The 72089-nt window shown below is 36.4% G+C and overlaps 1 protein-coding gene and 1 pseudogene across 1 annotated transcript; one reads left to right on the top strand and one right to left on the bottom strand.

The window, feature by feature from the left end:
* The first annotated feature begins 23808 nt into the window (after nucleotides 1–23808).
* LOC149250082 (uncharacterized) lies at nucleotides 23809–29434 on the top strand. Its single transcript, XM_089453548.1, has 2 exons — nucleotides 23809–25415; nucleotides 29098–29434. Exons 1-2 carry the CDS (start codon nucleotides 23809–23811, stop codon nucleotides 29432–29434), a joined length of 1944 nt encoding a protein of 647 aa, XP_089309674.1.
* Nucleotides 29435–34018: 4584 nt separating this feature from the next.
* On the bottom strand, nucleotides 34019–34820 carry LOC149250081 (putative disease resistance protein At4g33300; annotated as a pseudogene).
* Nucleotides 34821–72089: the final 37269 nt, after the last annotated feature.

Genomic DNA, 72089 nt, shown 5'->3' with positions numbered 1-72089 from the left:
TTGATTCAGATGATTAATCGAATTTATCAAGCACCTAGTTGTTCAGTTCAGGCGGATATCCCTCTGTAACATTTCTTTCAAAATCATCTCGAAAATTATCGCTGACAGAATCAAGATAACTTTATCAAATTTTATAATAAAGGATCAACATTGGATTTTTAAAAAGATTGCAAACACACAAAAAAGTTTTTTTTCCATGCACTCAAAAAAAAAGTGAAGCAGTTATTCTCAAAATTGATCTCTATAAGGCATACTATTGCTTAGATTGGGGTTTCATGAGATGTTTACTTGCAAAGATTGGTCTGGAAGCTAATATAATAGAGTGGATTATGGCATGTATTGAGAAGGTAAACTATGCAGTTATAATGAATGGAATCCCATCCTCTTTTTTTCTAGCTGAAAGAGGGCTGCGTCAAGGCTGCCCACTATCTCCTTTACTGTTTATATTGGCAATGAATGCTCTCAGTCTTCACATAAACAGGGCAGTTAGTGACAAAAGATGCCAGCCCCTGAAGATCTGTAGAAACAATGATATCTCACACAACCTTTTTGTGGATGATATACTCATCTTTGCAATGCAATGCAGGCTCACCTGGACATGCTTATATGACATCTTAAGACGCTTCCAAAAGGCCACAGGGATGCAAATTAATGAACACAAGTTAGTCTTTTTCCATAATGATGTCAGCATGGATTTTGTAAACTTGCTATCTACTCTATTTGGAATAGAGACGCGATCCATACAACATGGTATAAAATATTTAGGATTCCAGCTAAAAGCAAAGGGTTATTCAAAACCGGACTGGCAATAGTTAATAGACAGGTACTACAAAAAGATATCGTTATGGGAATTTAAATGCCTATCAATCGCTGGAAGAATTGTTTTATCTCAGTCAGTTCTTACTCAACTAGCTGCTTATTGGGCTCATTTATTCTTCCTTCCCGCAAGCATTATCAAAAAGATGAACAAATTAACTGCCAACTTCATATGGGGAGGCCAATCAGAAAAAAGAAAATTTAGTCTATCTAAGTTGTCAGATATCTCATGGCCGAAGAATTTGGGTGGATGGGGCCTGTTGGATCTGCAAAGTTTTGGTAAATCATTGTTATGCAAATCGCTATGGAGAGGGATTTATGGAGAAGGTCCCTGGTGCAATACAATAAAAAAGAAATATATGGGAAGGAAAGATATCTCTTACTGGTTCAGGTTGGGAAGAATCGGATCCAACTATGGGTCATCAATATGGCTCAGTTTCTGCAGGATTGAAAAGTTTTTCTTAAGGAACTTAACTTGGAGCTTTAAATCTGGTAGCCGGATTCTCATTGGGATTGATCCTTTTATGGGTGTGCAGGAGGAAATCATTCTGCTAGAGACTCTCCTAAATTTTTTTCATAGGAAAGGAATTTTCACTTGGGACAAGCTGATAGATGAATGGCAAGGTCCTTTCCCTCTTTGGAAAGAGGTGGACAATATGGGGATGTCGGATCTTCTAGCTCGGAAATGGAGAGGGCTCAGAACTTTTTTGAGGAACTGTGGCATATACCGATCGTTGGATGATGATGTTCTTATTTGGAAGGACTTAAAAGGAATCTCATAGATTCGCATAAAGGACATATATTAAAATATGATAGGGTCAAAAAATGCTCCCCCAATCTCGATTTTCCCTCCAGTGTTTTGGAAATCGGGATGTCCTCCCAAGGCGATTCTATTCTCCTGGCTGGTCTTCCACAATAAAAATTTAACATGGGAGAATTTGAAAAAGAGATGTCGGTATGGCCCGGGACTCTGTTTAATATGTAAGTCTGATGAAGAAAGCAACTTCCACATGTTCTTCAATTGCTATGTAACTCAGTAACTATGGAAAGAACTGGCAAAGCTATATAAATTTCCTCACATCTCTCATGCTTCTTCTAAAGAAGCTTTCCTATGGTGGAGTGGGCAAAAGGAATTTTGGAGTCCTCTTGTTATTATTTCTCTATGGTGTATATGGAAATGGAGAAACAAAATTATTTTTGAGAAGAGTATAGAGCCCTTTATGGGAACCTTACAAAACATCATTACTCTTTATGATTCCTTACCAGAAAAACCACAAAAGGAAAAAAAAGTGTAATCAAAAGGAGCACGCTCAATCAACTCTCCCGAGAGTGTATTTCGATGGAGCTGCCCAAAATGGCTCATGTGGTTGTGGTATCCACATTATCATAAATGAGAATGATCAATATCTCATTACCTGGAATGGAGGAAAGGGCACAAATAGTAAAGAAGAGGCAATGGCCTTTTATCCTTTTGCCTTTTCTTTAACATTCAGCTTGTGTCAATTCATGGAGATTCAAAAGTCATGACTGATTTTGTAAAAGGAAAGAGCCTTATCAGCAGCCCTCACCTTGCAGGTTGGTTGGACAGAATCAGGTTCCTATGGAGGAAAATGGAAGGATGCTCCATCCAGCACATTTACAGGTCTCAGAATCTTCTTTTGTAACCAGGTATATGGTACATGAAGGTAAAGTCTGGCGAGGAAATATTCCCTATCCAGGACTTTTCCTTACCAGACTTTTAATTTCAAATCTTTTTTGTTTTTATTTTTGCTCCTGTCTCTAGTATATTGGTCTTTTTCTTCCCTCCAGCGCTGATTATGACTGGTGGTTTTGGAATATCTAGAACAAGCTTCTGAATTTTGTTTCTCTTTGGAAAGATCTTTATGCTCCTATGTCAGCAAATGCATCTGATTATCATGCTTTTTGTATGGTACTTGTGTTAGCTCAATGGCCTGGCCAAATTTTTGGAATCCTAAGTCCGCTAAATTAACCCTATAAAAGTATATCTGGCAAATGTATCTATTTCTTTATATGTCTTATATAATATTTTATGCTTTTTCTTCTGAAAAAATATCAATGTCCTTTCCCCCAAAGTTGCGAATATTTTTCCAAGGTGGAAAATTAATCTCTTATCTTTGTGACTACAGTTAAAATTTGATTCCTCGGCAACTGTTTATCTTTGAAAACTAAATACCACAGAAATTTTGATAATCGAAACAAACACCAATAACTCTTCCCGATGTTGGAGATTAGATGCACAGCAGAATTAAATCAAATACACAACAGATAAATCAAGCACATAAAACACAGGAATTAACGTGGTTCACCCAACCAATCTGGGCTACGTCCACACAACATAGGCATCGGCAATCTTATTAATCAAACATGAGATTACATAAACTCTCACCCTCATAGCAAACAATCCGAATGGTTGCCTGTTATATAGCAAAGAGAATCTAAAAACCTCATTAACTCACTCACATCAAATATAGGAGGCATTAATCATCTCCCAACAACCTGGAGCTAATCTAGGAACTGATTCCTATTGTTGTCGTCCACTGAGATTTTGCCTATCTTATGTAAAACAGAAAATCTCAACAATCTCCACCTTGACAACAATTAGCCTGATGCCCTCTTATTATTATTTTATCTTTTCTGCAAGCCAAGAGAAGCCAAACACCAGCGTAGCTTCTCTAACAAAACTGGTTTCGTGAACATGTCTGCACAATTCTCCTTTGTATGCACCTTTTCAAGAGAGACTCCCCTTTCAGTGATAACCTGTCTTACAAAATGGTACTTAATTGGAATATGCTTTGATTTACAGTGATAAGCCGGATTCTTAGCCAAATGTATTGCACTTTGACTATCACAAAGTAACCCGATGTTGTCTTGTAACCTACCAAACTCACCAAAAAAACCTTTCAACCAAACCGCCTCTTTGCAAGCATGCGAAGCAGCAATGTATTCTGCTTCAGTAGTGGATAAAGCGACAATGTTCTGTAGCTTTGACATCCAGCTTATAGCTCCACCTGCAAGAGTAAAGACATACCCTGAAGTTGACCTTCTCTTATCCAAATCACCTGCAAAATCGGAATCAACATATCCGCAAACAAATTCACTACTCTTATTGTAAGTGATACAATAACTACTTGTGCCTCTCAGATACCGAAGCACCCATTTCACTGCTGACTAGTGTTCTTTACCCGGATTTGCCATGTACCTGCTGACAACCCCAACTGCATGTGAAATATCTGGTCGAGTACAAACCATCGCATACATTAAACACCCTACTATATTGGCATATGGAATTCGAGACATATAATCCTTTTCTTCATCTGTATTAGGACATAAACTCGAAGAAAGCTTAAAATGGGAAGCTAAAGGGACTGAAACAGGCTTCACATTATTCATACCAAACCTCAAAAGTATTTTCTCAATATACTTTTGTTGTGATAACCATAGCTTACCATTGCTCCTATCTTTGAAAATCTCCATGCCCAAAATATGTCTTGCTGCTCCTAGATCTTTCATATCAAATGTCCTTGCCATCTGAGCCTTCAACTTGTTGATTTCTTCTATGCTTTTGCTTGCTAAAAGCATATCGTCAACATACAATACCAAGATAATGAATATGCCATTATTCAACTGTTTAAAATAAACACAATGATCATATTCACTTCTAACATATTTTTGACTCAACATGAAAGAATCAAACTTCTTATATCACTGCCGAGGCGACTGCTTCAGGCCATATAATGACTTCTTGAGCCTGCAGACAAATTTCGCATTGCGATGGTGAACAAACCCTTCCGGTTGTTCCATATATATTTCCTCATCTAAGCCACCATGTAGAAATGCAGTCTTAACATCTAACTGCTGCAACTCTAAATCAAGCAAAGCCACTAATGCTAACACAATTCTAATTGAAACAATTTTAACCACTGGTGAAAAAATCTCATGAAAGTCAATACCGGCTTTCTGAGAAAACCCTTTTGCAACCAGCCGTGTTTTGTACCTGTCTTCCGTATCATTCACACCCCGTTTCAGCTTGAAAACCCATTTACACCCTACAGTTTTCCTGCCTTTCGGAAGCTCAACCAGATCCCATGTGCCGTTCTTACTTAAGGCCATCATTTCCTCCTTCATGGCTGCTTTCCACTTGTCACTTTTTGAACCTTCTATTGCTTCCTGATAGCACATAGGTTCATCGTCATTAGCAGTAAATGCAACAGAAGTGACATAATCATCATACCTTCTCGGTGGCCGTTTGATTCTTGTCGACCTCCTTAAGGATGTTTCTGGCGCTTCTTCGATTGGCTGACTACCATCTGTAGGAACTTCTTGCCGATCTGTATCTGAGACCTATTCATGATCTAAACCTGAACCCTGTTCATGTTCTGATTCTAAAACCTGTTCATGACTAGTATCTGAATTATGGTCATCATGACTATCATTAGAAATGCTATCAAACTAAATGTGCTGAAAATCAGATACATCATCCTGTTTCAATCTACTATCTACATCTAACTGTACAAGAGATGATTCATTAAACTTTACATCTCTGTTGATGATGATTTTGTGGGTAGTAGGATCCCACAATCTATATCCCTTTCTTCCAACACCATACCCAACAAAGATATACCTTTTAGACTTTGGATCTAATTTAGCTCGCTGTTGTTTAGGCACTAGAGCATATGCATCACAACCAAACACTCTGAGTTTAGAATAGTCACAAGGGTGTCCTTTCCATACCGCTTGCGGAATCTTGCAGTCTATGGCCATCGATGGAGATCGGTTTATCACATAACAAGCTGTTGCCACCGCTTCCGTCCACAACTCCTTCGGCAACCCGATGTTGCTCAGCATACTCCTTGCTCTCTCTAGAAGAGTTATGTTCATGCATTCAGCAACTCCATTTTGCTGAGGAGTATAAACCGTGGTCTTATGCCTCTCGATCCCTGCATCCTTGCAATAGCTGTCAAACTCCTTGGAAGTAAACTCACCACCATTATCAGTTCTTAAACACTTTATTGTTATACCAGTGTTGTTTTCTACCAATGCTCTAAACTGCTTGAAAACTGAAAAAAACATCAGACTTCCTTTTCAACATGTAGACCCACACTTTCCTAGAAAAGTCATCAATGAATGATACAAAATAAGACGAACCACCATATGAAGTTGTAGGAGATGGACCCCACACATCTGAATGGATATAATCAAGTATGCCTTTACTAGTATGTTTGTCCGTTTTAAACTTTTGTTTACTTTGTTTTCCAAACAGACAATGCTTACAGAAATCTAACTTTCTAGACTTTAGATTTGGAAGTAACTTGCGATCAGCCAAAATTTTTAATCCTCTTTCACTCATATGCCCCAATCTTTGATGCCATAAGTGAATGGAACTACTGTCATGTTCAGACACAGTAGACACAAAATCTGACCTTATACCTCCTTCTAACTGAAATAGATTTCCTACTTTCTTAGCTTTCATAACTAGTAAATACCTTTGTAAATTTTCATTACTCCACCTTGAATTACAGTTTTATATCCATTTGAATCAAGTGCTCCTAATGAAATCAAATTTTTTCTTAAATCTGGTACATGCCTCACATCAGTTAATATTTTTGTTGTCCCATCAAATATTTGCAGTTGTATGCTCCCAATTCCCACAATATTACATGTTACATCATTACCCATGTACACAACACCATCATCAATTGATTTATATGTTTTAAACCATTCTTTATGGATACACATGTGGTTTGATGCACCAGAATCTAACAACCAATGTTGACCATGATTTGACACATTAACTGATAATACTTCATCACTCATACCTGAACCAGATGTCGAACCTGTATCTGTCGTATTGGCCTCCTTCTTCTCTGTCGAAGAATCTGCTTTTGAAGTTTGTTGCTGTCGCTTCCAGCAGTCCTTCTTTAAATGCCCTGATTTGCCACAAAACCAACACTTTAGCTTACTCTTCTTCCCTTTCGACTTTGAACGTGAGTCGTCCGGCCTCCTGGAGTGTCTTTCTTTCGAACGACCTCTAACCATCATAGCTTCTGATGTAGAGGTTTCAGAATGCGACCTTCTCCTTGTTTCTTTCGATAATAAGGATGCAACTACATCATCAAACTCAATAGTTTCTGATGAACTAAGACTTATAGAAGTAACAAAATGATCCCATGATTCGGGCAACGAGCACAATAAAGTAATAGCTTTATCCTCGGATTGAATTTTTACTTCTATACTTTGTAATTGCACAAGAAGAGTATTAAAAGCATTTAAATGATCAGCAATCCATGTACCTTCCTTCATTCGCAAACTGTACAACTGTCGCTTCAGGAGAATCCTATTGGTTAAGGATTTGGTCATGTACAGTTTTTTCAGTTTCATCCACAAACCAGCAGCTGTTGTCTCTGACACGATATTAAACAGGACATCATCAGCTAGACACAGTTGAATAGCACTTATCGCTCTTTCATCCATCTCGGCCCACTCATTATCTGTGATGTTGTAAAGCTGTTTGGACTTGCCCAACAACGCCTTTGCCACACCATGTTGGACAAGCAAATCGTACATTTTCACCTTCCAGATCTCGAAATTATTCTTGCCATTAAACTTCTCAATTTCAAAACGGGCACTTTGAGTTTTCGCCATTTGTATCAATCAAAAAACAATAATAATCTCCAAAATAACAACTTTCAATAAATGAAGTTTGTGTTTAAATACCAGCAATGAACAAAACAAACTGCCTATGCCTTTCTGTCTTTGTCTTTAAATAAAACAAAAAAAAACAATATTTTGTTGTGTGAATCACAATGTACCAATTCTGCAATTAATAACAAATATATATCTCACCGCACACCATAAAAAAAAGTTCGAATCACCAATGGAAGGATTGATCCGCTCCACCAAAAAAAACTACTCCACCATATGCGTTCACCCACTTTAATATTAATCCACCATTTAACATATATTTACACTTTCCATTACGTTAATATGGTTTGTAACATACGGTTTGTAATATGGTGTGTAACATATGCGTTTCAACCTTTTTTTTTTAACATATATATGTTATATAATTTAAAAATCTGCCCTTTAAAACTTCCACAAGCTCCACGCAGCAACGTTTTTGAACATATATATGTTATATGATTTAGATAAAAACTGCCCTTTATATCAAACGCAGGCAACAAACAGTTTCTCTATTCACGCAGTTATATACTGCTTCCTCTCTGCGCGCAGCATTACTTATTCCAACACAACGCATAAACATATAAATCGTTTCCAGTAATACCAAACAGCTCTCTCTGCGCTCATTATATTAAACGATGGCAACAACAAATATTCCAAACGCAGTTATACACCGCTCTCTCTGCGCCTATTAAAAAAAAATATTCCAAAACGCATTGCATACCTCTCTGACCAGGAATAACGATGCAGCGACCTGGAAATTTCTCGCCAGTTCTTTTGGCACTGCTCTGCGCCGGAACTCACAGCGGACCAGAAGCATGGAACTAAATACACACCCCTGAGGATCACTGCCACCATCTAGCTTCACACAGATTCAACGCACAGCCATTTCGAACCAGCAATCATGCGCTCCAGGCTTTTCAACGCAACACCAGCTCAAACAACGCAGGCGGAAAAGCGTTCAACACAGCCAGCGCTCCACCTTGACCACGTGCTCCACCTCCAACTGCTCTGATACCACTTGTTGGAGATTAGATGCACCGCAGAATTAAATCAAATACACAGCACATAAATCAAGCACATAAAACACAGGAATTAACGTGGTTCACCCAACCAATCTGGGCTACGTCCACACAACATAGGCATCGGCAATCTTATTAATCAAACATGAGATTACATAAACTCTCACCCTCATAGCAAAAAATCCGAATGGTTGCCTGTTATATAGCAAAGAGAATCTAACAAGCTCGTTAACTCACTCACATCAGATATAGGAGGCATTAATCTTCTCCCAACAACTGGAGCTAATCTAGGAACGGATTCCTATTGTTGTCATCAACTGAGATTTTGCCTATCTTATGTAAAACATAAAATCTCAACACCTGAGTCTTCTCGTGGATGGATCAAATGCGGTCTCATATTCGCAAAATCGATCTCCCTTTCATTCATTTGGATATAGACGACCAACACCCGAGTCTTCTCGTGGATGGATCAAATGCGGTCTCATATTCGCAAAATCGATCTCCCTTTCATTCATTTGGATATAGACGACCATGGAGAGCAACTTACCAGCTCTTATTGTGTGAGGCACAAGCAGAGAGAGAATAAGATGGAACATCGTAGCCTTATTTATTGAGATACAGTGAGTAATGACTCATGACCCGAATAAATCAATGATTAACATGATCAGACTTCAACCCAATACCTTCCATCTCCATCACCTGCGAGTAGAACAACGATACCACATGCACTTAATACCGCAAGCAAGCACGTTGAAATGTATTTCATGACTGCTGTAACTGACTGACTACTATTCTTCGATTCGATGTTACCTCTGATCGTTAGATGATATAGGGAGTCTACTAATACTATCCTTCCTTCTTATGAGGCAAATGAGCGAGAAATCTGATTAAAATCTCCGAAGTTTTAAATATAATTGTTGCTTGCACACAAGCGTCTGACTCCGTCCTGCACTTGGACACAGCGGTCAATTTCGAAATCGCGTAGTCTAAATTCCACCCACTGTTTCTACGACCGTGTCCAAATTCTCATTGAGTCTCGTGCAAGCAATATGTGTTGTATTTAAGTGTCGCAACTAAGCGTCACCACGACTATGAACCTGTAAGTCTCGTTCTGTTTCTTGAATCTGTAGCTTACACTCTCTGCATTGATCCTGTCGGGATACTTGTTTAAGGAACATACCTTGCAACTAAAAATCTAGACGTTTTGAATTCAGAAGTTCTCTGTCCAAAAACTTACAGTACACACAATAAAAATATTTTGTCACAAATAAGCTTTTAGCACAATTTTTTATTTATTTCACAAAGAAACTTTTAGTCACAATCTCATGAGTAAAGGTGGTTTATATAATTTTATTGTATTTATTTTTATATGTTTATTGGGTAGAAAATGTGGTAAATTAATCATATTTATTAATATAGTTGTTAGTGTTAGTTGATGGACACATTAGTAGATTATGGTTTATATTGGTTAATTATGATTAAAATGGTTGATAATTATTAAAGATGGCTTTAGAAAGTTGTTGATAGTTAATGATAGTGGACCATGGTTAAAGAGGGTTAATGAAATTCACCAAGGTTGAAAAGAGTTGACTAAAATTGACCATGGTTTATAGTGGTCAACTTTAATCTTACATTCAAGTTACATTAATGTTGAGCATGGTTGATGTTATATGAATGTTAATGTTACAATAATGGTTACATTAATGATTGAAGAGGGTTGACTATGGTTGATTTAGGTAAACCTTGGTTGGTTGAGGTTAATCATGGTTGACCATGGTTACCATGGATGATAAGGATTAAGAGGACAGATTATGGTTGACCTTGACTGATTATAATTGGTTATGGTTGACTATGGTTGACCACAGATTAAGAGGATATATTACCATGGCCTAAATGTGATTATGGATGACCATGGTCCACCATGGATGGGTACGTTTTGACGATTTTTTTCATAGTTGACTATGGTTCACTATGAATGAACATAGTCACCATGGTTGACCATTGTTTAACTAATTTAACCATAATTAAATTTGTTTACTATATTTAAACTTGTTTTTCAAAAGTTAACTATAATCAAATTTTGAAAAAACAAAATTAACCATAATTATTAACCTTTAATTATATATAACTGTAATTATCATAAAGACCATTGTAATTGATCTTGTAAATCACTCAATCTTTTAAAAAATATCATTCTAGTTAACCATGATGAACTTGATTTATGTATTTTGTTAAAAAACCCTTTTTGGCTCCCCACAATAATCTCTCTTTTCAGTTATTCAACTAAATTTCTTTGGATGTCTTTCACAATTCATTATAATTATATATCTATATCTATATATATGGATTTATTTCACAAAGAAATGTTTATGTACAGTACAACCACATTAAAAATATTAATGTGGTTGATATAGCGGAAACGTCATAAATATAACACAAAAAAATTGCAATGAGAAGAATGGCTTACTAATGCACACATTTATTTGATTAACCATGTATAAAAATGTTATGGTCAACTTTAATTTAAGAAAAAAAAATTATAAATGAATGTTATAAATAATAATGAGGAACTTATTAGAATTAGAATAATCTTAAATCCCTTGAAAATTGGTGGGTGGGGAGCCAGGTGGAATGAATCTAATTTTTTTAATTTATTAAAAGTAATCGAAAATTTTGCTAAATCCCTTGGAAATTGGTGGGCGGGAGCCACTTCGAACGAATCTATTTTTTTAAATTTATTAAGAGTCAATGCAACCTAAAAAACTCTTTAATACACTAAGCCATTGATAAGCATTAAGACTAACATATGCTGAGCATATTCCCTTGAGAATCAATCTAGACTCTCAATTAAAAAATTAAAAAAGGTCAACAGATCTACTCTTTAATACACTAAGCCATTGATAATCATTAAGACTAACATATGCTGAGCATATTCCCTTGAGAATCAATCTAGACTCTCAATTAAAAAATTAAAAAAAGTCAACAGATCTTCATCTCAATTCAGTTGAAATAAGAAACCTTTGGCAATAATGTGTTTGTATATTTTGTTTAAAAACTTAATTTATCTATTCTTAGTGCTAATTTCTTTTTATTTTTTCAAACTAAGCCGGTTTTAAACAATTTATTATTAATATTATTCATGAGATTTAAGAAAAATTTCTCATATATATATATATATATATATATATATATATTTCACTATTAAGATAGTTTTAATGATTTAGGCCTATATTGGAATATATATTTATTTTGAAATTGAATTTTAATTTGGGTGTATTCAAGTCATTTTAAGAGAAAATGTTTTTAGACTTCAACATTTTTAGTGTTACAAAGTTGATAGATTCTTGCATCTTACACATAAATTAGTGGAAGTTTATTTGTGTTTTAACAATGTTTATTTATGCTAGTCAAAACTAAAAGATACTCTTGATCTTCTATATTAGGGTTAACCACCACCTTGTGATATCTTAGCTCTTTTTATGTTCTTATTCTTTATTGCATCACAAATTCTATTTAAATTATTATGTAATAATACTTTAAATATTATTGGTATCTTGTATGAGGACATCTTTGTAGAAATTTAATAGAAATTGTAATTGCTCAAGATTTCAAACTGAAAAACAAGAGATGCAATTCTACTCTACAATTTTGGAGAATGGAAATCACAATTTAGAGACACATGCAAAGACATGCAATAGGTAAAACCACAAGTACACAATGATTTCTAGCGGAACGCAACTGGGAAAAACCCTTCAAACCTTTTTGCATTAATCAGTTGAATATAGAAACTATTACAATTGCATGCTCCAACTTTGAGCACCACCTGCAAAGGTAAAACTGTTCTCCCTACTGAATGAGAACTTTTGGCCAACACTTAGCCACTTTATGCCTCCTCCAACCTCTTATTTCCTTGTGCAATTCTGAGCTAATTTGAGCTCCTAAACAATAGGGAAGTCCCTATTTCCTTGCATAATTTCCAAGGAATTGATCTCCGGACTGCATGCAAAAACTGTACACTCAACTAGTATACACTTAATGTGACACTAGCCCTTGCCTCCTCCACTCCAGTTAAGAAATTTGAATTCCATTCATGTCTGGGATATTTTGGGTTGATTGATTTGCTAACTAACATATCTCTAAGTTAGATTGTAGCCTCACTACTCATCTGACCTTCAACTGACTCTATTAATTTTTAGAGGCCAGTGAACTGAGTACAACTAAAAATAACTAAACTAGATTGCTAAAATTTAGCAATCAACACATGCATGATTGAACTCCAAGTCCACTAACTCAAATTTACTGAGCTAATTGAGTAACTGATCTAGGTTGATATTGGTGGCCACCTGCCTATTCCACTTGGACCCCCACCGTTGTTTCTTTCAGTTTCCTTAATTGTAACAAAACCTACTATTTTTGGTAGTTTTTTGGGTCCTAAACTTCCATAGCCGTTTTGAGGGCCTAAATGACATTTTTTGGGAAAACAGAGAGACCGAAAAAGTGCAATATTGGTTTACACATATGTTCTTAGCCTCTTCTTGGAGATATTCAAAGCAAGATATTATGATAACCAAACATAGATTGTATGCCAAAGTTACAACCCTGGGAAGTTAACATTCCAACTAACCCCAACGGGACCCACAAGCTTTTGGTGCTTCATCTCCTAGGTTTAGTTTTTTTGATGTTTAATAAAAAAGGTCTCTGAGAGTCATTGTAATACAATTCAGAAGGTCTGCTGCCCCCACATCTCTTCTCAGATATAAGCTACCATCGTCTGAGCTAGTTTATTTCCATTATACATGTAACACTTTTCAGTACTTTACTATTAATGAATTGAAGTTATGTTTTCATTGTATCTTTGTGTTTATGTTTATATATGTATTTCATTTTATGGTGGAAGAAAAGAAAGACGAAGGCGTAGGAGATCCTTTCAAAATATTTCTCGAAGAAGCCCTTAAGTGACAAAGGAATTCAGTGATGGACAACTTTTCCTAGATCCTTCAGCGAATGCCCACCAATGATGCATCTTCATCCAACAGTCACTTCAAAGGCATCATCCCCTTCAAATTACAAGTAAACTTCGATATCCCTACATTCGAAGGCCAAATAAATGCAAATGTTGTAGATAAATGGTTGACTCTGTTGGAAGGTTACTTTTGGTCCATAATTTCTCTGATAGGGAGAATATTACTTTTGCACTGCTTAAGGTTGCTCCCCATGTCAAGGACTGTTGGGAAACTTACTGTGAGAAAAGGGCTAAGGAACCCTCTCGATTTATACCCCCCCCTGCCCCCTCCTTCTTGGAGCTCTTTCTGAGATGTTGTCAAGGAACAATATTACCCCATGGGGAGTTATAAAGATAATTTCATATTGTGGACCACAGTATGAAAACAAAGGGACCAAGAAGTGCATGATTTCACAAATATTTTTCATACTCTATGCATAAAGTTGGGTATCAAAGACTTTGAGCGACATCTGGTGCTCAAGTGCCACGGTTGTTTCCACAAATACATTCAGGAAGAAATGGATTTGATGGACATATCCTCACTTGGTGCAGCATATCGATATGTTGCCAAGATTGAACAAAAAATTAAACAAAAGAAGCGCGAATTTGGATCTGTGAATCAGAAGCAGGGTAAGAGTGCCCCTAAACTGCAGAATGAAGGACAAAGTTAAGGCGGGGTGACCCATGAAAACCTACCAAAGCCACAAGTAAAGAACAACACCATGAAGCGGAAGAAGGACATGAAAAAGTGGTGTGATTTCCGTAAGAGCCCCACTCACAACACAAGTGAGCGTTGAGCCAAGCAGTTACTAGTGGCTGAGTTGAAGGTTTTAGAGTCATATGCATGTTCTCACTCTGAGTTAGAACCTGACAAGGGGAATGAAAAAGGGAAGCATATTATTAATGTGGAGCGCAACGCCATTGTTGCCACCATTAAGACCTAGAATATTGAGCCCAAAGATCCATAGGAAGGAGAGCATATCTACCACTCGTAAATGTGGGTGAAGGGGTCTTTGTTGCAGTTCAATGTCGACAACGAGAGCCAAAAGAACCTCATTTCAACACAGGTCGTGAAGTAGTTTGGCCTACGAACCATACCACATCTGCAGTCGTACACCATCGGATGGCTTCACCAAGGATGAGATCTCTGCATCAGCCAGCAATGTCACCTTCCCTACAACATCAAGCCCTTCATGGGTGAGGTAATGTGTAATGTTGCTCCTCTTGAAGTTTGTGATGTATTATTAGGCCAACCATACTTGTGGAAGTGTCATGTTGTGTATGAGTCGAGGCCTCACACTATTATTATTACTTTGGCAGTAAGTTATACAAAATACTGGAGGTAGCCCTACCTATCGCCATCTTTTTTATCTCTGCTAAGTAATGCAATAAGACCATCTCCCAGACTGGGAAATTTTGTTTCTTTTTTATTCATTCTCAAAGTAAGGGGAAGATCATGGCCACCGCGAAAGGTTCCACCGTGCAATATAAGTAAGTGCATAAGGGCGTGGAAGAATACAGGGACATCTTCTCCTCACCCACCTAGGTACCTTTGCACTGCCATGTTAATAATTTGATTGATTTGACTGTTGGAGCACCTCTACCCAATGGGATGATATATTGTTGCTCCATTTTGGAAAATGAGGAGATCAAGAGACAGATCTAGGAGTTGTTGCAAAAAGGCAACATCTAACCAAGTTCCTCACCTTGTGGGCGCCCAATTGTACTTGTATAGAAGAAGGATGGGACCTGGAGGCCCTGGATTAATTATCGAGGCCTAAACAAAATCACTGTTAGGAACAAATATCCAATCTCGTGGATTGATGATCTTTTGGACTAGCTCAAGGAGGCCAAGTATTTCAGCAAGATCTATTTGAAATTTGTCTATGACCAGGTTCCAATAGATCCCACAGATGTATGGAAGACGGCCTTCAAATCCAAGGAAGTCCTTTTTGAATGGTTGGTCATGCCTTTCGGGTCGAAAAATGCCCTTGCTACTTTTATGAGGTTGATGGATGACATCTTGTAGCCCTTCACCAACTTTTTCGTGGTTGTTTATCTGGACGACTTCCTAATCTTCAAAAAAAGATGGGAAGAGCACTTGCAACACATTCGACAGATCCTTCAAACCCTACGACAGCACAAACTGTGTGCTAACTTAGAGAAATGTGCCTTTGGCATGAGCTAGGTCCAATATCTAGGTTACATCATAGATGAGAAAGGTGTGCATGTGGATCTGGCTAAGATCCAACTCATTCAGGATTGGCTAACCCCAACCACTCTAACAGATTTTTGTAACTTTTTTGGCCTTGCCAATTTTTATTGGAGGTTCGTGTCAGGATTCTCTCATATCACTTGGCCTTTGAGTCAGATTTCCAAGGGCAAAGCGAAATCAAAGTTTTCCTAGTCCGAGTCCCAATAGAAGGCACTCGTTGAGCTGAAGAACCACCTTTGCTTTGCACTTATACTCACATTGCCAGAATTGCAATAACCCTTTGGAATTGAGATATTCGCCTCTGAATATGCTATTGGTGCAGTCATCACCTAGCACGGGCATCCGATGGCCTATCATAGTAAGACACTAATTGATACAATTCCGAAGTACCCCACCTATAATAAAGAGATGTATTCTATTGTGTAGGCTTAGTGGCAATAGACGCATTACATTCTGGGGAAGGAGACAATCATCCACACATATCACCAACCTATTTAGTTATACAGACACAAGGGAAGTTGAACAACGATCGCCATCAGAAGTGGTTTACAATGGACAAGATTTAAAAAAATATTTTCCATGATGGTTTAGGGTTGTGCCCTATCCTATGTACATAGTTTGTTTTCTTGTTTCTTTGTTTTGTTTGGCCTTACATTTTTTGTTTTCATTTATGTAAATAAGTGTCATGCTTAAACATGTTTAATGGATTCTTAATATGTGACTGAATTGAAAATATTCTTGTGACACTACAACATTTGGCTAACCTTTAGTCCTTGTTCTTTGTTTTGGTTACATCTTTTGGTAAAGATGTTCTGAAAAAAAAATATGACCCTTCTGTAAGGAGAGTTTTATGTTCAACCATGATACTTTTTTGTATTCTATAAACCTTATGCCCATACTCATTTCTTTATGTTTCAATGTTTTCATGCTTATCCAATCAAGTAGAAGAGGAAAAGGGGGAAAATCTAAACGAGCAAAGATAATTTAGAGGACTTTATATGCTTCTCTAAAGGAACAACCTCTCTTGCTCTCAGTAAGCCGTGATCCCTCTTCCGCCCAAGAAATAAATAAGTTCCTATGCATGGTCCTATATAAATATTTAAACAAAGATGAAAGTACTTTGTTGGGGTGTTTTCCAAGCCTACAGGAAACGAAGCAACACCAAAGATGAAAAAACATACTCTAAAAATCTAAAGCTCTCAAACTATACTACCCTTTCCTGATTCGAAACATTGCAATCATTGTTGATCTTATGTTTGTGTCTAACAAAGAAGGAACAGAGGGGACTATGTTTATTCATGGGGTAAGTGGGGAAACCAAAGTGATCTGCACGATGAATCAATACTCCTCGAAGAACTAGACCCTGCACAAAAGAATCAACCTAGACAAGGAAGCTGGAACAACCTAGCTGAATCAGCCAAGTGTTATTGTTGCTACAACACCCTCCAAAATTTTGGCCTACACCCAATTTTCGCAGCCTACTTTGACCTTATATACTTTCATGTGTTTTCTCTAAGTGTTTTGGTCTCATTTGCAAGAAAATCAAAGTGTCATATTTTCGCATGTTGTAGAAAAGCTAGTTTTGGTGGTTTCGATGGGTAATCTTTGCGTAAATGTGTTGGTCTTACCATGTAAACATGTATCGCACTCATTTCCAAAGTTTCAAGAATTGTCACACAAGTGTCGTCGTAGTCGTCATAAAGTGTATCTTTGGTGTCGCACTTGGCATAAGTCATCACAAAGTTGTCGCACTAAGGGAAGTATGTTGTTCATGTGTTTTGGGTGATCTATGTTGTGTCTTCATTTGTTCTAAATGTGTTATTCGAGTCAAGTATTGTTACTATTCACATCGGCTTCATAGATCCCACACTTAGTCAAATCTAGAAAACTTCCCCACCAAGCAACCTAGCCTCACCCCACCTTCCTAAACTGCACATTTCACTCTCTCAGCCCTCAAGTAGAAACCTCGCCTCTTGGAAATGCGCAATGCACAGTTCCTTCCTCCCAGAACTGTGCACTTTGTAGTCTCAATGCTTAAGCTTGTCCCCTGAGCTCCAAAACTACGAAATCCTTACCTCTAGCATGGTTTGAACTGTGCATTACACAATTTCAGTCCTAAAGTCTGACCCTTGAGCTCCTGAACTGTGAAATTTCACAATCACCTAACCTCCCTATCCTTCTAGCATTGCGTAGTGGGAAACTTCAGTCATCAAACCCTCAGTCTGGCTCCTTGAGCTCCCCAACTGCGCAATCTTTGAGCCAATTCCATCCTAGACTGTGCATTGCGCAGTCTCAAGGCTAATACCTAACCCTTGACTACCTGAGCTGTGCAATTGTGCAGTCACTGAGCCTCTCCCTCAGCCTGCCACCCAATTTCATCTCAATCAATCGATCATCATGCAACATCTTAGACTAAGGGTTTATGAGACTGATGTCATCTTGTCATGAGTGAATTGTAGATGCATGTACTTTATCATACTATGACAGGATGATGAAGAAGGATATGGAGAAGGAGAACATGCTAGAAGACACCTTTATAGCTGAAGATGCAAGTTGATCGATCAGGAGAAAGAAAAGGGACATCAGTTTGCAACCACAACTCAAGACTTGATAACACTGAAGACTCCTCATCTCTAATCCATATGGAGTGGAAAAGAGATCATTCTCAAGAAGACATATAAGAAGCAACAAGAATGGCTTGACATTTCCATGTCGTCATGGAGTCCATGTCATCAGTGTCATGTAATATCATGTCATGAGTCATCATATGCCACATCATTTTGTGGATTATGTAAATTCTTATTCGAAAATGTATTTTAAAGTGGAAGTCCAAAGGACATGTACAAAATATGAAGAGTCATGTAAAGTCGAAAAGTCATAGGGAAGTCAAACAGTCATGAGGGTAGTCAAAGAGTCACAAGGGAGGTGAAGGATCACCCCATTGGTTATATATACACCCTCATTGTACAAGTAAAGTACTTTTAACCTTGGCTCCTCCCACAAGGCATTAAAGAGACAAGCTAGCTTTTTTGGTGAGCACGTAATGGCTCCAACGCTCCACTATTAGAGCTAGTGGTGTTCATTATATACATTTTTCCTGAGACATTTACTTAATATATGAAGCCTAATGGCCAACACGTTCTTCATGCATGGATTATGAATATTTTTAAGATTGTTCTGTGAATGTTTTTTTTCACTTGTACTAATGTAGTTGACAGTTATTTTAGGGCTAATCATATTGAGAATGTGTTGTAATGGTCGCAATGAAGATCGCATATTTGTGAAATATTCTACTGGATGTTAGATGAATATCTCTTGTTTGTGTGTGTCTCTACTAGAGTGGTGCTACTGCCTCTCTCTTAGGGGCTCTCATTTTCCCTCTGTCGTGAAAGAACCTTGATACACCTACAACCAAACACTCACCATGCACAATCACTTTCATTTTGAAGGCACATATGCATTCCTCTCGCTTACAAATAGTTAGAGCGAAGGCGGTGAGATGGGCTATCATTATCAAGTCATTCTTTAGAGATGAATAGGAAAATAAGGAATACTTTCAATAATTTTCATTATTTTACATTATCAAGATTATAAAACCATCTTAATTATAAATTTAACAAAACTTTTATTTATTAATTTTTAAAAATAAAAATAAGATATTTATAATAAAACAAATGGTAGAATTATAATATTCCCTATGAATTACATATAAGATAACTTGCAAAATAAAATTATATTCCTGTGATATAATCAATTTATGAAATTTAAATTTAATTCACAGTTTAAAAAAGTGTATATAGTTAGAAAAATTCTCGATCATTCGAAGCAATTTTTAGTCAATTTTGAAATTACTCGAAGTAGACGATGAGAAGCTATTGAATGGAAACCAAAAATTGTTTGATGCCTCTATATTTTCTGTATTCAAGCTTTTATGGTCCATAATGAATTAAGCAAAGTCTTTATTTATCAAATGTAATGGACTTGTTGCAAAGGAGGGATTTTCCCGTGGTTAAAGTCTAACAAACATTTATTTTTCCTATCATTGAGTGAAAGGCCCATGGAGTAACCAAAGTCAAATGTCAAGTGGATGGAGGTAGTGAGTTGGAAATCAAAATGGATTGGTTTATTCTCTCCCTGAGGGTGCTTGCATTTAAAACTATGGTACATTCCAGAAAATGGAACCACCCAAAAGTGAAAGCAATTGAGTTCATGATTTGGAATGCACAATCACAATTAGCAATTGTCTCTAAAGGTGTAAAGTTATATAGGGATGGAATATTTGGGAAGATCACTTTTGAACCTCAAGGGATTTGATCTCGTTGCTCTTGGTAGATCTGGAGTTACAATGGATCTAGGTTGGTTTAGTCTCAACATGCTTTAAATGTTCTAATGCGTACATGGAAATTCACTCTTATAAAAATAAGTTATGTTGGAAAGAGGTTTTAAAGAAGGGTAAGATTTAAATCTAATTTTTTTTATGATGAAGCATTTTATAGACATACTTTAAGTTCAAAGGTCGTTTCATCATAATCTATTATGGAAACTCTCCTTTCTTATCTAATTGATAACTCCATGTTTGAATCACTTATAAGTTGTCATTCAAGCTAGTTAAAAGGTAAATGTCTTATTGCAGTAAAAATAGTAATATAAATCTATGTTATATATTAGTACAAAGAAATTTCAAAATTGGTGATATAAATTTTTTTTATTAAATCATTTTTAACTTTTCATTTACAAAACAAAGAATAAAAAAATAAAAGAGATAGAAATCTATAGATGTTTAAAAATTTTGAAGTTAAAATTAATTTATTATACTTTTTGTCAGAAAGAGAATTCAAAAATACTATATATTGGTAAAAACATAAATATTAAACTCTTTTAACATTAAATTATAAAATATATTTAACTTTTCTAAATTTAAATTATATTTTACTTTTTGAATACACTAATAATTTTATATTAACTAAATAAATATAATTAACAAAAAAACATTAACATTTATAATTCCAAATAACCCATCTCGAATTTACTATTTTATATATATATATATATATAATATTAAAATCTACATTTAAAAGTTCAAGGGCATATTGTTTGTTAACAAAAATTGAAAAACACCCATTTCTTATTATTGACCTTTTGGAATTGCTTAACAATTTTCATATTACTTACCAAATTGTATTTGTTTAGAGAAATTCCATTATACAAAGCCCATGTACAATATATACATCTAAAATAGAAACTTATTTTCAAATTTATGTACAATGAATATATATCTAAAATAGAAAATTATTTCAAAGTAATATACCATGAATATACATCTGAAATAGAAACTTATGTGGAGGGTAAAATCCAAAATAAATCTACGCCCATAAATCAAGATTTAAAAATCTCATATACATACAATCGATTATACAAACACTACTCTTAAATTACATTTTTGTTGGATAGCCCGGTACCCTCACTTATGCATATTTCAGATCCAGGTCTTCTTAGTTTATGAATAATGTGGAGGCTATGGTTGTGAAGTGGACTAATTATATCAACATTGATGCCTAGGACGCAACTAGTTGTACATCACTTTTCCGTGGACAAAAAATGTTTCTATTTAACTACATTTGGAAGGATGACGTGAAAAATGAAGGTTACTTTGAAGGAGATGCAAACTATTGTGCAACAATTCGCTTATATATACCTCAAGACCATGCATCAAGGTCAAGCTCACTGCATCAATAACTCTATATCAAAATTGAGTTACAGAATAACTGTGAATTACAATTTAGCTACATAGGACGACAAGATATAATATGATGGTGATGGCCATCAATTTGATCACCTGGATGGTAATAATCTGGCACTGTTTGAAACAATTTGAATTGGTAACTGCTGGTTACAGAAGAGAATGGATGCGGTGGCATGCAACATTCAATGGAGAGGTTCATGGAACTTCAATTATGATCTAATGAGTCATAGTAAACATTGAGGCTTTTGGAAGTTCCTCATTTGAATCTTGTTTTTTCGGATGACTTGTGGCATAAACTCCATGTTTATTAAAATTGGTATTACTTTCATTTATGGTCATGATATCTAGTGATTTATGCATATTCTAAGATAAATTACGTTTTTGGGAGGCAGACAAATCTGTGCTAGATATCTTCAAGTTTGTTGTTTTTCTATTAGTTTGACATCATATTAAATCACCAAAATTTTGGAAAGATGTCTTCTCTCATAACATTTCTTCTCATTTCAATCTGATATTTATGGCCAATTTCCCAAATTAGACTTGATTGGATCTCAGTTTCGTTTTATGTATGCCTCTCTTTGTACATAACCAACTTATTTACTTTACACTGCGAGAATTCCTTCTTAAGATCATGGAATTCAACCTCATGAAGAGTTTAGAAATTCGTCTTGATAATCCTTGGACCTATTTATGTAGATTATACTTTATAAATTCATCCATTTACTTCCTTATTTTGTCCAACCAAGATCTTCTATAGACTTCTTTGGATGCCATTGAGAATGCTCATAGAATATGACGATGCTTTGATGCTTATGGTGTATCCCCAAGGACGAAAGCTAATGCCTTTTACCATATTTTCCACTATAAGATATAATATTTTAGAAGGTAGATGGTCAGTTTATTTTCCAATATTAATCGTATTTTCATCTCCACAGTAATGGCAATTGGTCCATAAAATCATCTTAAATACTCAATATAATAAAGTGGGCTATAATTATGTATTAATATAACCTTTCTAAGCTTCGAAACATCTCTTATTTCTACCCGAATGCGTAATCCTACTGTTGCTTTGTGTTTACAATACCACATCATTGCAAACCAAGTTACCTAAGAATATGATTTTTTATATTCGTTATATACAGCCTATTTATCACTTTCTTGTCTCATTCCAACTTTAGAACCCAGCCATAACGAATGAGATATTTTTGAAAAGCCAACAGATCATACTATGATGTGGGTTGTTCATTATAACCAATAACTAGTTGTACAAGCTTTACCAAGTGTGTGTATCTATGCAAGACTAAAATATGTCTGCAGTAAACAAAGACCACATACATTCATGCACAATTTAGGATTTCCTTCTTATGTTTTGATCCAACATACTTCATGCTTGAGGATTTTCCCCAGGGTATATGGTCGAGAAGTGTTATGTCGAAACCCCGGTTGTGCTTTGGCCCATTGGAAAAATCTCAAAGCCGAACTAGGGAACTCATTGTATCCAATATCACCTTTACTATTCGTGGATTTACTTGAACACTCAATTGAATAAGGGTTTCTTCCATGTCTGTGGAGTCCAGATTTTGTTTCCATTCCAGTGATACAAAGTTCCATTGTTGATGGCGCAACTGGATTGTTGAAATAGCTCGGTAGACAAAGACTGGTCCTGCATGACGCAAACAATCCATGAATTTGTTCAAAATTGGATTTTGGGAGCGTGCCTTGATATTTGTTTGCTCAAATCAACGGTAGAAGACAAAAACAAAAGTAGTAGTGAAAACTGCATGGAGGAAAACAAAGGCGCAGACAATTGTAGGCAATGAATAGATTCAAACAGGACACCTTTGAGATAGCCAATATATTGGTTGTATATACCGCAACTTCCACAATTTTGGTGATATGGACTCCGACCCATTTAGTTTCATACATATTGTACGTGAATTTATTTTCAATCTCCAAAAATTCAGTGGATACAATATTTTCCAATTTAAAATTGAGAGGAGAAAGGTCGCACTTATTATAAACAGTGCCATCACTGCTACATTTGTTGCTCTAATTCCAAAAAAAAATCGATCTGAGTCTTTCAATGACTTCAAGCCGATTGCTTTATGTAATATCCTCTTTAAAAGCATCTCCAATATCATTGCGGAAAGGATGAAGACGGTGTTAAGTTTATTTATTACAAATCATCAACATGCCTTTCTCAAGGACAGAAATATTCTGGATGCAGTGGCCATGACCCAGGAATGTCTTTTCTCGATCTTAACAAAAAACATCAACGCTGCCATTCTGAAGATTGATCTGACCAAAGAATATGACTGCGTCGATTGGGTTTTTCTCCAGAATTCTGTTGGCAAAGATTGGTCTCAGAATGCAATGCATAAATTGGATTATGGCATGCGTTGAAAATGTCAAATACGCTGTTATTGTCAACGGTATTCCAACTAACTTTTTCAAAGCTGAAAGAGGCCTCCGGCAAGGTTGCCCATTATCGCCACTGTTATTCATTCTCGTGATGGACACTCTCAACAATCAAATAAGGAAAGCGGTGTCGGACCAGAGGTGCAGGCTGGTAAGGATTTGCAAGGATATATCTTTATCACACAACTTATTTGTCGATGACGTGCTCATCTTTGCCATGTTGTGTAGAGCGTCCTGGGATTGTTTACATGAAATTCTCATTAAATTCCAATCGGCATCGGGTCTGGTGATAAATAAGGTTAAATCTATGTTGTATCATAATGATTCTGAAAATGACACGGTTTTATGGATTGCCGATTTATTTGGCATTCCACAGTCATCTATTAGGGGCGGATTCAAATATTTGGGTTTCTCTCTGAAGGCCAAAGGATATGGTACTAGGGATTGGTTCTGGCTAATTGACAGATTCTTCAAAAAAATCTCTGTTTGGGAAGCGAGATTTCTATCTCTTGCCGAAAGATTCGTTCTGGTTCAGTCAGTTTTATCACAATTATCAGTCTATTGGTCCCATTTGTTTCATCTCCCGGCTTCCATTATCAAAAAGATGTGCTCCATCACGGGTAACTTTTTATGGGGAGGAAAATCTTTCCAGTCAAAGATAAATCTGGTTAAAATGGAAATCATTTCGAGGCCGAAGAATATCGGAGGCTGGGGTCTTCTTAACATAAAAATTTTTGGAAAGGCTTTACTGTGCAAATCGCTCTATAGGGGCATTTTTGGGTCTGGTCCATGGAGCAAGATTATTCAAAATCGATATCTGAAAGGACGCAGCCTGGAGTTCTGGTATCAGAGATCTTCTTTTGGTATAAAAACGGGTTCTGCTATATGGAATAGCTTCAGGAAAATTCTACCTTTCTTCATTCAGAATCTTCAATGGAGGTTGTACTCAGGATCCTGCATTTACATTGGTATCGACCTGATTGTCAATGGTCTGGAGCTCATGATCCCAAGATGCCTTATACTCTTTCTCCAAACAAAAGATATATTTACTTGGGAAAATTTGATTAAACAATGGACATCCTCATCTCCTGTTTGGATTGGCGAGGAGGATTTATCGATCCCTCCACACTTGAGCACGATATGGGCCTCGGTGATCCAGAATTTAACAAGCAAAGGCATCCAGCGAATGGGCAACAAAGACAAATTGGTATGGTCTATTTCGGAATCAACTCAGCCGGTAAGGGTAAAGGACATTTATACTGCAATGATAGATGGCCTTCCTGATGACACAGCTTCAAAGTTTCCGATGCCACTGTGGAAAGTGACTTGCCCGCTCAAATGTATTCTTTTTTCATGGCTGGTTTTCTCCAACAGGAACCTCTCCTGGGAGGTTCTTCAAAAGAAGGGATGGAACGGGCCGGGTCGATGTTCCATGTGTCTCTCGGATCATGAGACCAATGTTCACATGTTTTTTCAATGTGCCCAGACATTGCAAATCTGGTATGAATTGTCTATATCCTTTTGTTTCCCTTACCGTGTTTTTGCTTCTGTACAGGAGGGCTACAGGTGGTGGAGTGAGCAATGCATATCTCTTCGTTCCATGTTTGTTTCGGTCATCTGGCTCATATGGAAGTGGAGAAATAAATGTATTTTTCAAGATCTCAGAATTCCACTTGCTTCTATCTTGCTGCGAATAACAAATTCATCTATCCCTCCTGATGTGTAGGGATCTCTTCTTCTTCTGTTTCTTGGATGTGGTCATTGGTGCCGCGGAGCCTTGAATGGATCTTTATGCTTATGGTGCTCTCGCTCTATCTGGAGCTTATGGTTTCAGATGGTCTTATTTTGGTTTTATTTTGCCTCTTTCTGGCTCGAGACTAATCTCTCCATCTATCTGTACATCTATAAATTTTGTACATTTCTCTCTTTCATGGTTTATTCTGTTCTGCCGTGGGTCTCCAGGCAATACAGAATTATTTGGTTTGCTGTATACAATGTCCATTATATTTCCTTAATATAATCTATATGCTTTTTTTCTTCTGAAAAAAAAAAAAAAAAAAATGCTTTTGACTTTTTTCTTGTGATATTTTTCTGTCCATTTTGTTAGAAATGTAGTAATTTTTTTTTGGAATGATAAGTTTGAGAGGTTTTTGAGAGCACTAAATCTATTTATGTATTTGAAATCACATTTTAAATAGTAAAAATCCATAATCTCACAAAAAAAATCATCACTCAATATCCCAGCTTAAAAAAATATCATGGTTAGACTATTCTAAAATGAATTGTTTCAATGTATTAGTATTCCAATACATTAGAGAGTGTTGTTTTCCAATATAAGTGTGAGTTGTATGAATGTTGGTGTCATTATTATTGCTAAAATCTATCTGTTATAAGTTTGGAAGTTATCCCCACATATTTTCTAGTCCAATTTATCTAGAATCTAGTAGGGATTTGTTGGAATCACAAGTTTTAGTTGTTAACTTAGTACAATCAACTTTTCTAGTCCAATTTGTCTAGAATCTAATAGGAATTTGTTGGAATCACAAGTTTTAGTTGTTAACTTAGTACAATCAAGTGCCCATGGGTTTTTGAGCGTTGAATCAATATATGTTGTCAAAAAACCCTTTTAAATAACAAAATCAAAATTTGACCGAAAAAATTGGGAATTCCACTTCCACTTACTGGATCATCTCAAGAATTCCTCTTGTTAAGAGAGTCCTTACCAAAACCCTTCAATCTAGAATCTCTTCTCCAAGTAGCCTCAAGTTCCTTTCTTTTTTTCTCTATTGGCTCCCCCCTTTCCTTTTGAATGAAATAGTCATAGAAGCAATTTGGGTAGGTAACTGCCTCACCCATAACTATCTCCAACCAACCGAAATGTGGGCTTCCTCAACATCCCTTCCCAAGTGAGTTCCATGATTAGCTACACATATTACTTAAATTTAACAAATTAGCAAACATTTATAAATATGTATACATATTTGGCTTTATAAAGCCCACAACCAAAAGTTATCAACAATAATTAAATATTTACAAGTTTTTATGAGAAATATTACATAAACAAAAAATATTAATTCAATAAAATTAAGAAATTCAATTTAAATAATAATAATAATAATAAATATTTTATTTTTAAAAAATATTATAAACAAAACGTATTCTCATCATTAACTGTAATAGATAAATAAATGTAAGATGAACCACACTCGTTGGTAGGAAACGGGTGGACGAGATTTTATTTTATATCTTGTCCTGAAGATAAACCACACTGGTTGGTTCGAAACACGTCCACGGGATTTTATTTTACGTGATTTTTAGTGAAAATGTTGTTAGAAATAAATAAATATAAACCAAATACATTTAAATACATTTTCTTAAAATATTATAAATAAAATATATTCTCGCTATTAACAACTAATTAATAAATAATATTTATTATAAACCAAATAGTACTTAAAAAAAATCTATGTATATTAATAAAAAAATATTAATTTTCAATTGGAATTATGGTTTGGGGGATTGTTGTTATTTTCCCTATTTAATTGAAATATTCATTATTAACATGAGCAGCTATAATGCCTTCAATATTGGTGTAATGACTTTGTGCCTATTAACATTGTTGTATTGATTTGTAACATTAGTGAACTCTTATATGAATATAATTTCGTGAAATAAAAATAGACATTATTACTAAAAAAATATTGAGAAAAAAAAATCATTAACATTAATCACGGAAGATTATTAATTTGGAATAAAAATAATATAAAACAAAATCACAAATTTTTATAATATTAAAACAAAATTCATTTATAAAGAATCTCATTCTTATTAACCATTGTATTATATCTATAATCAAATAATTACCAAATTAAATACATCCAAAATAATTATTCATTATTATCAAATATAATCTATTTGACTTAAATTCATTAATATGTTAGAAAACATTTTATTAAAAAAAAAACATGGCTATACATAAAACCATTACAAACAAAACACTATTTAAGAACATTCATATTAATAAAGAAAAATTCTTAATTCTTAAATTAAAAAAAATTAAAATAAAAAGACAATCATTTCAGAACTCAAATTTGGCCAACATTCTCATGATTACTAAGATAGATGTGTAAAAATAAAAATAGCGCAAACCATGGGGCAGGAGATCATGGATACCTCTAACCTACACTAGTCTACCTTATTTCATAAATGCTATAAAAAAAATTACACGCTTCAAATAATAATAATTATATAAATTATAAATTATGGAGATCTCCTTTGTTGTTAAAAGAAGATTTATTTTGCGCGTTATTTGAAACCTCATAACTGTCGATGCTTGAGGGGTTGTTGAGTTCACCTTTTTGTTGTTGGGCGGGGCTTTCCCCCTGCTTGTCTTGAGAGTTGTTTCTATCTTGCCCGATTTCTTGTAATTTAGAGTTTTCTCGAGAGTATTCTTCTTGGATGACAGTGTAGTGTTATTTTTGTGCTCCTTCCCACCATGTAGATCTGTGGTGATTTTTTCTAGCAAAATTTTTCTCGGAGGCTTTTGGGCAATTTTTGGCTAGGTGGCCTGTCTCAAAGCAAGATCGGCATCTGAAGAGGACACTTTCATAATCGAGTTTCTGGTTCCACACATAGTCTTTACTTGTTAGGTGTATTTCCGCTGGGAATCCGGCGCTGAAGTCCATTTCCACACAGATGCGTGCATATGTGGTTCTAGCATATTCCACTGTTTCTGGGCACCTGCAGTAAAATTTTCCAATTGCATTTCCAATGGCTTCTAGCGAAGAGAAATTCCAGAGATGCAAGGGTAGATTTGGCAATCTCACCCAAACTGGTGCTGAGGTTATGACTGTTGTTGAGGGATCAAAAGATGGGTTCCATGGCCTCATGAATAGGCCTGATTTATCCCAAAACCAAGGGCCAGAATCTAGAATACATTGTCTGCTTTCACGGTTTTCAAAATCTACTATAAAGAAACCCCTAGCACAGGGATAGATATTAATTGCATCAGGAATTAGAGGCTTCCATACCTCCGTGATCCAACTGTGGAGAGCTGTGAGCCGCGGCCAAAAACCATTGAATCGGCATATTAGGGCACTTTCAGAGAACTTCAAAGCCTCATCGAGTGAATCCTGGACCACCTGGACAGTGGGAGCTGGGGCTTCACTGACTATATGGACAGGAGCTTGCCCCCCGGAGGCGGACGGAGAGCCAGCAGCTATTTTCGCGAAGCTGGGAGCCATCTAGAGAATGTTCTCCTTAGTAAGCGAGGTAACTTTGACTTTATGGAATTAGGGTTTGCGGTAGGGATTGAGGTAACCCACGGACGTTCTAGATCTCAGAGGTTTTGGCGCTACAGATCTAGAGAGCCGCAGCCCCAGATCTGGACGACCATGAGCCCTAGAGCATATAAAGAGCCGCAGATCTGGGCTTCGATAAATTACCAGAGAAGCGAGATGAGCTCTATATCTCAATGGAGCCGCAGATCTAGAGTCTTTGCCGCAGATCTGGAGAGCTGACGAGCCGCAGAGCCTGGACGACACGAGCCGCAGAGCGTGGACGAAGTAGAGTCAATGGAGCCGCAGAGAGCCGCAGTCGAGCCGATTCAATGGAGCCGCAGAGAGCCGCAGTCCTGCCGGAGAAAATTCGAAGAGAGCCGCAGTCCCGCCGGAGAGAGCCGCAGTCGAAATATATAACCCAGTCCAGTCGTCGAAGAGAGCCAGCACGCCATTTTTAAAAATAACAATAAAATAGGTAACAATAATAAAAAGATAATGTTACATATAAGTAAATAAAAAATTGATACTACACATATAATTATTGATTTTTTAATTTAATGGAAAATTAAAAAATTACATAACTCCTTATATTTAATCAAAATAAATAATATCTTTTTATTAAAATAAATATATAATCATTATTTCAACTAGTTAAAATCATCATATAATTAAAAAAAAAATTCAAGCTATATCTAATTAAAAAATTCAAATTCAATAATTTAGATATTTTATTTCACATTATTTTAAATAAAAATTTAGAATAAAAATAATCTAAAGTGTAGTTGAATATACTGGTACAACCATATTAAAAATATTAATGTAGTTGATTTAACTAAAGGCTTCAATTGTATCTACCATTGATAAATATATAATAAAAAACACTATTGCAAGTTGATAACTTTCTATCCTTTACAACCAAAATATAAAGCAGTTTTTCTAAAATTAAGTATACCTTAAAAATCTCTAAAAAACTCTCTAACACACTACAACTATTGATAAACATTAAACATATGCTAAACATATTCCCTTGAGAATTAATAAAAAAACTATCAATAAAAATAAAAATAAAAAATTAATAAATACTCCTCTAATTAGAGTTAAAATAAAAAACATGTGGCTAAAAATCCTGAAGGCATTTCTAGGTGGTTGGTTCAAATCCAGCAGATCAGACAATCTCGTTTATCAAACATTGAACGAGAATGAAAAATAAATTTCAATTACATTCATCAATTATCAACAAAATAATAATTTATTGAATAATGCAATTGTGATTCTAAAAGGCGAATGCATCTCGCGCTTGAACGGTGGATAACTTCTCCTGAATGGTGGATTTGCGATCAAAGCCCTAAGTTGGGCCTGTTGCATTCCAGAATTTCCAACAAGAGAAATTGCGCTTGAACGGTGGATAACTTCTCCTGAATGGTGGATTTGCGATCAAAGCCCTAAGCCGGGCCTGTTGCATTCCAGAATTTCCAGCAAGAGCACACTGCTCCTGCTCAGCCTCCAATTCTTTTCACATTAGATAATTATTCTCATGCCCCTTCTCGTCCTCCAATTGTTTTCCAATGTGCACAGGTTTCTCGTCCTCCAATTGTTTTCCAATGTGCACAGGTTGCTCCTGCTTAGCTTTCAAATCGTTTCGTGGCAGAGAATTCTCTTCTCGCTCAACCTCAAATCCGTTTCTGGTCGTAGCACGTTGTGCCTCTAATTCGTTTCTGGCAGGAGAAAATGTTAAATTTGCTCGAGGGAAATAAATATTAGATTAATTACTAAGAATGTTAGATTTGATCCAGGTAATAAATCTCCTAAATACGAAAATAAAAAATGTCAAATCTAGTGGGTCTAAGAGAAATTCAGTCCACATAAAAGGAAACATGCCCGCTTCGGCCACCTCTGACGGTGGCTGAGAGTGCATTGAAGTCGACCACTGACATTGGTGATTCAAAAATTTGTCTCTATTCATGGGTGGGTAATTGTTTCAGAGGTCGAAGGAGAACATGCGTGCGTTGCGAGCTGTTTGCTTAAATAAATAGTGGGAAACAAAAGTAATAGTGACAGTTGTATGGTGCTTAACAAAAGGGTAGACAATTGTGACCAATGAACCCATTCAAAAAGGACAATTTAGGTGTAACTAGCAATTGTACCTAGAGGTGCAAAGGTACGCTAATAGGAGTGGGGAAATGTGAATAGAAATAACCAAGTTAAATATCTAGACAATGAAATACAATCAAAATTTGAGTTTTTATATATCTTCTAAATAATGTAAGAGGAGTTTAAATGTAAGAAGAAAGTTATACTAACATATATGTCCCATAACAATTGGAAATCCTTGCATGCATAAGATACATAGCATAGGACTTCAATTTCTTTGGGATTTTTTAAAATGGCATGAAATAAATTCTTGTAAGGAGGGGGAGGGGAAACCAAAGAGGAAATTAATTTGAGGACCACTGTTGGTAGGTTACAACCAATACCACCCTTTGTTCCTCCATATGGTATGTTAGCTACAACATTCTTCCATGTCATTAGTTGCGCTAAGGCATTTACCTCATATGGATAAACCTAAATACCCCAACGATAGATAGATTATTTATAACATTCTCTGAAATGATTGTTGAAAATTGGATGAGTTGCAAAAATGGCTATGATAATAGCTCAAATTACTACTATCTTAAAAAGGAAGTAAAATTCAAAATTTTCATTTTGCTTTATACTTCCCATATTGCTTCATGTTAAAACAATGAGTTAAACAAGAAGAAATCCACCTTTAGAATCAGAAAAAAGTATTGTAAACATATAAGTCTTCCACCATAGAAATTTCAATGCACACACAACCATATGTGTTTCCAAAACATCACACTAGAGATAGTGTAACATCAGGTAACTCAACCATAGACGTAGTTGCCTCGCTAGGAGAGACATAAAAGATCTGATATGCAAATATTGTCAATCATTAGCAGTTACTACATATAAGTGATCATAAAGTCACCTATGGATGGTAGTGTATCCATCCCTTCATGTGTCCTCTAGAATTGTCATGTTGTAATCTAAAGTCTACATATTAGGCTAAAGTTCCATTCATCTTTAGGAATGATGCACTCAACTCGAGGTCCAGTTTACAAATGAAAATCAGTCAAAATAATCACTTTAAAAACCCTCAAAATGTCAAAAGCAAGAAAATGAGCTAAGATAAGACAACAAAAAATTCCTTGATAGGAGATGCAAAGTCCAGAATTTCAAGCAATAAAAAACAGAGAGATGGAGAATACAATTCACAAGATACAAATATGTTCAGTTAACGAAAGAAAGGACAAATTCTATATCTGTTAACAAAATAAGAGTGTAGCATTGTGACAAGTATAACTTATAACTGTAATTATCACACTGAGGGATCTAAAGTTCAATCGATGAGTTGCAACACTCACATGGAATATTGTATATGGACCTCAACCACAACAAATGTACCCACAATACAAAACTAAGGTCTAAATTTCTATGGAAGCTCATTTGACAGTGGTTCCCTATTATGAAAAAGGATAAGATAATTTGTTAAGATCCATGCACTAATAGATAAGAAATTCAACTACGAAGTTGAAAATTTTGTCCTAAAAGGGATATTTAAAGAATATCTGACCCAAAGGAACCACATTAAGCTTAAGCTCCTCAGCCAAATCATTTCAAGTATTGTTTATGCTATGTTGCATATGCAACCCGATATAGCAATCAAAGTCTTGTAACTACCAATTGGCACATATAGCCATGAACTATCAAATCAAACCCACTCCTACAGAGCTAAAGAAGAAATATTTTATGCCCGATGAAGACCATGGATTTAGATGAATTGCAAATTCTCTTGATCTTATGAGAGACGAGTAAACCAAAGATATCAGACAGAGTGAAACTTTGTAACTTGTAACTGACATGAATTCTGTCCTAACACCATAGTTGCAGATATTTGAATATCCAGTGCAATAATTATGTAGCTCATAACTTAACATGAATTCACTTGAGCCTTAAATTTCTTTCATATGCATTTAACATGTGGAGTAAGTATGAGCTTTTCTGCAAAGTGCTTTAATCTAGTCAAAGGATGCCACAAGCACAAGAATTTAATTTGAAAAGCACATATAAAGACATGGAGTAATCGAAGAAATCATGAAAGGATGCAAACATAAACAAGTTTTATACCCTGGATAGCCTCTGAGATTGATGAGATTTTGACTTGCAATTTCTAACAGGACCTCAAAAGCTTCTGGCCATTCCATCCCGTCCACATATACCCAACTGTCCAATAATAAATTACGCTGAATTTTCTACCTTTGGGAAATGCCCCCAGATCCAAAAAGCATTGCTTCTCCTTATCACTAAGGATATCTATACTTGTTTCCAAACGATTAAGAAGAACGTCTTTGTGATCTTTTGAAAAAAGTTCATATTTGGAAAGTTGTAAAATTCCCAAACAGATTGGAGCTTACGGTGCAAATAACTTCCAATCACCTTGAGGGCAAGTGGTAAACCCTTGCACCCTGCTGCAACTTACAAACCTAGTACAAGTTAAACTTTTGTTATGCACAAATACAGAGTATTACGACTTTGCTAGAGTTATATCATACATAAATGCTCTTTTTGTTGAAAATATTGATATCAATTGCAAACTTAGTAATTTAGTAACATCAATAAGACTTAACTGACTTTGTGGTAGTCATGAAATGAACCTTTGCTATCAGAAATAAATTGGAATTTGATAACTAGTATGAGGGTGCACAACAACATTAGGATAGTGAAACAATTCGACTCCATGAGATTAAGAATAAATTGTTTAATTCATACATGTCTAACAAGATCCTCCTTTCATGTTGCTGGAATCAAAGTCTGACTAAAGGCCCAAAAACATAAAAGTGGCAGAGTCAGCTTCCTTCAACTCAGGCATGGCATACAGCCAGGTACCATCTATATGTGAAAAGGTGGAATTACATCTGGTTTTGATAATTGTCTTGTATCCTTCTGCTATAAACAACAAGTTTTCCAGATTTGATTTCAACCAAACATCATCCAAAACCACCAAAGTTGGTCGATGTGTACTTTCTGCAATTCGATTAAGATTATTCTGTAGTTGGTTGCGTGCATCCTCTATGCTCCAGAAACGAGGCCTATCACTACCAATTATGTGATCCCACATAGTCTCTAAAATCTCGAAAATGTCGTTTTCATTTCGATGAAGTTGTGAGATGGTAATGAAATGTATATTGTTTTGGAAGGTAGATGAAGATCACAAAGAGAATAAACCTTACAAACTAAGGTCATGAGAGCATAAAATGGAGCAATTTATTAAGAAAAAGGGCATTGGTGTTACCTTGGACTCCAATATTGTAGCATAATGCTGATGCAAGAGTGGTTTTGCTGCTCCCACCCATCCTTGTTATTTCAACGACATTAACATCCCTCTTCATGATAATTTGTTTGACATCATTGATAGGTTTATACAGACCCACGACTTTGTTTGGCATATCCGAGACTTGGGAGTTGAAGTTGTTGGAATGTTGAGTAGTTGTAGCCCATCAATGGGGGTTTGAGATAACTGAGTTGGGTTGATTGTTTGAAGGATGAGACGTTCCATTCGTTCGAATCACCAGCCAAGATAATGATTATAGCTATATTGTGGGCTCAAGAGATTATGTTTATCATCAATGGAGATCAAATAATCACCTAGGGATGTATGGGCTGCATTCTTTTTGTTGGAGTTGCACCCCACAAAGCAAAAATTTTTCATATTAGATGCCTTGGCTGAGGGACAATTATTCCGCCAAAATTACATAGGACCTTACAATTAGCCTCCGCCCTTTGAAGGCCATGTCATTCAATTGGGGCAGATATCACAGCAACAATGAACCCTAATAGATGGTTTAATACTACATCAGATTGGTTGGTCTTCCTTCTGTAATCTTGGCTTCCCATCTACAATATCTTCATTCTCTATTTTTTTGTCAATCTCACTCCTCACTTTGTGAGGCAATGCATAATCTAAACCTTTCACGAGATGTGTATGTTCAACATCACCTCCAAGATATTTGTTGTTCTCAATAGATATCCTATGTGCATCAACTATCCTTAAATCAACAGTCCCAGGTGGTGCAACAACATGAAGAGAACCCATATCTGTGGGCTCATAATCTGGATTTTGATCTTCCTGCCTTTCCTTGGCATGATCTGAGTACCTTAGCAGATCTGGTTGTTTTTTTTTTCTTCCTCTTTAGGTGTTCTTTCGATTTCTCCTAGACACAAAAAGGGGTTTCCATGACCATTCGCCTGGAATCAACATTAGAAAGGTTTCCGAGAGCATGGTTGCCACACTGCTGCTCTGGCCTCTCTTGTCCTTATCCTTGTCCTTGTATTGCTTTGGCAGAGCGACTGATGTCTATTTCGGCGACACGTTTTGCATAATAAGGGCTCTCGCTCCTGTCCCTCTTGCCATTGCTCACATCTTTGAACTCTGCCATGAGCTTGTCCCATTTTTCTTTGCACAACTTCCCATCCCGCTTAATGCCCTCCACCGCCAAAATCTCAACAAGCTCTTTGCACATCATGGCCCACCGAGCTAACTTGGAAAATTTCAACTCCATCTCTGCCCTAAACTTAATTAGTCGCAAAACCCTCAGCTCTGCATATCATATCATGGCATTGGCAATATGACTAAGGTGATAGGGTTAGTATTGGAGGCTCACATGCTTAAGCTTGGGAATGGAGGTCGAGTTCGACAGGTTACTCCAGACCAGGAAAATGGAGAATGGAACCTATTGAGTAGCCATGTTTTTTATGGAAAATGGATTGAAAGATGGGGTTTCGAACACCTCCTATGGAGTAAGCCTTCGCCACAACTATTCAACATGCTGCAAATGCTCAAATTGGAGTGAACATGAATCAAACTCCCCTTGTTGGTTTGTTTCTTCGATTGGTTGCTCTTTCGGCCTCTCCATCCTCATCATCCAACCAGTTAGTCTGTCCTCGAGGGCATTCTTTCGAATTCTCTTAGACACGACGAGGGTTTCGATGACCATTCGCCTGAAATCAACATTAGAAAGGTTTCCAAGAGCATGGCTGCCACATTGTTGCTCTGGTCTCTCTTGTACCTGTCCTCGGGAAAACAGGCAGGTATGGCGTGAAATCAGCATTAGAAAGGTTTCCGAGAGCATGTCTTTCGCATTGGTGCTCTGGTCTCTCTTGTCCATGTCCTTGGAGAAACAGGCTAAGTATGGAGTTGGCAAATGTCATTGGAGAAATAGGCAAGCATGCCCAAACTCCCGGGTATGGCATAAGCAGAAGGAAATAGTCTAGATGACAAATTTTAATTAGTTGAAGAGGCAAACAAATGGTGAAATTTAATTAGTTGGAAGGGCGAAAATCAAGCTCTCCCATTGATTTGGGGTGAACAGTGTTTTCCAACCCCAAGCTTTCCCATCCCAAGATTGCCCACCGCAAGCCAACAAAAAAAATGCCTATGGCATAAATATAGTATCTTGGTTTTCCGCAGAGGAATAGAGTGCCACGATGTCCTTCAACCATTTGGTATTCCAAGCCCTATACCTGTCACTATTGTTCAATCATTCAGTATGCCTGCGTGTATACGTGTAGCTCTTGAGGTCTAGATTGTTCTCTCATAGGGTTCCTCGAGGCTCCCTAATCCATGGAATTCAATCTTGGAGTGGTGGCTTCAAAGCTGTTGCTTTTCGGATGTTTCCTCCATTCCTACTATTGGAACTACTACACACCTACATGCAGACTCTTAGTTAGAGCATGGGACTGCATGCAAGATTCCTTTTGCATGTTGGAACTACTACACACCTACATGTGGACTCTTAGTTAGAGCATGGGATTGCATGCAAGATTGCTTTTGCATGATTTACTCCTTGATTTGCTTCTTCTTTAACTCCGAAACTGACTACTTATCTCCGGAACTTGTTGTACGTGTTGATTCTTCTCATTGATCACCACTATAGTGCATTACCTTGGGATCTTCACCCAGTGATGCTATATCATGAGCATTGTAACATATTTTCGAATGTATCATTCTTTTCTTCTTTCGATTTTCTTTTAGTGTTTTTGCTCTGCAAAGTTGTGTGTTCAACCTTTACTAGCTAGATTCATCTGTGCAAGTTTTCTAACACATTTACATGGTATCAGAGCCCACAGGTTGCTAGATAAAAGGCGCACCAGTACTTTATTTTGCAAGTATTACAACTTGGAGATCGAAGATTGACAGAAAAATGGAGTTTCCCAAAGCATCGATCCTAACACCGTAAAACTATCATGAATGGAAGGACCAAATGGCTCGATACCTTCATCATAAAGGGTTGTACAGGATTACCATGGCTACAGAAGTGGAACCCACTTCAGCCATAGAGAAATCCAAGTACCTCAACCATATGGATGAGGCCCACGGATCCATATGCATGTGCATCTCTCCAGAGTTGCAGTTTCATCTATCTCCCTGCAATACTCCCAATGAGATTTGGAAAAAGGTTGAAGATCTCTACGGGAAACAGGATGAGATGAAAGGACATCTGCTCGAAGTGGAGCTGCTATCATTGGATCCATGGAACTATGACAGAATTCAATACTTCTTCACCAAATATAATGATCTATTGCTGCAACTCAAAGGTTGTGGAATTGACAAATCCAAGGACGAGAGTCGCCAAGTTCTCTCTATTATGTCAAAGCTCGGACCGGAATACTCCGTCTTTGTGTCTACATTTCATTTAGTAAGGCTCACAACAGGTAAATCCTACACTATGCCTTCTCTCAAAGAATTTATGGAGTCCCTTATTTTTAGTAGGATAAACTCATTGGCATGGGGAAATCAAACCTCCAAAAGCACATGCACTTGCTGTGCATGATGGTAACCACATTAAAAATCACAGATCTGATTCAAATCAGATAAATCAACAGCAAAAAAGACAAAGGAAAAGCACATTCCCATCCAAAGAAGGAAGGGTACACCAAGCCCTTCAATGACTCCTCCGGCTCGAGAAATGAGAAAGGGAAGAAAGGAAACAGATGCACCTACTGTCAAAGAGGATTCCATCCAGGATCCTCTTGCATGAAGAAACAAATTGACCAAATGGCAGAAATCCTTCAGAAGCACAACCTTGGGGACCACATCCCTCAGGGCGCCAAGAAGAAAACTGAGGATCCGCCACACGGGAAAGGTAACAATTTTCATGCTTTAGTTGCAAATAATTCTTCTCCTGATGCATGGATTATAGATTCTGGTGCATCACATCATATGGCTGCTACAAAGGAAGTCTATTCCTCTTTGGATGCATGCAAAGGACCTCCCATCCTCATGGGAGATGACTCACCTATTGAGGTCACTGGAAAAGGTAGAGTGGAACTTTTACACGGAAGCTTTGAAGATGTGCTTCATGTTCCAAAACTTTCGGTAAACCTGCTTTCAATTTATCAAATCACTCATTCTGGCACCAGAAAAAGAGTGGAATTCACTCCAGATGTAGTGAACATATATGATCTACATAGCAGCGCCAAAATTGCAACTGGTGAGGTAAACAATGGAGCCAGACTGTATACATTTTCTGAATTTATTGAATCTGAATCCTCCTTATTGCTTACACATGCTGATGATAGTAGTAGGCTTTGGCACAAGAGGTTTGGTCACTTAAATTACAAGTATATGCAGCAGCTAAGCAAGAATGATATGGTGGAAGACTTGCCAAATATCAGTTTCTCCAAAGGAGTTTGTGAAGGGTGTGTTCTTGGCAAACATCCTAGAGAAAAGTTTGACACCGACAAGACTCACAAAGCATCCTCTCCTCTCGATCTGATCCATAGTGATCTCATGGGACCTTTTACTCATTCTTCCATCAACAAAGCAAGGTATGTGCTTACATTTATTGATGATTTCTCACGGTATACTTGGGTGTATCTTCTCAGGAACAAATCTGAAGTTTTTGAGCACTTTGAAGATTTCAAAGCACTAGTTAAGACACAGTCAGAGAGAAAGATCAAAGCCCTCCGTACAGACAATGGGGGGGAATATGTTAACACAACACTTCGGAACCTTTGCCTTCAGTCCGACATACAGTTGCAGTACATAGTTCCATACACTCCGCAGTAGAATGGAGTCGCTGAGAGAAAGAACCGATCTCTCAAAGAGATGGCTTCCTGCATGTTGCATGCCAAGTCACTGCCTCATAAGCTCTGGGCCGAAGCACTTAATTGTGCTAACTACATCCAAAATAGATCTCCTCATAGGTCCGTCAAGGATCAGACCCCCTTTGAGGCTTGGAGCGGCACTAAACCAGAGGTCACTCACCTTCGTGTTTTCGGCTCTCGAGCATGGGCCTGGATCCCCTCTGGAAAGAGGAAAGCTCTTGATCCACAGAGCATTGAATGCATCTTTGTTGGATACCCTGATGGTGTGAAGGGATATCGACTCCTGATTCCCTCTACGGACAAGCTCATCGTTGAGTGAAGTGTCAAATTTGAGGAAAGTCTCTTGCGTGCACCTCAAGCACCGCATGTAGACACTTTTTATCTACCTCATGTCCGAGATGATGACTCAATGCACTCAGATGCAGATACAGATCATGCAGATGCCGAGGAAGAGCATGCAGATGCAAAGATAGAGTCCTCAGATACAAATCTAGTGCATGCAAATGATGATCCACATCCAAGCCCAGATCGGGTTTCCAACACTGAATCATATTCCCCTGTCAGAAATCAGAGAACAAGGAGCTTACATGAGATATATGCACAAGACCAACCAGCTGCTAGAAATGGTCTTGTGGGGGATAATTCTGATCTGCAGAGGACTAGCTCAGAGTTTATTGAGCCTGCTCTTGTCCTCACTGCCACTGAACCATTGCCCTCCTGGCATTGTCATTTTGTTCAGTCTCTGATCCACACTCTTATGATGAGGCTGCTGGGCATCCATATTGGGAGTCCGCCATGGAGGAGGAGTATAACTCCCTCCTCGAGAACCAGACTTGGGATCTGGTCCCCCTTCCTTCAGGAAGGAAACTTGTCCGATGCAAATGGGTCTACAGGACCAAGAGTGCTGCATATGGGCAAATCACCAGACGGAATGCAAGGCTAGTAGCCAAAGGCTTCCAACAAGTGCATGGCATTGATGATGACGAGACCTTTGCTCCAGTAGCAAAGATGGATTCCATACACCTTACACTTGCCATTGCGGCTGCCCAGCGGTGGGAAGTACATCAGATGGATGTAAAGAATGCCTTTCTTCACGGAGACCTATCTGAGGAGATCTACCTGGAGCAGCCACATGGTTTCATTCAGGATTTATCTTTGGTCTGCAGACTGAAGAAATCTCTCTACAGCCTTAAGCAGGCCCCGAGAGCTTGGTACACGAAGATGGATTCTTTTCTCTTATCACAAAACTTTGAAAGATGTAAGTCTGATCTGAATGTTTACATGTTTAGGACACATGATTCTCTTCTTATCTTAGTTCTGTATGTAGATGATCTCCTAATCACTAGCAGCTCGGCTTCAGCCATTGCTACAGTCAAGAGGGCCTTGCATGATAGGTTCTTGATGACGGACATGGGTCCATTACACTTCTTTCTTGGTCTTGAGATCAACCAGAATGCCACAGGCATCAAACTCTCTCAGGCTAAGTATGCATGGGATCTCCTTGAGAGATTTCGCATGACTGACTGCAAGCCAGCACCGACTCCTTTTCTGTCTGGGGTCCGCCTTGAGGATGGAGGTGACACTCCATTAGTTGACAGCACTCTCTACCGACAGCTAGTGGGGAGCTTATTGTACCTCACCCACTCCAGACCAGATCTCTCATATGCAGTAGGGGCAGTTTCCAGATACATGCAAGAGCCGCATGAGCTACACTAGAATGCTACCAAGCGCATCCTCCGATATGTGCAGGGCACCATCACCTTTGGGATTCACTATGCAACAGGCATTGCATTGAATTTCCTTGGCTTCACAGATTCTGAGTGGGCGAGAGACAAGATTGATCGCAAGTCCACCTTTGGAAATTCACTCAGTCTAGGATCTGGCCCTATTTGTTGGTCGAGCAAGAAGCAGGCTGCTATTGCTCTCTCTTCAGCTGAGGCTGAGTACCGAGGAGTAGTCAACATCACTATTCAGGCTCTGTGGCTACAGCACTTCCTCACTGAGTTGGGCGTCCAGTTCCACCAGCCCATTGTCATCTGGTGTGACAACCAGAGCACTCTCAAATTTTGCAGGGATCCAGTACAGCGACAGCGGACGAAGCACATAGAGATCCATATGCACTACATCAGAGACTTAGTACATGATCGGGTCATTGATTTGCAGTTCTGTCCTTCAACAGAACAGACTGCAGACATCTTCACCAAGACATTCACTGAGCAGAAGTTTCGCTCTTTGCGCGATCGTCTTGGAGTGAAGGACACGATTGCTTAGCAACTGTATTTTTCTTCCTCTTTTCTTTTGATTACATTGTATTTTGAGGGGGGTTTTCCCACGAGGATTTCCCTCTTTCCTCAATTTTAGTACAAGTTGCATTATATTTTGGGTGACCTTTGGCCTTAGTTTCCAGGGCCCATTTTCTATTTTTCCCCATAGTGGTGTTCAGGGGGGGTGTTGGAACTACTACACACCTACATGCAAACTCTTAGTTAGAGCAAGGGACTGCATGCAAGATTCCTTTTGCATGTTGGAACTACTACACACCTACATGCGGACTCTTAGTTAGAGCATGGGATTGCATGCAAGATTCCTTTTGCATGATTTACTCCTTGATTTGCTCCTTCTTTAACTCCGCAACTGACTAGTTATCTCCGGAACTTGTTGTAGGTGTTGAGTCTTCTCATTGATCACCACTATAGTGCATTACCTTGGGATCTTCACCCAGTGATGCTATATCATGAGAATTGTAACATATTTTTGAATGTATCATTCTTTTCTTCTTTCGATTTTTTTTTAGTGTTTTTGCTCTGCAAAGCTGTGTGTTCAACATTTACTAGCTAGATTCATCTGTGCAGGTTTTCTAACACATTTACACCTACCACCACCACGCAGATGAAATGAGAGACGCCCATGTTTTCCAGAAATGCAACTCAAAGATTGTCACAATGATATTCAATGATTTCAATAAAGCCACAACGCAGATATAGAATAAAAGATGGAACGTCGTGGTTTCATTTATTGAGATACATTCAGCAATGACTCGTGACTAGAATGAATGATTAATATGATCATATTTCAGACCAATAATTTCCTTCTCCATCACCTGATAGCAAAACAACAATACTAAACTCAACTAATACTTCAAGCAAGAACGCCAAAATGTATTTCATGACAGCATCTATCTGTCGTGACGGACTGACTACCATGGAGTTTGATTAAGAATGATTAGTAGTAGAGTTTAGGCTTCTTTTATAACGAAGGCAAATGAATAAAATCTGATTATAAGTTCGAAGGTTTTAAATATAAGTCTAGCTTGCACGTCAGTGTCTGGTTCTGTCTTCCACTCGGACACGATAGTCTGTTTGGAAATGGAAATTAGTGTTACCTATCAGAAATGGAGAAAACGCCTGACTTTTCCACCCTCAGTTTATACCACATATGACGGTGTCCAAATTCTGGTTGCTTCTCAAGCAAGCAACATGTTCCGTATTTATGTGCGCTACCTTGTTCAAAGAACACACCCTGCCTCCAAAAGCTTAAAACGATGTATATATAATAAACGGTTCAATGCTCTGTCCAAACATTCAAACAAGATGTTCCCAAAACCAAATAAAGATTATATATTATTATCCGTATTTATGTGCGCTACCTTGTTCAAAGAACACACCCTGCCTCCAAAAACTTAAAACGATGTATATATAATAAACGGTTCAGTGCTATGTCCAAACATTCAAACAAGGTATTCCCAAAACCAAATAGATATTATCTATTATTATATATTTTTGAGGTAAAGAAGCTTTCATAACAATAATTTATTTATTTGATTATAAAACGTTTTCCGTCCCAGCTAGCGATCAAATTTGAACACGCCAGAGCCTTTCAAAGGTCCTCTGGGACGTCACGTTTTCCGTCCCAGGTAGCGATCAAATTTGAACACGAGCCTTCAAAAGGTCCCCTGGCACGTCGCAAAAGTATGGAGAAAATTTTATTAGTAAAAAAAAATTAAAATTTGAATTTTTCCATTTTAAAAAAAATGGAATAATATTATAATATTTTTAAGAAGTGCTGTCAAGTTGTCAACCCTTTTTTTAAATTTCATTTTTTCTGAAATCTGAACTTTGGGAATTCCAATTTCCAATTGTGAGTCTATCACAAATTACAATGGCTGAACTTGTGAATTTCATTTCTCAATTGATGTTAAAACTTAAATCCCATTTCAGAAACTGTAGTTTCTGAGTTGCTCCCATTTCAAAAACAACAATTTCCTTTAGAGTTTCTTTTTCTATTTGTGCATATGATTCAAGTTCTTACATTAATTATTATGTCACAATTACCATTTGATACCATAACATTTGGCAGTTGCGATTGAGAGCGACTAGATGTCAATATGGGCCATGTATTAAGTCTATAATTTCATTGGGTTGTGCTTGCAGGCTGCCCCTAAAGCAAGGTTTGACGACGATTTACACTGGAGAGGAGCGTAGATTCATCATTTAGCAGACGCCTGTCAAGCAAGGTTTAAGCACAATTTATGCTTGGAGAGGAGTGCATTCAACAAACTTCATAACGTACTGGATTTGTTTGCGGATTCCCAAATTCCTGAGTGTGTTTTCATATTCCCAATTTCTCAGTGAGTTACTTATATGAGTGTTAGTAAATCTGCTAGTGACTTAGAGGCAGGATATTATCTCAACAAGCATTGATTCTAATATATCTTCTCAGCTTAGCGTTCAGGAAAATTTCTACTACCACATATTTGCAATCTGCCAAAAATAAAACTTTAACAACTCCTTTCCATACCATTGTGTCCACTGCAATAGTCCAAAATGTGATCTCTTGTTCTACTAATTTCTCACCTAGTACTTTTCAACATAACAACCATGAGTGCCAAATTTTTTTTCGTATCTAGCATGAATATACCCCTTATGTCTTTGAGATGTTAGTGTTGAACAACTCATGACCTGAGCATGTCTCTGTTTTATTTTCCAAAAAGGGCATCTCAGTGTCCCTTCTATATTCTTATAATATGGAGGCCCTCCATGAGTTCATGATAACGTTTCTTTTCACATTCTCTAATCTCAAAACCTCTCATGTCATATTCACTATCACCGTAAAAGTATTCCACTGCAAAGCTGTACTCAAAACTACAAGGAAGGTTACAACAATGACTAGTTGTTGACCAAAAAAATTGAATTAAGCAAACAACTTGAAGCTATTGAAAGACAGTAACGATATGTTTGGTCGATTTGCTGGTGTAGACTCGGATATAACCCAGCATCGTTGGATGAGTCAGCATGAGGAACCATTGCTTTACTCGGTATTTGTGATCAATACTCTTAATTTTCTCTGTTGGAATGCTTGAAAATACAACATAGTTTATATTTGACTCTTGCATGGGAGTACTATCATCCCCAAAAGGACATAATTTCCATAAAACCTTGTTCATTGAATTCAACTAGAAACTTTTTCATAATCTCTTCATTTCCATGGCAGTTGTGTTATGACATTGAAGGAGTAGTTATATTCCTGACTTTATTCTGCAAACCCTTTGATGTGTTCTTGATCTCCTTGCTCCAAAGATCTTTCCATGACAATGCTCTTTATTTTTTTCATGACTCAAGATTTATCAATAAGGATACAGTAACACCCTTAAAACCAATATGCCTTAAGATGCCTTTCTTCTTTGTCAAGCCCACATATTTTCATTAGTCATGCCATAAGAGGTGACTGCAAATGTGGTATTGACGTAGCCCTTGTCGTTGACATTAAAGAAGCTAGCAAGTATCTATAGTCTTGATCCCTTGTGTAATGAAGCTTAGTTTCTATTTTTCACCTTTCTCAGTGGCTTGGAGGCAAGATATTACCTCAACAAGCATTGATTCTAATATGTCTTCTTAACCTAGCATTCAGGAGAATTTCTGCTGCCACATATTTGCAATCTGCCAAAAGTAAAACTGTAATAGCTCCTTTCCATACCATTATGTCCACTGCAATAGTAAAAAATGTGATCTCTTGTTCTACTAATTTCTCACCAAGTACTTTTCAACATAACAGCCATGAGTGCCAGAAAATTTTTCGTATCTAGCATGAATATACCCCTTATGTCTTTGAGATGTTAGTGTTGAACAACTCATGACCTGAGCATGCCTCTGTTTTATTTTACAAAAAGGGCATCTCAATGTCCCATCTATATTATTATAATATGGAGGCCCTCCATGAGTTCATGATAACATTTCTTTTCACAATCTCTAATCTCAAAACCTCTCATGTCATATTCACTATCACCATAAAAGTATTCCACTACAAAACTGTACTCAAAACTACAAGGAAGGTTACATCAATGGCTAGTTGTTGACCAAAAAAATTGAATTAAGCAGATAACTTGAAGTTATTGAAAGACAGTAAGGATATGTTTGGTCGATTTGCTGGTGTAGACTTGGATATAACCCAACATCGTTGGATGATTCAGCATGAGGAATCATTGCTTTATCCGGTATATCAGGATCAATGTTCTTAATTTTCTCTGTTGGAAAGTATGAAAATACAATAGAGTTTCTATTTGACTCTTGCATGAGAGTACTATCATCCCCACAAGGACATAATGTCCTTCAATAAAACCTTGTTCATTGAATTCAGCTAGAAACTTTTTCATAATCTCTTCAATTCCATGGCAGTTGTGTTATGACATTCAAGGAGTAGTTATATTCCTAACTTTATTCTGCAAACCCTTTGATGTGTTCTCGATCTCCTTGCTCCAAAGATCTTTCCATGACAACGCTCTTTATTTTTTTCATGATTCGAGAGTTGTCAATAAGGATACAGTAACATCCTTAAAACTAATCTGCCTCAAGATGCCTTTCTTCTTTGTCAAGCCCACATATTTTCATTAGTCATGCCATAAGAGGTGACTACAAATGTGAACCCTATACAATACAGTAATAATTTCTTAGTAGAATACTCTAAAATTGCATGGCATGGTTTGAACTTTGAACCTTTTTCCATTGTATATTTACATTATTTTTCTCTGTCATGGTTATGATATGAGGCTACTGACAGTAGACTGTACAAACACAAACACAAGTCGATACAAACACAAGTCGATGCAAACCTCACAGCTAGATTAAGTTGTGTATGTAGGATGTGTAAAGGTATGTGCTAACTACAAAATCCCATATTCTCAAATGTAATGAAAAAGGCCATGGAGGTTCTGACATAAGATGTGTTTCAGTTCTTCAAAATGAGTTAGAAACGGAATCCACTCTGTCACCTATTAGAATTAGAAATAGATAAAGGGTAACATCAAACTCTTTTTTAATATCTGCATATCATTATTTGAATAAGCAAACACAATACTAAAATCTTCAGGAAATTGACTACTACAATCTATAAGGATCTCAAAACAAGATGAGGCCTTTGTTGAAACATACAAAAAGACAAATGGAAGAATCCATTTTCAGTAAGCCCAAACATTGTAAATGTTAAAACATAACAATATTAAGTGTATATCAAGACTACAAAATGAACACTATATAATACAGTAAAAATTTCTAGGTAGTAGAATACTCTGAAATTGTATGGCATGGTTTGAACTTTGAACCTTTTTCGATTGTATATTTATATTATTTTTCTCTGTCATGGTTATGATATAAGTTGCTCAGAGCAGACTGTACAAACACAAACACAAGTGGATGCAAACCTCACTGAATGTGCATTGCGATTAATGTGGAAAGAACTTCTAGGAAGGGCCACATATTGACACAGAGGCATTAAACCTTTGGATGCAATGTGCATTGCACTGAAAAGAAGTACAATGTATCCTTCACTTCCGCACAGGTGCAAATATAAGAATTTAATGTGAGGATAACAAGGATTCTACTAAATGGAATATGTGAAAGCTTTGATATAAAACAAACTTAAAAGAGAAATAATTTCATAGGAAGCTCCCACCAATTTAAGCATCTAATGTGAGGATAACAAGGATTCTACTAAATGGAATATGTAAAAGCTTTGACAGAAAACAAGCCTCAAAGAGCAATAATTTCACAGGCAACTCCCACCAATTTAGGAGATGCTTAAGAATATCAAAACAATTTTCATGAGATGAATCCATACAACCTTTTCTTGAGTTCATTAATGGATAGACTATTGAAATACATGAAGACTTATCTAGTTCTGCAATCTCATTAAAAATATGGAATTACAAAAGCATGTAGTTTTCATGTTGAAAAATATTGCTCAAGTAGTACATTAAAGTCAAAATACTTCAACTACTGAAATAATATACATACTTGCAATTGGAAGAGTATAAATCTTTTGCAATTGACATCTCTAGAAACTAAAATGTACAACTTGCATCATTTGATGCCACTGCATTATCCCTTATTGCATTGTAGTCACTGCATTATCCTTTATTGCATTGCAGTCACTATTTGCTAGCATAGCAGATGTGTTTTGTTTCAAACTCCTTGAAGCAATGCTATTTTCGGCCAAATCCTCTCTAAGACTCTCCAACATAGTTGACACATCTCTCATAGTTGGACGTTCTGTAGGTGACATTTTTTAGCATGACAAACCAACATGCAGTAAAGAAAGTATGCATTTATGTGCATCATTTTCTCTTATTTCATCTCCATCAATTTTTCTCAAGAGATCATTGTCAATTACCTCCTTCACTCTATTTGGAAATGCTAAGTTCACCCACTTATGCAAGTTCAAGTCTCCTACAAACATGTCACTAGTTGGCCTTTTTCTAGTAAGCATTTCCAATAATAAAATTCCATAGCTATAAACATCCCCTTGAGTGGAAACCCTCTCACCCAATCCATACTCTGCATTCAAGAGAACCTTGATCAAAATTTACTCACAAATCCATTCAAGATTGTTGTGAAGAAAATACAAATAAAAATAATGTTTTAAAAACTCCATACCTGAGGAATGTAACCCATGGATCCTTTTAAAGCAACTGTTGAAGTAAGTGAATCACTGGAGGTTGCACCAATTAATTTTGCAATCCCAAAATCTGTTACATGGCCAACCATGTCTTCATCCAACAACACATTGCTTGGTTTTATATCACAATGCACTACTTGCACAAAAGAATCATGATGAAGATATTCCATGGCATGGGCCACATCTATAGCAATATCCAATCGTGTTCTCAATCCCAATTCACACACATCCTCATCATTGTTGTCATCTTTATTAGGATACAAATGCTTCTCTAAGCTTCCATTACACATAAACTTGAACACTAAAGCTTTGAAATGGAGGTTGGAACATGAGGTTATGATTCTCACAAGATTTCGATGTCGAACCTTTTGCAAGGCATTACACTCTGTTTTAAAACTCTTCACAACTTGGTCATTTTGCAAATGGAAAATCTTCACAGCAACAAGTGTGTCATCACTCAAAATTCCTTTATACACTGATCCAAAATTGCCCCTCCCCAACAAGTTTTCCTCAATGAATCCATTGGTTGCTCTAAAAAGCTCTTGATATGATATCATTTGCTGCCTTGATTTATGAGACATAACTTGTGGAAAATCAAATTTCTTTATATGAAAATGCAGAAATCCCAAAAGTAAACAACATAGTACAAACCCAATAGTGCCAACAATTGGTAATAATACTTTTTTTAGAACATCAAAATGATGTTTTGGTGTTGGGCATGGTGACAAAGAATATACTTGTGCCCCACAAAGACCTGAATTTCCATTTAAGGACATGGAGGTGGAGGTGCCCTCTCTATGGGGAAAATTTATTTTAATATATGGAAATAAAAAAGAGGATAAATTATTAAATTTAAGTGAAAGCGTATATAAATTTGTTTTAATTGAACCACTGAGAAAGTTGGATTTCTTTGTATGCTTGAGTGTGCTTTAATTTCTATGTAGGATATGTTAGATTCCTTGTAATAAAGAGTAAAGAGTAAGAATGGGTTATTTTTGGATTAGAGTTATGTTTCAAGTGTTTGGGGTTATAAATTGTTGATATATTTGATTTGTAGGTTATTGGATATATAATTTATAGTATAATGGAAATTAATTAATTTAATTTTGAATTTATTTAAATGGTTAGATTATAAATTAGTGATATATTTGATTGGTAGGTTGTTGGATATATAATTTATATAATGAAAACTAATAAATTTAATCTTGAATCTTACTCAAATTATTTTTACAAATTACTCTTTATCATATTTAATAAATAAATAAATAAAATCAGTATTCCAACTAATTATTGTTTTACTATAGTTTAAAATAAATAAATGAAATAAAAAATATAAATATTATGTATAAAGTGTACATATGATATGGGGCTGGAGTATGTCTTAAAATTACTTATTCTTGGTTAAGAGCTCTTCGTATTGGGCTGGAGTATGTCTTAAAATTATTTCTTCTTGGTTAAGAGCTTGTCTCTATTGGACGTAAAGGAATAACAGTGAATCATAACTATCCCAATACTAAATTAATAACTAAATTATAATAAATTTTCTTATTATTTAAAAAAATAAAAAGTAAATAAGTAAGTATATATATATATATATAGACATTTCATTCTCCAAATAATACATGGAACCTCCATGGATATCGGTCGATAAAATTCCTAGGCCTAATTCGCTTGATGTCTAGGCTACCGATTGGTTCCACTCAGCTTATTTGTCGGCCTTGGAAATATTGGTGGCGCTGGTAGTTCGAAACTCAGGGGTAGAACCTCATTAAACTCAGGGGTAGATATGATAATTGTAATTCTCTACTACTGGTAGAACCTCATTAAAGCATTGGAGTCACTTACCTCCTCTGGTGAAACTCCTGCATCTTTCAAACATTTCTGAATGCACATTGAAACTCCAAGCCCATCAGAGTGTGGATAAGTCATGTGGAAAGCATCACTAGTGATAGCCCCACCCAGGTACTCAACTATTATGGGAGCTCCTCACTTCATTACATGCTCAAGACTTTCCATGACCTGGTATGGAGAAAAGACATCTTATGCTTTATCAAAATCCCCATATTCTTATAACCTAGTTTGGAGAAAAAAACAGATTATGCTTATCAAAATCCCCATGTTCTTATAGTGTGAATGGCTCATAGTCTGAAATGATCTTTGAATATTTACAAACAACTCAAACCCAAATTTGAATAACTTGAGTGTTGTTCATGAAAAGGGCTAAGTAATACATCTAGGCTCATGTCCCTTAAATATGAAAGAATTCCTGACAATTCTATCTTGAATGGCTAAATAATTTAGATAAGCCAATATAACATCAATAATCAAGGTGCCAGATCATTATGAATCTAAGGCTTAACTGTGATTTCTATTCTGCCTCCTATGTTCTACATTTTGCATTTACCAGTAAATTAGATGAAATATCCACAGTGACTGGGTTCACACTGAGCTTACCAACATGCCAATGACAAACCCATCACGATCTTTGTCCCATGCTCTAGAAGCTGTTTGCGGGTCATCATTCCTCTGTGAAAGGGCTCTACAAGCAATAAATCCACCCACACCTGCAGGAAAAATCAAAGCGTTTGTGCCACCTGCAAGCATGATATTTGCTTCACCTCTGCGAATATGATTTGCAGCTGCACATAGGCAATAATTTGTTGTTGCACATGTTGTTGAAATTGAGTAGGTCAGACCCATTACTCCCAGATCTATTGCCAACAATGCAGATCCCATGTTTGCAATGGAATAAGGAACAAAATATGGTGTCATCTTCCTGAAACCCTTCTGTACAAGAGCCTTTGTTCCACCAGAGTAAACTGTAAGGCCACCCATCGTCGAACCCACCAGCACCCCTACACGCATCTTGTCTACCTGTGTAGAATAGAGAAGTCATGTTAATAGAATACATTTTATGTTTATCTCTTGACATACCATGTATTGAGAGAAGCCGGGTGTATGAATATATTCTAAAATTCAGGCAGGGTGGGGACTGAGTGGGATGGGTGGATCTTTGCACTGTGTGATCTTAGGTTTACATAAGTGGATTAACATTTTCCTAATTTTTTGGTCTATTATTTAGTGATCATCCACTTCATTAGTAGACAATGGACTTTCTACCAAATCCTTTGATTAAATGAAATAACTATCATCTTAAATTTATATGGATTGTGTATTTAATATTATTGAAAATCAAATGACAATATTTTATTTTCCTGAATTTTAATTATTACCAGATATCCTAAAAAATATAGATGCATTTAAGTGAATCTTTATCAGATAAAATCAATAACGATAACACCAAATTTTCTATTTTTTTTAAATTTTGTTGCATAATGTTCCAATCATTTTTAAACCACCTTCATTATCCATTGGTCAATAGGCTGTCTCTCTGTCCAAAGACTTCACAACCATGAATATCCATTTCCCAATAGACTATCTCTTTGTACAAAGACTTCACAACAATGAATATTCATGATGAATGTCATACATGTTTATGGCTCCACTACATGACATAGCTCATAACTATATTAAAAATAGAGTCATTAATGCCTTATCATGCTCTGGCATGTTTAGAACCATAACATTGAAATTCACACTCTTTCATGTTTGTAGTTTTATCTGAGATGTAATTAGAACCATAACATTGAAATGTACACACAGGCATGTCTGTAATTTTATGTGTGATGTAATTAGAACCATAACATTGAAATGTACACTTGTTGAGCATTGAAATGTGGACTTCTAGTTGCCCACCTCCACTCTCAACCATATATAGTCGTTAACATACATAACAATCATGGAACCATGCATGTGAATGTTCGTGGGTATCCCAATCATCTGGTGTTAGCAGTGTTGGGAGATAATCGTGCGTGATTTTTATTCATTATTTATTATCCATATGCACCACCTTGAACAACTGAATTATCTTGCCAATTTCCACCTTTTAATTCTGGGTGGGTGTAATTCAACTGCTCAGCATCAGTTTCTTCATTTGAGACAAAAGGAAGCATCTTCATGCTCTTCTCTACTTGGAAGTGTTTGTCAACTCTTCTCAATAAGTATCCATAAATGACGGATGCTACATAGATTTGCCCCACTCGAACTGCCAACCACTAGTGTGCTTTGTGCATACCCTTTTTTGTGATGTTTGTCCTTGTCAATCGTGATGCCTTCTACATTACAGTTACTGAAAAACAATTTGAGATATTCCTTGTTATAGAAGAAACTCCATTTTGGTGATGGAAATGTGCATAACCTTCCATGAAGATCAATGTTAGTTTTAATTTTCAATGATCAGTAGACTAATGTGTGTGAGATCTATTTGTTGCTTTTCATTGGTTTTCATATGAATTTTGTTGTATATTGTTTTATTTTCAAAGAATATTGTGTATTTTTATATTAATCTATGTTTTTATATTTCTTGTTTTGTTGAAATATAAAGGATCTGAAATAATTTTCACTTTCCAATGCATTTGGTATCTCTTAATTCTCTAATCAACTGCATATTTCTGAAAATGAAGTATATGATCATGTGGACGAGGACCATGAATCAGATAGTGCAGAAATTCTTGAAGAGGAACCAACATCCAAGATGTACAAAAGAACATTCAAGTCCAAATGGAAGCTGAGATTTCCATGGGCTTATGTTGTAAACAATTTTAATGGTGTTGAAAGGATAAAATGTTCATGGTGTGTAGAATTTAAAAGGGAAATTCCATTTGCTAAAGATGGAAGCACAACCCTTCAAGTTAGTGCTTTAAAAATCCATGCAACGTCAAAGGCTCATAAATTTTCTTTGCAACTTGTAGAGGGAGAAAGTAAACGGAGTATTCTTCCAACTACAAAACATGTAGAGCTAATGGTTGATGCTCAGAAAGAGAGAATTATATCAGTTATTGAGAACATGTATTTTGTTGCAATACATGATTTACCTTTGGAAGTATATAAACCAATTTGTGACTTGAATAGGTATAAAAACACTCCTCACGTGCCTCTAACAGATTAATACTCAGTGTATACAAATACAACATCTGGAAAAGACTTTCTCGAAACTGCTAAGGAGGTATATTGGAAAAAATTAAAAGATGAGATTTTACAAAGTCCATATTACTCACTTTTAGTTGATGAAAGCACTGATCGGACTATGGTGCAACATTTGATTGTTTATATTACATATTTGACAAATGAAGGAAGAGGTCCATGTGCTACAAAATTCATACAATTGCTACAAATTAGGGATGAAACATCACAGTATATGTATGATGATATGACATCTCTTTTAGCAGACATGAATCTATCCATGACAAAGTTAGCTGGATTTGGATCTAATGGAGCATCACCCATGAGGGGTATTCATGAAGTTTGATCTACTAAGCTTCGTCGACATGCCCCTCATTTATTAGATATCCACTGTATAGCTCATCGAGAAGCATTAGTAGCAAATGATGCTTCATATTATTTTGAAGAGTTTCAAGCTATTGATAAGTTTGCAAACAAGATCTATTCATGGTTATGGAAATCTACTAAAAGACATGGAGAATTGAAAGAGCTAATGGAGTCATTTCAAATCACAAGGCTAGAAGTGTTACAAATTCATCATATTAAATGGCTTTCTAGAGGAAAAGCCATGGAAAGACTTGTTAAGCTCATGTATGCTTTGTTAAGAGACTGGGAGTTAGTGGAGCAAAAAATGTATGACATGGCTACAATATTTCAAGTTCAATTTTGCATCCACTTACTTGCAGATGTGCTTATTGAGTTAAATAAGCTGAATCAAAAGTTTGAAGAGGATAATGTTGACATTACATCTATTGGAACAACTTTGGATATCACTATTAGCTTGCTTCATAAGTGATTTCTAAGAGGTACATTTGGGGCAGGTGCAATGCACACATCATCATTTTTAAGTAAAACACAACAAGGAACTCTTGAGTTTGCAGATTGCACAGGTATAGTACATGTACATGAATTGAGGTTTGAGAGTTTACCAAAGTCAGAAAGATCAGGGACACTAGATGACTGCATTATGCTGGGAAAGGGTTTTGTAATGAAGGTGATTGAATCTCTAAATGCAAGGTTCACAGATTTACCTATTTTTAATGCAACGAAGTTTTTAAGACCTCGTAATTATTATGAGGATATGGATGATAGAGACTCTCAAATAAGAATATGGTTGACATGTTTATGTGAAAAATTTAGTGTTGGAGGCTTGCTTGTTGTTTACAACATTAAATGTATGGGTGAAATGAATGAATTTATATGTACTATGTATAAATATTACCCAAAAAAGCATATGTTTGGAGCATGGAATCTACATGGAGGTGAAATTGAATGGTTTCAAGGATTTCCATGCTTAATGCAGCTATGGCAAGCAATTCTTGTTATTCCGGCTAGTACAACAGTTTGTGAAAGAGGTTTTTCAAAATTAAATCAGATAAAAAATGATGATAGATCAAAACTTTCTTTAAAAACATTGGATATGTTAATGTTTATCTCTCTCAATGCACCTCATGCTCTAAATGAGGTAGATTGGAATGCTATTTATGATGGATGGAAAGAGATGAAAACTCGAAAACCTCTTCCACTGTGAAAATAGATTTAAAGAACTAGTAAGTTTCATTATTTATTGCCATCATTGTCTTACTATAATGTCCCTTAATAATAAATAATAAATAATAAATATTATAATATAATATTAAAATACAAGAAAATAAATAATAAACAATAAATAAATAAATAGTAATAGTAAATAAATAATAAATAATAATATAACAATACTAAAGCTCTAAATAAATAGAAATAGAAATAAAACAAGAAAGCAGTAAAAATCAGTAAAGCTATCAAAAAGTAAAAACAAAAGAAATAAAACAAGAAAGCAATAAAGTTGCATGTTCACACATGGAGTGTGTGCATGTGGTTATCCTTCCAATGTTTGTTCTATTTAATAGATGGTGAGGAAGATGAGAGGCATTCCATCATTCCATGATTCCACCATCCATTCTCTTGGGAGAATAGTGTTTTGAGACAAAAGGATATCCTTGCAGTAGTACGTTGATTGAGGGCTCGGGGGTGGCCAGTTGTAGCAATATTCCGTGCAACTGAGCCTACGATTAGGTGGAGAGTCGTCCCCAAGACTTTGTTGCAAGTAGTAAAATTAAACTACCATTCAACTAGCATTCCACAGGTAAGTTTTCTCTCTTCACTCATATTTTTGTAATTTAATGTTAACTAGTGGATAAATTGCTTGTTGATTATAAATCACTTGATTAATCTAATTAATTATGTGTTGTTAATTCGGGGTTGTTACATATTGAAGTTTTTCTTAAACATATTGAATATAATCATTGTAGGATATTGCACAAGATATGTTAAGCTGGAGGACCACAACTGTCAAAGTTTTATAACTAAAAGAAGAAGCTATCTTAGATCAATTTTGCGGCCAAGTCTAGGGACTGTAGTTCCAATCATTTGAGATGTGCAATTATTGGAAGTCTCAACTTTCCAAAAGAGTTTTAATAGACAATAGAACAATGATTTGGTCAAATCTGAAGTTTATAAGCTAGAATTCCACTGATACCTCCTATATAAGCTAGAATTTATTTTTAATTTTATAAATGAGACCTTCCATATACTTTTAATATAAGTATTTTTGTTTCTTCATATTTTTATTCTTATTTCAATTTCATTAAGATGTAATTATTTCTATATGTTTATTTTTTGTTCTTAGTTTAGACTCATATGTAGTTTCCCAACTATGATTTTGTCCCTATAGTTGGTTCAATTGTGGTTGAGTTCAAGGCCTGTGCAATATGATCTTATGTGGTTACATTTCTCAATCACACGTGTAAGAGTAATGCATTTACTAATGCAACCTTTGACGTAGTAGTATCTTTATGTTTGTGAAAAAAAATATAAAAAATTGAAGATAATTTACTGTTGTAAATTGAATTTCCTTTTTTTATGCTTTTCATTATGGAAGTACGACATGAATGTGCGCCCTTCTAAATGAAATTAAGACCTGCCCTTCAAATTTGATCACTGCTCGAAAGTGAGGTAATGAGATGGATTTAAATGGGCAGTAGAAAGTATTGAGTCCACTCTAATCTCCAGCTCGCTCCAACATCCAATTGGCAATTCAACTCTCTGTACAATTCCAAGTAACCACCTTTACTCGATCTGATCATGTAGAATCAATTCTACTTTCTCTATTGAATGCAATTTACATAAAATTGGATTTGACATGTTATATAAAGATGTGTCTTTTTCAAACTTACGCCATCAGAAAAGCCATATTTTGTACCCAAGTCCATAACATTTGAGAACCACACACCGAAGTTTCCATTAAATATAATCAAAATTACAAGTTTCCAAGTCGAGATAGCTACCTAGGGAGTGGGTGCAGCGGGTGTGGCTTGGTTTTCTTGTGATGGAAAAAAATGACCATTATCATTATTTTTATCTTTACTGGATGTAAATAGAGTTTAGAAATTATAAAATTTGAATAGTGTTGTTTTCAGTAATTACAAAAAAAAATGAAAATATTAGGTTTTATAAAACAAGCATATGCGAGAGTAATGGTTCAAAAAGGATAAAAGTCCAGGCCCTGATGGTTGGACCATTGAATTCTACATTGCCTTCTTCGACATGCTGGCCAATGACCTATTGAAAGTCATTGAACTGAGCAGACAATCGGGCAGGATCTCCACAGCCATCAAATCCACCTTCATCGCCCTTATCCCCAAAACTGATCAGCCTGCTACCTTCAATGACTTCCGTCCCATCTCTCTCTGCAATTGTCTCTATAAGATTATTGCAAAGATTATAGCCAACCGTCTGAAGCCTATATTATCCCGACACATCTCATCTGAACAATTTGCCTTCCTTGACCACCGCCAGATTCACGAAGCTATTGCCACTGCTCAGGAACTCCTTCACTCCCTCCATACTAAAAAGCTCAAAGGACTGATCCTCAAAGTCGACCTCACTAAAGCATTTGATAGAGTAAACTGGTTATATATTAGATTACTCTTGACACACCTTGGTTTTCCTTTCCCCTTTATTAAATGGGTCATGTGCTGCATTACTGAGGTTGCCTACAGTGTTCTTCTGAATGGAGAGGCCACTCCCTTCTTTACTTCGGAAAGAGGTCTCAGACAGGGTTGCCCCCTCTCCCCTCTTCTTTTCCTCCTGATTATGGAAGGCTTGAGTCGACTGATCTTATCTGCCAAAGATAGACTACAGCTCTCGGGTATATGCATATCCAATGACTTTCATCTCACACACCTTCTGTTTGTAGATGACATTCTCATTTTCCTCAATGGTGGTCTGCGTGACACCACTGCACTTCACAATATTTTTCTTCTATTTCAGCTTGCTACGGGTATGTTGGTCAATGAAGGCAAATCCACTATTACGGCTGTGGGCTGTTCTCTCCACGAAGCTACTTTTGCATCCCAGCGATTCCCCTTCACCTCATCCAGGCTTGCTGAGGGCATCAAGTACTTGGGGTACAGGCTAAAACCCCTCGGATACAAGATTGCAGATTGGACTTGGCTTCTTGCAAAGGTGGAAAAGAGACTCCATATCTGGTATCATAAATACCTCTCTAGAGCTGGGCGCCTCACTCTCATTAAAGCTGTCATCGAAGCCACGCCAGTATACTGGATGACACTGGCCTGGATACCCCGTGGAGTACTTAACAGACTACAGAGCATATGCACCAGATTCTTATGGAATGGTCAGCAACCTGGGAGAATCTTTGCCTGGGTGAAATGGGACACCATTGCCAGACCTAAGCGATGGGGTGGTTGGGGTATCAAGCGCCTCGATCTATTTGCAAAAGCCCTTGCTGCAAAACTGGGCTGGCTACTCCTCACATCAGACAGCCTCTGGTCTCGGGTGGCACAAGCCAAGTATATCAGACCCCTCCATCTCATGGACTGGTTCCGACAACATCACAGCCCTGGCCCCAACACCTCAAACATATGGAAGGTCGTTTTACTCTCTCTGCCACTTCTCAGGGATGGTATCACTTGGCGCATCAAGAGTGGACAGGACGTGAGAATTGGAATTGATCCCTGGGTAGGATGCGGCAACCAACACAGACTCTCTGATGATCTTATCAGACACCTACATGGCAGGGGAATAACTCACATTAACCATATAGGGGACAATGCTAATACTGTTTTTCTATATCAGGCCTGGCACTCACCAGCGGCCTTGGACATTCCGATACAGTGGCAACCTGAATGGAACGCATTTACCGAGGCCCTCACTCAGGCCAACATCAGATTATCTGAAGGGCCCGACGAACTCATATGGGCCATCGCTAAACACGGACATTATACTCCTAAAGAGGGATATCTGAAGCTTATGGAACCGTATAAGCCCCCGGACATCCTCCCTTATGGGAACCTGATCTGGAAGCTTCAGGCTGCGCCCCGATGCCGCTTACTAATGTGGAATATCATTCATGACAAAATCCCCACGGGATCAAATCTCTTGAAGAGATCTTTCCACGGCCCCTTCAGATGCCACCTATGCTGCTGTGAAGAAGAGAGCACTGATCATCTCTTCATCCGCTGCTCAGTCACACAAACATTCTGGCACAGCATATCTGCTCATATACCCGATCACAAGGATTGGAATGGCTCCACCTGCAAGGAAGCCTGGAGCACCTGGACCAGAGACCACGCGGGCAAACTCACAAACTTACCCCTTCTCGTCTGCTGGGCCATTTGGATTGCACGTAATCGCATCATCTTCGATAATAGACCCCCAAACTGGCCATCCATACTGAGCCACACCATTTCCGATTAGAATTTACTTCCCTCGCTGGAGAAGCACAGACCTACCCGAGCTATTGCTCCCCCCATCATCGATCGATCAAAGCCTTGGGCCTTCTTCGATGGCTCTTCCCAGAACAACGGCTGTGGTGGGGGTGCTATATTATATCTGAACGAATCCCATTGCTTTAAGATTCAGATCAAATACCATATGGGCACAAATAACTTCTCAGAACTCAGCACAGCCAAACATATTATATATTTTGCAATACAAAAATAGTGCAGACATCTCCAACTTTTTGGCGACTCTCAGATTGTTTGCAATTGGATAAATTCTACAGCTCATTGTTATACTTTTTCTTTGAGAAATATCCTTGACGAAGCCAAAAGACTGATCACTTCATTTGAATCTTTTGACTGTCGTCACATCTACAGGGAGCAGAACGAAGAAGCGGACAAACTGTCAAAAGAAGCAGCGAACAGCCATCTAGAACAATGGCAGATACAGGAACAGATCGATGGATCCATCCATCAATATTACCACCGGCCCTATATAGATCATAACATGAATGGGTCACCAACCCATTCATAACAATTGACATGATTTTGGTTATCTTTTTTTGAAATATGGTTACATATGCTACTGTTTATTATGACTGTTACAGTGCTCCCTGCGTGGAGCAAGTTATTTTGATATTTAAAATTTTGTATATATATCATAGAGACTCCCTGCGAGGAGATCTAGAACACTCAGGTATATTTTGATGAACTCTGGCTGGCCAAAGGCCACATATGAATATGCAACATGCATCTGCAAAATGTAATTTCTCCCTTTTTTAATAGAAAGTACGACTTTTTCCTAATGGGAAAAAAAAAAGCATATGCGAGAGTAAGGAAAAGGGAACACATAAATAAATCGGAATCAAAATATTTGTGTTGATTGATTAAAATCATTTTCGTGAATTTTTCTTTCTCTTAGTTTTTAACAACCACACTGCTTTGGCATTTATTAATCACCCAAAAATTCTCTAAGATATGAGTAAGCTTTGGCATTCATTAATCACCCAAAATTCTCTAAAATATGAATAAGTTTTGGCATTTATTAATCACCCAAAACTTCTCTAAAATATGAATAAATTGAAAGGAAACATTTCAAAGCAAATGAATCCTCTGAAAATTCAAACTTTGGAATTGAATAGTGTATCATAACTTTAAGATCAGAAAATATGACATCATACCTATATTCATTTTATAGAAATTCTGAGTTGAATGTAACATTTTTGACTAAACCATAAAACAATATAATGCATCTAATGAGAAATGATAGTAACATTTTCGAATGCATTAAGAACTATTATTTTACAAAGTTTTGATATTAAAATTAATTCTTTACTTAAACAATATGTAACTATTGAATATTGAAGTTTGATTTTTAGTGATTATAATGATTACAAGTATAATGATGATAACATAGAATTCACAAAAAAACACTATGTAGGCAGAAAGTATATACTTTATATCGACCTTTGTATTATAAGTTGTAGCTTCATTTTGGTCCAATGACATATTTTGCAACATGGCAACCATTATGTAATTTGCGATTATTGAAGTTCATTTCTTATTGATTATAATGATTACAATTATCATAATGATAACATAGGACTAAAAAAACTTATGTAGGTAGAAAGTATATACTTTCTACTGACCTTTGTATTATAAGTTGATGAGCTTCATTTTGGTGCAATGACATATTTTGCAACATGACAACCATTATGTAACTATTTTCGACTATTGAAGTTCAATTCTTAGTGATTATAATGATTACAAGTATCATGATGATAACATAGAACTCACAAAAAATCATGTAGGTAGGATGTATATACTTTATACCGACCTTTGTATTATAAGTTGATGAGCTTCAATTTGGTCTGACGACATATTTTGCACCATGATTTTAGATCCATGTGTGATTGGAAGACATTCACATTTTGGTGTAATTTTTTTTAGTGGGCAAAAAAAATATTGAGATATAAAATTAATCAAAATTAGTTAATAAAGAGTAAAAATGGATAGTTTTGAATCTCTAAAGTATATTGAACATACCCAAAATTTGAACTTATTTATAAAATTATTTAAAGGAAGTGTTGCAAGGCAGCATAGTGGTTCTATTCAAATTAGAATTTATATTCTATGAAAAATTACATAAAACATTATAACTTGTATTGGTCAATGCTAAATTAATAATGATTAATAAGAAAATCAAATCCTATAATCTTATTTTGAAAAAAACTAATAAATTAAGATGTTAAGTATTGGGGGTTTTCACAGTGCATTATATTAGATATCATTCATCTATGACCAAATGCTAAATTAATAATGATTAATAAGAAAATCAAATCCTATAATCTTATTTTGAAAAAAACTAATAAATTAAGATGTTAAGTATTGGGGGTTTTCACAGTGCATTATATTAGATATCATTCATCTATGACCATATCCATGAGAGATAGTCGTAACTAACTAATTTCTCATAATTTTTAATAATCCACTTAACATTCATTTGCTAACTTAATAATGATTAATAAGAAAATCAAATCTTATAATCTTATTTTGAAAAAAACTAATAAATTAAGATGTTAAGTATTGGGGGTTTTCACAGTGCATTATATTAGATATCATTCATCTATGACCATATGCATGAGAGATAGTCGTAACTAACTAATTTCTCATAATTTTTTAATAATCCACTTAACATCCATTACATCAAATAATACTCACAAAATATTTTCTAGAAACTAAAATATCTTGAAAACGCTATTTACAAACTAGAAAATACCAAAATAGAGTGTCCATAATTTGCCTCTCTCCCGCCTCAAATCCTCCTGCTCTATCACGCTAGCGCTGGAGACGGGATGTTCTTGACCTTCACGATATCGTCAGCGTGGATCTCAGAGATTGAATTAACAACAGAGGCTTCGTTCAATACAGAAAAGTTGCAGATACATTTGATTATTATAATAGGCCCGCAAATTCTTGTTTGTTCTATTTTTAAACGTAAATACAATTTAATGTATCAGTTTAAAATATTATTAATAAAAAAATGCTTTATACCTTAAAAAAAAAAAAAAACTAAATTATTAAAGCTACTTAGATGTTTCACATGTTTCTCAATCTAATTCATGTCCTAGTTTATCATATCGACATGTATAAAAAAACTAAAAGGTTAAAGCTATTTAGATTTTTCACAGGTTTTTCAATCTTACTTCATGTCCTAGTTTATTATACAGATATGTATTGTTTTTTATTAAAAGTATAAATTAATTTAAATATTGGTTATTCAAAGGATTTCGATCTATTCAAATATATTTAAATTTCATCAAATTCTAGTTTATTATATGGATATATATTGATTTTTATTATTATTTTTTATTAAAATTATAAGTTATTTTAAATATCTGTTATTTAAAAAATTTAAGATTTATTTAAATATATTTAAATTTTATCAGATTATTCATTTTAGTATTAACTAATGTAAAAAAAAATTGGCAAGGATTTTTGTAAATCCAAGTTATAGTTGTTAAACTTCAAAATTTTAAGTGTCCTAAAAGTTTTTGATGGAGCTGAATCCATTTCCACCATCAAAAATATGATTCAAAGACTGCTTTTACAAGACTTTTTGAAATTATTTTGCTCAAATTCAAACCACTTTTAACCATCCAAACTCTACGACTCCCATTTTTTTTTTTATATCTAATAGTCACAGGGAGTGGGGGTAAAGAACGAATAGCCGCGGACCGGGGACAGGTTTTAGCTTCTTATAAATCGCAAATGTGTTCATATTTAGTCCAACTATTTCTGCTGAAAAAATGAGTTAACGATGCATAAAGATCAAAAAAATCAATTAGTTAATTAGTTATAAAGTTAATTTTAAATCTTATTTTAAAATGAATTTTTAGATTTTACTTTGATTAAAGCCAATTATACGTGTTTAGTATGGAGAGATGTGGTAAGATATTGCAATGTTTAATATTTTATATTTTGATTAATGGAAAATAAAATAAAATAAATTAAAAATAAAATAATAAATAATAAAATAAAATTAATTAAAAATAAAAAAATCTAAAATTTTATAGAGCATGGTTTTTTCTTATAATATTTTTAAGTCATGTTTTTTTCTTATAGTATTTTTAATTTATTGTTTTTTCTTATGGTATTTTTAAATCACGGTTTTTTTATAGTATTCTTAACTTATTGTTTTTTCTCATGATATTTTTTTCTAATATGATCTATTTAAAAGTTAATAATTAAATTAATCCAAATATATCTTAAACTTTTTTTTACTATGAAAAAAAATTCACTTATTAAAAAGAAAATTTCATTTAAAATGAAAAATTTGACCACTATAAACTTGATAAATCCAAAATTAAAATAAATCTAAAATAATTTTGTTTTAAAAAACAACTAATTTCTAAATAATATATAAAAAAAACCAATAACCATTTTTTATCACTTAAATTACCTTATATATTTTTTAAACAAATATTTAACTTTGATCCCATATTAAACTACATACCACTTCGTAACTATTATGCGAAAATCGTTATGAAGCATTTTCATGTTCAAATGCTATTTGATTTGCATCATTGCATAAAAAAGCCACTCATAAAAAGGAAGTAATATAGGCATAACGAAAACCACCTATAAAATGGAAGTAAATATGGGTATAAGAAAACCACTTATAAAAGATTAAATATAGTCATTTTCTATTTCAAATTAAGGAGTTTTTAAATATATAAAATTTATATGCACATGGTTAATAAAGATGTATATATTTCAAATATTTATATATTTATATTGATTTCACAAATATTTTAAGAAAATGAGAGTTTTTATATGTATAATTGATTTGATAAATATTCATGAATAATAAGAGCGTTCATAGATATATTAAAAAAAGAATTTATATATAGTTATCAATAAGAAAACAAATCATAATTTAGTTGTCAAATTATGGGGACAATCATTATTGGCTACTAACTCCTAATGTGGGTTGATTCAATGTTATTTAAGGAAAATGACACAACTTGTAATTACCCACCATTGGTCCATAACGGGGCAGGTTTTCACTCCTGCCAGATGCCTCTGGGTTTTGGGTCGTTAACATATTTCCTTACGTCCTAGGAAGACAAACTCTTAGCTAAGAAGCAATTTAAGGGCATACTCCAACCACACACACACACACACACACACACACACACACATATATATATATAGAGAGAGAGAGAGCATATATAAATGTTTAATGAGTGAATAATTGTTATTTGAGAGTAAAATTTTCAAATTTATGTCGATACAAAAATGTAGAAGAAAAACATTGTATATTCATCACTGAGTAGAGATATTAAATTTCAACTCATGCAACACAAACAATCTAGATAAGCCAAATTTATCTATTTGCAACCATTGTCGTAACATATGTGGATACCATATAGACATCACATACTAAAATTTTGTTGTGACACTCTCACTTGACTACAACTACAAGCTTGTGAAGTGTAACAACCCATTTGGTAATTGGCTTGACCTTGCCATGTAATTAATTAATTTATTTTGAAATGGGAAAATTAAAATGGGTTGAGTAAGGGACACAAATTCCAAAGGGACTGAGGGAGGTCAATGTCTTAGGATATTCAAACTTACTCGTTGAAGGAAGAAATTGGATAGTTTGGACAGTCATTGAAGGTTGGTTGTTGAGCTTTAAATGCACTAGAATGGTGTGTTGAATGGCATCATTGTAGTGAATTTATGGACTGCAAAACAGTGGACAAATCCCATGCTGACTTGGGAACTGCACAAGCTAGCAAAAGAAAAGAAATTAATGCACAACAACTAAGTGTGAGTGGGAAAAATACCCAGGAAGTCACTCTGGGAGAGAGATCACATAGAGGATGGTCATAGGAAATGAGAGAGGATAGTGCGGGAGATACACACATAAACAAAGAGGGCAAAGGGGGGAATTATGTGAGAATTTGGAATTACACAAAGAGAGACATGCAGAGAAGCAATTGAGGAGTTTTGAGGAAGGATTAGTTGCACCGTACGAAAAGAGGATAATGCAAGGAATTGTTGGGAACAACTAGAAAGAACTCTCCATGTGTGTTGAGGAAGGCCTCAAGTGCACATTGTGGATGGCAGACAATGACACCTACAACAGAGTGAAAGACGTTGGTTTCTTTCACTGCTCTCAGCAGGCTATCATACCTTCACTTGAGCAACATGAGTATGAGATGAATTCTCCTTCAGGTGAGGGTAAATCTCGGGATTCCACATGGGGTTGGAGGGTGGAGATGGAATTATCTAGAGTTCCTTGACAACTTGGGGTAGAGGTTTGACCCTTAGAATCCTAGTGAAGGAAATTTTGGAGTATCCTTTGCTTTTTTATCAGATTTGGCGTTGGGTTATTGATTCCCATCATTGGGTGGAACCACTGTGTTGCATGCTACTAGGGTGGAGGTGAAGCCTCTCGACTCCCTTGAGTGTGTGTGTGTTATTAGATAGTTGGAGGGTGGAGGCAACAAGCTTCTAGATTCCCTATGCAGTGGTCAACAATTGAGTGGCTAGTGAGTGGAGGTAGAAGGACATCTAGAGCCCATATTTCAACTGGAAGTTGGTGTTTAATCCCTTAAGAAAGACCACCTCAGTCCATGGAAGTTGTGTCGGGGATGACAACTACAAGTAGCTTGGCTGCAACTTGCCTATGGTTGGGTGGAGAGTTGTTTTCCTGAACTTAGTTTCCCATCTTCAATATAATATGTAAGATAAGTTTCCTTGTAACATAATCTTGTGTAGAGTCCATGTTAAAGTGTGAATGAATGGTGTGTTATTGGATTGCATGACAAGTCTTGATTTACTTGTATATGTTAAGCGACTGGTTAAAATCCATATGAGGATGTATTAATGAACATGAACATTTCATGGGAATAATGGCCTTATGCTAACATGTTGTAACGAGGACTTGTTCAACTATATTAGTACTAGGATTGCACTAGTGAAGTGTTTGTGTAGTAAAGTCAGTTGTCCCTATGGACTAGTTGTCATCCTGTGATGAATGAATGTTATGTGGCTGGGCTAGTTTTAACATAGGATTTATGTACATATGTTGTTCATAATTCCATGGTTGTGTCCTTGCTAGGTGAGTAGGGGAATATGCAAGTGATTTTGATTCCATATTCTTTATTGTTTAGCTGATGAGGTTGATAGAGATAAGGAAGGAAGGTGTCCTATTGTTACATAGTTGTTTTGTTCCCTCTATTATTAAGAATAATTTCTTATGGAAATGGTTCGTTTTGGCGGCATTCCTTGAGGGAATTTTTATCAAGTTGTTCTTACGATTTCCTCTAGAGTTCATTGACCATCGAGTGATGATATCGACGCTTGAAAGGACCTGAGAAATATCAGAGGAATTGTAAAAGGAATTGGCCTCTGGAACTCTGTCAAAATGCTAAAAATGGCTAGCGCTTCAAGTTTCTCGACACATAGGTCGAGGGTCGGGTGGTTGACCAAGCATGTTGAATCTTGGTGGGCATCTTCCAGACTTGGGTCAAGCTGATTGTGCAACTACCAAGAGTCGAGGTGTCGGAGGTCAGAAAGTTGGGGGTCAGGACAAATCCCCCCAACAATTTGTTGTACCAAGGGGGAGGGTCGACCCTGACTTAGGTTGGAGATCAGGGGTCGGGCTCAGAAATGGGAATGGAAAAGCACACTAGTGAGTAGGGTCGACTCCTGAATGGTCATCGAGCATGACTACCGTGTGCCTCTGTACCATGGAGGAGCCTTCAAATATAAGCTAGATGGGCCATTAGGTGGTTCTCATGTGGAGGATAAAGGTGATGTGGAGGGTAAGCCATGCCTCTATTTAAGAAGGCATAACTATCAATCTATGAGTCAAATTTCAACTCATGCAACACAAACAATATAGATAAGCCAAATTTATCTATTTGCAACCATTGTCGTAACATATGTGGATACCATATAGACATCACATACTAAAATTTTGTTGTGACACTCTCACTTGACTACAACTACAAGCTTGTGAAGTGTAACAACCCATTTGGTAATTGGCTTGACCTTGCCATGTAATTAATTAATTTATTTTGAAATGGGAAAATTAAAATGGGTTGAGTAAGGGACACAAATTCCAAAGGGACTGAGGGAGGTCAATGTCTTAGGATATTCAAACTTACTCGTTGAAGGAAGAAATTGGATAGTTTGGACAGTCATTGAAGGTTGGTTGTTGAGCTTTAAATGCACTAGAATGGTGTGTTGAATGGCATCATTGTAGTGAATTTATGGACTGCAAAACAGTGGACAAATCCCATGCTGACTTGGGAACTGCACAAGCTAGCAAAAGCAAAGAATTTAATGCACAACAACTAAGTGTGAGTGGGAAAAATACCCAGGAAGTCACCCTGGGAGGGAGATCACATAGAGGATGGTCATAGGAAATGAGAGAGGATAGTGCGGGAGATACACACATAAACAAAGAGGGTGAAGGGGGGAATTATGTGAGAATTTGGAATTACACAAAGAGAGACATGCAGAGAAGCAATTGAGGAGTTTTGAGGAAGGATTCGTTGCACCGTACGAAAAGAGGAGAATGCAAGGAATTGTTGGGAACAACTACAAAGAACTCTCCATGTGTGTTGAGGAAGGCCTCAAGTGCACATTGTGGATGGTAGACAGTGACACCTACAACAGAGTGAAAGACGTTGGTTTCTTTCATTGCTCTCAGCAGGCTATCATACCTTCACTTGAGCAACATGAGTACGCGATGAATTCTCCTTCAGGTGAGGGTAAATCTCGGGATTCCACATGGGGTTGGAGGGTGGAGATGGAATTATCTAGAGTCCCTTGACAACTTGGGGTAGAGGTTTGACCCTTAGAATCCTAGTGAAGGAAATTCTGGAGTATTCTTTGCTTTTTTATCAGATTTGGCGTTGGGTTATTGATTCTCATCATTGGGTGGAACCACTGTGTTGCATGCTACCAGGGTGGAGGTGAAGCCTCTCGACTCCCTTGAGTGTGTGTGTGTTATTAGATAGTTGGAGGGTGGAGGCAACAAGCTTCTAGATTCCCTATGCAGTGGTTAACAATTGAGTGGCTAGTGAGTGGAGGTAGAAGGACATCTAGAGCCCATATTTCAACTGGAAGTTGGTGTTTAATCCCTTAAGAAAGACCACCTCAATCCATGGAAGTTGTGTCGGGGATGACAACTACAAGTAGCTTGGCTGCAACTTGCCTATGTTTGGGTGGAGAGTTGTTTTCCTGAACTTAGTTTCCCATCTTCAATATAATATGTAAGATAATTTTCCTTGTAACATAATCTTGTGTAGAGTCCATGTTAAAGTGTGAATGAATGGTGTGTTATTGGATTGCATGACAAGTCTTGATTTACTTGTATATGTTAAGCGACTGGTTAAAATCCATATGAGGATGTATTAATGAACATGAACATTTCATGGGAATAACGGCCTTATGCTAACATGTTGTAACGAGGACTTGTTCAACTATATTAGTACTAGGATTGCACTAGTGAAGTGTTTGTGTAGTAAAGTCAGTTGTCCCTATGGACTAGTTGTCATCATGTGATGAATGAATGTTATGTGGCTGGGCTAGTTTTAACATAGGATTTATGTACATATGTTGTTCATAATTCCATGGTTGTGTCCTTGCTAGGTGAGTAGGGGAATATGCAAGTGATTTTGATTCCATATTCTTTATTGTTTAGCTGATGGGGTTGATAGAGATAAGGAAGGAAGGTGTCCTATTGTTACATAGTTGTTTTGTTCCCTCTATTATTAAGAAGAATTTCTTATGGAAATGGTTCGTTTTGGTGGCATTCCTTGAGGGAATTTTTATCAAGTTGTTCTTACGATTTCCTCTAGAGTTCATTGACCATCGAGTGATGATATCGACGCTTGAAAGGACCTGAGAAATATCAGAGGAATTGTAAAAGGAATTGGCCTCTGGAACTCTGTCAAAATGCTAAAAATGGCTAGCGCTTCAAGTTTCTCGACACATAGGTCGAGGGTCGGGTGGTTGACCAAGCATGTTGAATCTTGGTGGGCATCTTCCAGACCTGGGTCAAGCTGATTGTGCAACTACCAAGAGTCGAGGTGTCGGAGGTCAGAAAGTTAGGGGTCAGGACAAATCCCCCCAACAATTTGTTGTACCAAGGGGGAGGGTCGACCCTGACTTAGGTTGGAGATTAGGGGTCGGGCTCAGAAATGGGAATGGAAAAGCACACTAGTGAGTAGGGTCGACTCCTGAATGGTCATCGAGCATGACTACTGTGTGCCTCTGCACCATGGAGGAGCCTTCAAATACAAGCTAGATGGGCCATTAGGTGGTTCTCATGTGGAGGATAAAGGTGATGTGGAGGGTAAGCCATGCCTCTATTTAAGAAGGCATAACTATCAATCTATGAGTCAAATTGAGGCAAAGTTTATATCATTGGAATTGTCTAGACAAGACAAATGTAACTATAGAAATTCCTTGTAGAATCAAACTACTAATTGTAATTTACTCAAACAATAGACTTGAATCTACTCTACTCATCAGTGGAAACAATTAAACGATTGTGAAATCATGAATCATACAAGAGAAAGAATTCAATTGACACATTACGCAATGATTTCCCAGGGAAAGCCACAACTAAAAACCCTTACTATATGTATATTGCATTAATCAGAAAATATGGGAAGATTACAATGCTTTGCTCAAACTCGAGCAACCTCTGCAATATCTATATCTGTCTCGCAACTTCCTAAACAAGCCCAGGCCAATACTTAACCAAATTTTTGCTTGCCCAAGTCCCTATTTCCTTGCGATGTTTCCATGGGAATTAACCCCCTATTAATTACAAAAATTCCTCAATACGAATTGTTCAACGCTCATAGGAATTCCTATGACTGCATGCACCCCATGTACAATTCAAATGATTATACAACTAATAATACACTGTTCATGAACTCCAATCTCAACTAGGTAATTATCAGATATGACATGCATGAGTTATTTATGAGTGAATCATCAATTAAATGGTTGAACACATGAAGCAACACCCCACTATGTGACCTTGCACTAGTTCCTCCATAAGTTGGAACTAGTTTAGCTGACTTTAAATCAGTTAAATTGAATTAATTAATTACAACTCAAAATAAACTCAACCAGGGCTCCTATAATGTAGGAGACACTCTACATGACTCTAGTTAGACCCTCAAATCGAATTAAATTATCCAACTAAGTCAATTTATCTTAGTTAACTCATACAAGTTGTCTTGCGATGTGGAATTACAATTTTATTCCTAATTTAATTCAAGGACAAAATTAAATTAGGATTTTACCATTGAATTTTCAACGCCCCCTCTCAACAAGAAAGGGATTATTAGATACCCCAATCCTACCTTTATGGAACTCAAATTTGCACCTTGAAAATGCCTTAGTCAATATGTTTGCATCTTGTTCCTCTGTAGGAATGTACTCCAACAACATGATTATCCTCTAAACACAATCTCGTAGATGGTCATACTAGATGTCGATATGCTTTGATTGATCATGAAAAACTAGATTCTCATAGAGTTTGATACAACTTTGATTGTCATAGTAAATCACTATAGGATCTATTTGCTGACCAAATAACCCAACAAGGAACTTTCTCATCCAAATAGCCTCACAAGTTGCTTGACTAGTAGCAATGTATTATGCCTCTGCCAAACTGAGTGCAACTAATATTTTCTTCCTATTCTACCAAGAAATTGTTGTTGACCCAATACTAAAGATTCCCCCTGATGTGATCTTCCTATTGGATGGACTTCCGGTGCAATCTGCATCTATTAAGCCTTGCAACTTCACTGCCTCTGTCCGTATATACCAAAGACCAAACTGAGTGGTGCCTCTAAGGTATCTCAACACATGTTTAACTTCCTTCCAATAGAATTTGGTTGGCTTAACTATTGCTTGACTAAGTTGGTTAACTGTAAAACATATGTCTGGTTGTAAATAATAGCCTCCACTACTTCACCTGAAGTAACATCTTCCTTCCTCCAATTCCCTGCTAGAGGAGTCTCCATGGGTTTGTTTCTCTCCATGTGGAACTTCTTCAGTATCTCATTGGCATACTTTCCCTGAGAGACAAACAGTTCCTCATCTCCTTGCCATACTTCCATACCAAGGAAATAATGCATGAGCCCCAGGTCCTTCATCTCAAATTCTCTTGCAAGATCCTCTTTGAAATATTTTACCAGCTTCTCATCACCTGTTAGAATTAAATCATCGACATATAATACTATAATAAACAATTTACCTTCAACCAAAATATGGTAAAGGTTTTCATCTGCTTCACTTTTGGTGAAGCCCAACTTGGTGAAATAGTTGTTGATCTTAGTGTACTAAGCATAGGGTGTTTGTTTCAATCCATATAATGCTCGCTTGAGTCTACACACATGTGACTCTTTGTTGAAGGTCTCAAATCCTTCCGAATGCTCAATGTACACCTCTTCCTCAATCATTCCATTGAGGAATGTTGTCTTCACATACATTTGATGTATCTTTCATCCCATCTAAGATGAAAGTGCTAGAATAGATATAATTGAATGTTACCTTGCTATTGGAGAAAAATTGTCCTCGTAATCATTTCCCTCCACCTGACAGAACCCTATGCACAGAAATATGGCCTTGTGTTTCTCCACACTCCCATTTGCAGCTTTCTTTACCTTGTAAAACCATCTAGAACTCACTACTGACTTGTTTATTGGTCTTGGGACCACTTCCCAAACATTATTTCTGATAATGGAGTCATAATCCTCCACCATGGCATCAACCCATACTGGTTGAAACATTTATTCCTCGAATGAGGATGGCTCAACCTCTACACTCTTTCTCATCAGATCCATCTAGCCAGTGTACCAATATTGTGACCTCCTCTACTTCCGTTG

This window comes from Pinus tabuliformis, chromosome 7 (genome assembly GCF_031772625.1).
Source record: "Pinus tabuliformis cultivar Carrire ecotype Pingquan chromosome 7, CPIR1, whole genome shotgun sequence".
Lineage (NCBI taxonomy): Eukaryota > Viridiplantae > Streptophyta > Pinopsida > Pinales > Pinaceae > Pinus > Pinus tabuliformis.
The sequence above is the reverse complement of the archived record's forward strand: the minus strand, read 5'-3'. Positions and strand labels throughout refer to the sequence as shown.

Excerpts from the sequence above, each read along its gene's own strand:
- LOC149250082 (XM_089453548.1), top strand. The coding sequence starts at position 23,809 with ATGACTGCGTCGATTGGGTTTTTCTCCAGAATTCTGTTGGCAAAGATT. Across the intron at positions 25,416-29,097 it reads GCCCAGACATTGCAAATCTG|GAGCTTGCCCCCCGGAGGCG; the intron begins GTATGAATTGTC and ends CTATATGGACAG.